General features: G+C 33.3%; 3 protein-coding genes across 3 annotated transcripts in view; 1 reads left to right on the top strand and 2 right to left on the bottom strand.

The window, feature by feature from the left end:
* The window catches only part of LOC133175248 (uncharacterized), a 24,074-nt gene extending 7,112 nt beyond the window's left edge, over nt 1–16,962 (bottom strand). The window contains exons 1-17 of the mRNA XM_061310353.1: nt 16,893–16,962; nt 13,828–13,926; nt 13,491–13,589; nt 13,246–13,389; nt 12,940–13,054; nt 10,646–10,790; nt 8,331–8,388; nt 8,056–8,161; nt 7,660–7,751; nt 6,727–6,850; nt 4,826–4,957; nt 4,183–4,464; nt 3,765–3,968; nt 3,470–3,610; nt 2,764–3,036; nt 2,366–2,569; nt 352–492 (exon numbers count right to left, since the gene is read on the bottom strand). Of these exons, the coding sequence (XP_061166337.1) occupies nt 352–492; nt 2,366–2,569; nt 2,764–3,036; nt 3,470–3,610; nt 3,765–3,968; nt 4,183–4,464; nt 4,826–4,957; nt 6,727–6,850; nt 7,660–7,751; nt 8,056–8,161; nt 8,331–8,388; nt 10,646–10,790; nt 12,940–13,054; nt 13,246–13,389; nt 13,491–13,589; nt 13,828–13,905 (2,338 nt within the window). The 5' untranslated portion in view covers nt 13,906–13,926; nt 16,893–16,962. The remainder of the gene's footprint in view (nt 1–351; nt 493–2,365; nt 2,570–2,763; nt 3,037–3,469; nt 3,611–3,764; nt 3,969–4,182; nt 4,465–4,825; nt 4,958–6,726; nt 6,851–7,659; nt 7,752–8,055; nt 8,162–8,330; nt 8,389–10,645; nt 10,791–12,939; nt 13,055–13,245; nt 13,390–13,490; nt 13,590–13,827; nt 13,927–16,892) is intronic.
* Nucleotides 16,963–27,711: 10,749 nt separating this feature from the next.
* LOC133178174 (uncharacterized) lies at nt 27,712–28,734 on the top strand. The gene has a single exon (XM_061312922.1). The coding sequence runs from the start codon at nt 27,712–27,714 to the stop codon at nt 28,732–28,734; it is 1,023 nt and encodes a 340-aa protein (XP_061168906.1).
* An 8,495-nt stretch (nt 28,735–37,229) lies between these two features.
* Nucleotides 37,230–65,498, bottom strand: LOC133201786 (uncharacterized). The gene is made up of 30 exons (XM_061337591.1): nt 65,421–65,498; nt 64,550–64,648; nt 64,306–64,449; nt 63,997–64,111; nt 57,594–57,738; nt 57,042–57,099; nt 56,793–56,898; nt 54,106–54,197; nt 53,537–53,660; nt 49,601–49,732; nt 48,958–49,239; nt 48,545–48,748; nt 48,252–48,392; nt 47,548–47,820; nt 47,134–47,337; nt 45,120–45,260; nt 43,974–44,086; nt 42,555–42,676; nt 42,066–42,187; nt 41,826–41,958; nt 41,543–41,661; nt 41,276–41,407; nt 40,817–40,996; nt 40,294–40,453; nt 40,115–40,200; nt 39,909–40,016; nt 39,534–39,665; nt 39,217–39,402; nt 38,739–38,940; nt 37,230–37,564 (listed from the first exon to the last, which is right to left on the bottom strand). Exons 1-30 carry the CDS (start codon nt 65,496–65,498, stop codon nt 37,261–37,263), a joined length of 4,437 nt encoding a protein of 1,478 aa, XP_061193575.1. The 3' UTR covers nt 37,230–37,260.
* Nucleotides 65,499–72,089: the final 6,591 nt, after the last annotated feature.

The raw sequence follows: 72,089 nt of genomic DNA, 5'->3' as shown, positions 1-72,089 counted from the left end.
TTGATGTTTGAAAAACTTAATCATTTCACATGTCTAAAACTATAGTACGCAGGTATCTGTTATAGATCAGTCATAAATACCAATGTTAGAAATAAGGTATCATTCGTAAGCATTTATCAGGATCTAAAAAAATAAGAGTTGGTATGTGAACAAATCTAACATAATTCGGGCTTATGGGATTTGATCATGACCAATCTTTATTTCTTTCCCAATAAAAGTTCAAAAACACGAAACCTTATTTCTTAAATAAAATAATTAAACCAACTTTGAGATTGAAACCCATACACATAATTATAATTTTCAGAGCTTATGACTCTTTTATTAAGTAAAATACTCTGACTCAAAACTAACCATATTTTGTTGGATAGTAGTAACAAATGAAGAAATACGTCTTCTTGTAATAATTTACGTGTATTTTTGGAGTGTGTCCAGATTTCGCTGGAGCTTTAAACTTTGTTCCTGCAGTGTATGTCTCCTCTTCAAAGCTCATATCTGCCAATAAGAAACAGAGTAGGTGAAAAAAGACCCAAGCTTTGACTACTATGCAGGGCAATTTTCATGTTGTTTCCGATCACGGTAGCCTAGTTGTAGGGTGATTGTTTCGTTCTCGGGAGGGGCGGTTCGATTTTTGCCGGTAGCCCAGCGACACACCTACATGTAAGACGTTAAGATAAGTGAATATTATTTCGAAGGACCCGGTCATAGATATGAAAGTCATGGGCCTTTTGAATGAGACCTTAAAACCCGTGGGCCAGTGTCACGGTAGGCTCTGGGGGATAATTGAATAATCCTCCCTACTCAGTAGTCCTGAGTAATAATGATAGGTCTAAATTTGAAGCCCTGTACTGGCATATGGTGACGACTCTAAGTGAGTAAAAGAATTCTCGAATGGGACATAAAACAACATACAATTAATCAGTCAATAATGTTATAGCATGTCTTAATGCATACTATATACTTTGCTTTTTAAAGTTTTAACAATGAAGAAATGTGAATGACATTGTAAAAAAGGTTATTAATGAAACAAGAAGCAATGGTAATCAAGAATAAAGGATATTTCCTAGATTTAACGAGACCCAACCTACTTGATCTGCACATACGTTTTTACGCAGGGTTGTTTCAGACGCGTCAAGTACCCTTGATTGCCGTCACAATTGAATACAATGACGTCACAGTTAAAATGACGTCAATTGCGTTAAAATATTTCACTATTTTTGCATACATGGTGGGTTTTGACTGTGCATGTTGAAGGCTCTCTAATTCTGGCAATTCTATCAATTTCTATCTTTTGTTTTAATAAATAAATGTTTTAATTAATAAGCAATTTTGTTACATAATTTATTTTTGAGATAAAAGTTTTATCTTTCTTTATTTAAATTTTTGAGCTTGAAAAACTACTGCAACCAAAAGTAAACACGTTTAGTTTTTCTCCTTGAAAATGTTAATTTACCAGTTTGGTTGATAACTTAAATATGTATGCAGTAGATTGACTACAATAAATTCTACAAGTCATATAAATGCAACCAAAAGAAATATTTAAGTTTCCTACATTCTAATAAATTTTGTAATTTTATTGCCTTTTTAACCCCCCCCCCTTCTTTTTTCAAGTAAAACAACGTTTTTTGTTAAATAAAATAATGGAGAGAAAAATTTTTTCATAATGTAAGAGGGTTATAAATTTGAGAAACATATACAAAACAACAATCATTTGTTGATATTATGTAAACCTACTGCGACTTATAAAGTATCTTAGATATAATTTTAGTCCTACTTTTGTGTTTTGATCTTTTCCCTACAATAAAGGCTACCCCCAATTTCTTTTCAGTTTTTAAATGAAGAATGGATATTGCATAATATGTGTGAAAAGTAAAAAACTTTCACCATTTACTTTTGTTTTGTTTTTTTAATTTGTCGATTCCATTGTTTATAAGGCAGTTTTAGCATATAGTTGTGTGTAAAATTTAAAAAAAAGGTCCATATTTTGAAATTGCCCCCACTCAACTAAATCAAGGCAAGGTAACAAAATTTCTATCTAATTTTTCTAAGCATGGTACATACAAATATATATATCTAAAATTCAAAAATCTTTGCCGGTCCATTTTCGTTATTTCCAAGTAGACTGGGCCTCGTTGGGCCTTACGAAAAAATAATTATATCAAAATGAGGTAAAGTTATCAAAATAAAAAGTATGTACCACAAACTGACATGATGAATCATAAAATTTTGTTTAACGCCAAATCGGTATTATTTGGTTGGTTTTTCAGCCATCTGATGTCTGAAAACGGAAACTTTCATGCAATATTGATTTAAAACAACTTGTAATATCTGTTACAATTACATTTCAACCTTCATAACATTACATTACCTTCAACCTTCTGACAAGAAGAAGATTCTTTAAACAGAATAAATGGTTCAGTGTTTGGTACTTGAAGCGGGTTTCTGGTAAATCCATCAGATCGACAACAAAAGTACAAGGTCACGTGATCATCAAAGGAACCATCAGGAAGGGAACCAGTAAATTTGTCTGGTGGTTGACCATCAACCAAAGCAATGGAGCCTTCAGAGAATTCTAGTTCAAAGGCAGAAAATTTGAGTTATACTGATTTACTCATAGACTATTCCAACCCCTCTTATCTAAACAACGAAATGTTTTTATATTGATATTTTTACTATTTTTTAAATGTATTTCTAGTATATTAGCTGACAGAATTCCTTCCTATATATAATGTTTTTCAAATGATTCTACGCTAAAGACCAGTATACCATCAGGACATTTCCCTCCGACTCGGAGAAAACAGTACGACCCTGGACCCCACTGGGCGTGGTCTCCGATTGGGGTAGTCTGGGTCTTTGTACAGAATTGGTAACGTAAAGTTTGTCCCTCAGACTGTAGTGCTGAGAAAGTATCAGACGGGACCGAGGTGTGGTAAGAATATTCTGAAAACTGACCAGATTCAAAGCCTTTAGGGCAACCAGTAGCGGATTGAATCATTGCAAATGGCTCTTTTGGCCATCTTGAGTAAGAATTAGTTTCATCTGAAAGGAAAAGACAGTATTAAGAAAGATCGATGCATGGATACACAAAATGAATAAGACAAAGTTTTTGCTCTCAAGTTTTTTTTTTATTAAGAATAGACGTTTGATAAAAGTATCTTGGAATAAGTTATTCACAAACCACGGAAAAATAATTATTATTTTATACATGTACATAGATTCATCTTTCGGCATAAAAAAGATACGGTATTGCAATAAACATTAAGTTTATCTTTACAGCACTAGAGAAGTTATCATTGACTTATGACATGGTTTAAGATCATAAAATAGATAAGAATAAAAAATTTGTAAAAGATCATCTTTCAATTTGCATGTTTGAAGATATCGAGACGAAATATTAACACGTACTTCCATACATGTGTAACTGTAATAATGATCAGTTATGAAGTCACAAATGTCTCTCGGTAGTACTTACGAAAATCTGTCGGAGAATAGTAGCAAAAAGAGAGTTTATAAGTGGTTGAATACGAGATGCTCAGATAAGGTATATTCCCAGATGTATGCAAAAGATCTTTTTCATTTTTGATTCTCAAATACTGCTTGCTTGCGCCCATTCCTAAAAATTACACAAAGGTTGAAATGTTTAAAATCAAGACCACAGTGGTGTTAAAAAACCATAAAAACAATAATTGGAAAGTGTTTGATATTATTTTCCCAATTTTCCTATTTTTTCTCAAGCTATCCTTTTTAATATTTAGGATTCAGAGGACCTGCTACTTGCTGGCAAGTAGAGGTTTCAGGAAACAAGATAAAAGGCTCCTTTGAGGGTAGGATCACCGGACTGGAAGTAGATCCGTCACTGCGGCAACAGAAATAGAACCTGGTATCATTGAGGAATTGGCCATCAGGAAGAATCCCGAAGATATCCGATGGATTCATGGTGTCGTCGTAATGTATATATCCCATACTGAATCCTGAAGAAACAAGTGTTCGAAAACTATAATAGGGAACACTTTTCCAGCAATAGCATAAAAACGTTTGTATGTAATTCCATCTTGATAAGCACTTCACCATAAGTAAGTTGTTAAAGAAAATAATTAATTTACATCGAATATTCTGTTGTAATCATTTTAAAAATCGCAAGATTTGGAATAGCGGTTATTCTTTTTTTTCATAATATGTAATTACCAATGGGACAAATCCCTCCATGGCGGTAGACACAATATTTTCCTGCAGGCCAACTTGGTGAAATTCCATTTTTCTCTGTTTTCTTCTTAGTACAAAACTTGTAAAAAGTAGAGGTCCGTTTTGAAATGATGGCTGCACTTAATATAGCACTTGTGTGTTCCATTTGGATTTTTTTATGGTGTTGTGTTAATCTGCCTTCATAAAATCCATGTGGACAGCCAGTTATCTTCGTACTTAAGATGGTGAAAGAGTCGGACGGCCATTTGGTTGAAATCATTCGATCTGAAGATATGAACATACATGAAGATATATAAAATACATTTGACATTTTTGAAATGACATTGATTTAGGGTCACGAGTTATAAACGTCTATGATCAGTATGGAGATTTTATTTAATGCAGTGAAATATAAAGATAACGAACAGGTATGAAGCTCAAAACGCCACTGAAACAATACAGATTGGGAGTAAATTAAACACGGACCTCTAAAAACGTCAAAGGTGAAATTAAACTTTAGAGTTTATCATTGAGGTCAGAATGTAAGCAAAGAGAGTAAAAACAGGCGAACATATTAATAGATTTTTCTTCTCAGAGTTTTGAAAATAACAGAAAACGTTCATTCTGTAAGTTTAAAAAAAATCACCTCCATCATAACGTGTTCGACATCCGGTAGATGGGTCAAGACCCTCTGGACAGCGACAAGTGCACTTGTCCTTAATTACAGCAGGATAACCGGAGTTTGTACAGGACAGAGAAAAACTGCTACACCTCAGGCCTATAAATAGAAATATTGAACTGAAACAAATTTGCGTGATTGTTTTTGATTATGTGTAAAAGGTGAGGAAAACGATGTACCAATATAGATCCAGTAAACAAAAGCGAATCGATCGTGAACAGATAAAAACTATGGACCCTTGGAAACACTGAAGTAAGGGTCAAAGCCTAAAAGAAATAGACACATTACAAAATACGGCCTAATGATATGTTGCCCTTACACTTATAGTCATTATAACGATCGTTGAATTTTGAAAAAAAATCTAAAAGGGTCGTCAAAATCCTTGTCATATCAATGTATTTGTCAATAGCTTGACTTGGTTGAAAAATTAATCGTATTCCGAATCAGTTGGCACACATAAAAGATCATACGTAGGTGATATTGGAATATTGCAACATAAAGATGGGAAATTGCCAATGGAGAAGCTGAATTCACTCCGTTTGTCACGTAGTTATTAGTTGGGTATTATCGTTGATAGTCAGTAAAACATCCAAATATGCAACAGATATGACAGACTCTGTAGTGTATTTTATATCGAGTTCACTGGAAATTTTTTTTTTTAGATATATGCATGAAAGTAACTATTCCGAATTGATAAAAAGTCGTCCATATATAAAAATGTTAGGATGAACGCCTCTACATGAGTTTTCTTCTTCACATGAAGAAGTATTGGATAATTTCTTAGCAGTTTGCTGCTCTGTTCTTGATTAATAAGTACACAAAAGACCTATGGGCAACAACGCCCACCTGAGTAAGTATGGCCATTCTTGTTTTTATCAGCAGATTTTTTTCTATATACTCCTATGTAAAACTTTGATCGCCCATTGTACTCCCACACTTGCCCAAGGGGTTATGATTTGGACAAAATTGAATCTATACTACCTGAAAATGCCTCCAAATATGGCTTAGCTGTTCTTAAGAAGATTTTTAAAGTTTCTTTTTCTATATAACTTTGTTTGAATATTTTAACCCTATACAACCTACTGGGGGTCATGATTTAAACAAATGTGAATGTACACTACATGAGGATGCTTCCATTTAAATAAGACTAATCATGGCTTTGCTGTTCTTGAATAGAAGATATTAAAAGATCTTTTCCAATATATATCAATGTAAAATTTTGTTTACCCATAATGGCCCAATCCTATCCCCGGGAGACATGATTTAAACAAACTTGAATCTAAACTATGTTAGAGGCTTTTATACATGTTTAATCTTTTTTGTCCCATGGGTTCTTGAGAAGATTTTTAAATAAACCCACTCATTTTTTCCTTTTTTCTTAATTACTCCCCTAAGAAGTGATTGTGGCTCTTCATTTGAAGAAATTTGAATCCCCGTTACCCATGAATAGTCTGTGCAAAGTTGAAATTGGCCTAGTGGTTCTGGAGAAAATGTAAAAAAGTTTAACAACAACTACCACAGACAAATTTTGATCAGAAAAGCTCACCTTTGGCTCCAATAACTCAAAACATCTTTTTGTTGCTGATTTTTCAATCTACATATGCAATTATATATTTCTATTTATAAATAAGTTTTCCGTTATTGATCTCACTTTACTGACTTGTATGCGTCAAGTCAACTACAATAATTCTCACCTGTAAATAAAATTAATAAAAGCTTTTCTAAATATTAAAAAAAAAACATAGTAAAACAGACAAACATTTAAAATTATTGAAATTTGGACATATGTGGGTTAAACGTAAGATATAGCTTTCCTTTACAGTGTATACAGTGTATATACAAATTGTTTGAACTTCAAAATTAAAAACCTTGACAATCCATAATTTGCGACACCTCACTGAACAAATAATATTGGTAAGGGTCCGTTTTCTTGACTAGGTATTCCAATTCTGGATCAAATATTGTCATTGTTCTGCCACCATTTGAGAAGCCCTGTAAAAGACACGTATTATAGCTGTTATTCCTGTATTTTATTCCCTTAAATGGTGAAACTTTACTTTAAATAGTGAAACTTTTCTTAAAATAGTGAACCTTTACTTAAAATAGTGAAACTTTACTTTAAATAGTGAAACTTTACTTTAAATAGTGAAACTTTACTTAAAATAGTGAAACTTTACTTTAAATAGTGAAACTTTTCTTAAAATAGTGAAACTTTACTTTAAATAGTGAAACTATTCTTAAAATAGTGAAACTTTACTTTAAAGAGTGAAACTTTACTTTAAACAGTAAAACTTTACTTAAAATAGTGAAACTTTACTTAAAATAGTGAAACTTTACTTTAAACAGTGAAACTTTACTTTAAACATTGGAACTTTACTTTAAAAAGGGAAACTTTACTTTAAACAGCGAAACTTTACTTTAAACAGTAAAACTTTACTTTAAACAGTGTAACTTTACTTTAAATAGTGAAACTTTACTCTTGACTACAGATCGTTGCATTTAAATTTGTGGTACTTGTATTATGATTTTTTTTTTCTTTAAGTCTTTTAAAACTAATTAATGGATCCGAAAATTAATTTGATAGAACGTACTCATGACATAATTATAAGGATCTGTTACATACATTTACATGTATATGGGTGTTTTGTTATTAAAAATTTTGATTAAGATTTTCTCGATTTTATTATGTAAACTAAATTTCCTCGATTTTTTCATGCTTCAACGGAGCACGTTTACGGTTCGCTATTAAACATTCATTACAATTATATAGATGTCTATTAGTAATGGTACAATAGACTTACAGATAATGGGTAGTGCATTGCAGATGATAAATCATAATATCCAAACAATCTGATACGCTTGATATTCTGTTCATAATATTGATCTTGGTAATCTACAAATATATGGAAAATTTACAAAAACACAAAGAATACGTGTGAAGGGTGTTAAAAGTTCCTGCTTGAATATTATAATTAAATCTTCAATGATAAAAAAAAAAAAAAATTAAAGAAATAAATTGTCTGAAAGTAAAACGTTATTTATTACTTTACTCCATTAGAGCATTTTTAAAAAAAGATTAACACAGTTGTGACTTTATACATGTTTATTTCTAAATGAATTTTAAATTAAAATTTTATCTAAGTTACATCATTGTAAAAAAAAAAAATAGATATACAGCTTTGCTTGTTAAAATTTACCCTTCTGAATATTGTTGTAATGTACACCCATATAGATATCATGCAAAGGGTTAGCTTGTTCATGTTCCAACCCAAAAGCATGGCCCAACTCATGAATACAAACATCCTTAAAAATTAGAGTTATAACATTTAGTTAAGAAATATAAATATTATTAGAATAAAGAATATAAAGAATACACCCCTAGCACATTATGAGTTTAACCATTACTTTCATTTTTAAATCTTGAGAATTCATCATCCATGAGGTTGCATATTCTTCTGACTTATATACTTACGTTTGAACAGCAATTGATGCTTTGGTTCTTCCTTAATTTTCCAATGAAGGACCAACAACTCAAAAAGTCAATGAAAACGGTTAAAAATGATTCTACACTTTTTTGTTATAATACAATTTTACCGAGGACACAGACACGCATATACCGAACTGTCAATACATTCCGCTGTTTATTCTGTTCCAAGGAAATATTTGTAATCAATATATATATATATATATATATATATATATATCTATATCTATATCTATATCTATATATATATATATATATATATAAGGGATGTCAACGAATATTCTAACATTCGAATATTCACTCGATGAGAAAATATTCGAATATGAATTTAAGATTCGAATATTTGGTGTTTTTTCAGATTTCACAAAAAAGATAGTAAACTTTAATTAGAACAGTACTAGAATTATCCCCATTTTATTTACTAGTGATCCCCTGATTTCTTTCACTACTCTCTTATCTTATAGATCTTCTAAATTATTTTATTTTGAGTAAGGTATAAAAAAATAAATAAACAAGAATTATTAATGTTTAATACAATAAGTACTTTCAATAGCTTAATGTGATCGGATCTAGAATAATATTTTTGAGGACAACGAAATGAAACCGTTCTTGAATGTCTATGAAACGTGAAGAGCTCTACTTATGAAAATAAGTTTTATTGATCATTGAATTACAACGTTGATAGAATCAGCCTGTAATGTTGTAAATGGTTCAATTTCAGAATAATGCATCAATTACTTGATATCTCGTGTTTAATATTAAAATTTTAAATATTAAAATCGTTATCGGGAAGTTAATGACCTAGGAAAATTGTCTATTGAAGTGTTTGTTTATATTTTCAAAACATTGTATCTAAGCTTATATTATATCTCCTATTTAGCTGATAGTTATTATTAATTACGTGTATTTAAATCTGAAGAGAAAACGACAATTTTACCCCTTGTTAGACGACTGGTTCATCAGTTTGAGCTTGTATAGATATCATTTATTAAAATTATATATTTCGGTTGTATAACTTAAATCAGTTATTTATTTTAAACATTCATTTGATAAATATTAAATGTTGAATTCCTTATTGTATACCTACAAAAAACTACATCAAATTTTACTTCCAAATACCGATGCAAAACCTGCCATGAGAGTATGATGATGTGCATTTAAAATAAACCAGATTTTATTAATCTTATCGAATATTCGAATATATTCGAATACTTTCATTGAATATTCGAATATGAATTATTGACAAAATTGACACCCCTAATATATATATATATATATATATATATATACATATATATATATATATATATATATATATATATATATATATATATATATATATATATATATATATATATATATATATATATATATATATAAAGCACTACAAAAATCAACAACACCGTATATCCTAAGTGTCGGATCTACTAAATAGATACAAGTTTATATAAAGCACTAAAAATGACCAACGACACGAAAAATAGAAATTGTCAAATTTTTGGGACGCCATGTCCCTTCCTCAGGACAAAGAAAAAAGTTAAGAAGTCATAAAAACAAAGGAAATAGAAAAAAAAAACAACAACAACTTACACTACTACTAAACTACCAAACACTATTTATTTACAATGTTACATGTTTAATTTGAAGTTTATAATCAGTTGTAAAGAAAGAAATCCGGACCGCTATGAAATACGTCCGGTCTCTCGGGTGTACATGTACTCTGGCGATTTACATAATTGAACGAATTCGACAATTTCTATTGTTCGTGTCTTTGGTCATTTTTAATATATATATATATATATATATATATATATATATATATATATATATATATATATATATATATATATATATATATATATATATATATATATATATATATATAGTGCATTCATGTAAACGATGATCATTATCTTAAGCTTACGTTATTTCCTTGCTTTGCGCCAGCGCATTGTTACTAACGCGCTGTTACACTTTTGATAAAAGGACACTATATCACCATACCATATCATACTCATGCATAAATATTTCCAACTTAAAAAGATTTGCAAGGGTAGGGTACAATGATTGCTCTCTTGTGCTCAACATAATAAGATAGGGTTTGTGGACGCCTATAGAAGGAAATATATTATTAAGTATTTGGTTGTTATAAAGTCTGAGGTACCATTGTCAACTGTGCAGAATTAATCAACAGAAATTGTTTTTAGAAAAACCATCTCTGTTGACAATACATTCATTTCTTTGGATATGGCATCGGAGTAGCACACCAATTTACAGAACTAGATTTGCTTTTAAAGGCTTACCCTCTTTTTCTAACATGATGAAGATAAGTGTTGTGGTTCAAACCGTACTCCCGCTGTGTTGTATTTGTATAAGGAATAAATCGTATACATGTCCAGTATTCAAAATGGTTTTGAGCTCGTATTCGACCTAACTGCTCTTTTCTATCTGTAATGAAATATTGAGATAACGAACAGTAACCAAGCTCAAAAGTGCCTTACAATAGTATATGAATTCGGAGAATAACAAACACGGACCTCTAAAACATCAGAGGTGGGGTAAGGTGTCATGGAGGAGTAAGCTTCGCCCGAACATACACGCCTTGTGCTCCTTGTCATGATAGGGCAAACGGAAAAAATACGTACACGGGCTACAACCAGTAGCTCTTTCCAAAAAAAAAAATCATATTCACACAAAAATTTACGAGATTCTTACGTGTAACATTTGTCGTAACTTTTCGAGAGTTCTAACCCTCTCGTAAGTATCGTAGAGCCGATGTTTGTTTTTAAACATAACAGATAATACCTAGAAAAATAGAACTTATTTACGGATCCTATAATAGCATTTTATATTATTTCACAATTACTGTCGAAAAATTAAATGAACCATACTGCAAAATATTTACGATGGCAATTTCTCTTCAGATTTTCGGGAGGTCGTGAGTTCGAATCTCTGCCACGACTGACCTAAGTCGATAAAAAATGGGTGGCAACTGTTCCTTCGCCATGCGCTCGGCACTTTGAAGTGAAAGTTGCGGGTCCTTCGGATGAGACCATAAAATCCGAGGCCCCGTGTCACGGCAGGCGTTAGCACGATAAAGATCCCTCACTGCTCAATGGCCCTGAGGGCTGAGTAAAGGTCAAAATTTGAAGCCCTTCAGCGGAAAATGGTGATGTCTCTGTATGAGTGAAAAATTCTCGAAAGGGACGTTAAACAACATACAATCAATCAATCAATCTTACTACTGACCTACTTTTAGGTCAGACTATTGATTGCGACGTCAGATTTTGCTTCACAATCGATTGCTCTCGATGTTTTTCGTGATTAGTGTTTGTTTCACTTACAAGTGTTGAAAACTTCGCTTCATTTTTATTCTCATCCACTTTTTTAAGGATTAAACAGCATATTGAGATCGTTGCTATGGAAGAAGTCTTTCGTAAGTAAAAACTTAAGTTCAATCTGCTACATGTACGAGTGCGTTCGTAAAAAGCGCTTAAAAGATTTTTCTTTAGAGATTTTTAAGTTATATGTAAAATCTTACGCAAAAACTGAAGATTTTTTTTTTTAAAAGCCTTCAGGATATTCAATATGACGTGACAGTAAGCTATTAGACGTGAACTTTGGAGATAACAATTTCTTAAAATCTAAATTTAAAGATTGATTTGAGTCCTGAAAGCATGAATGAATGAAAGCATATAAAAGCTTAAAATGAACAAAATCTTGTCGTTTCTGGGTGGTATAAATCGCTATGTATTTGTCACGGGGGTTACATGTAAATACCAAACCCATGACGTCTATTGATCAATATTTGCAATGTGAAAATGAAACGTAACGAAAATTCAAGTAAACATACATAGGAAATCGGAGTTTAAAAGCATTTAACATGAATATCATGTGTTATTCATGCGGAATTAAAGCTTTTGAATAAGGTACGCTGATTTATTTATTTATTTATTTATTTTTTTTTTTTTTACAATTTCTAGGTATAATGAAGGCAGACATTGTTTTTTAACATCCAGATCAGCCTTTCCTGTCGTTCGTAACAACAAAGATGCAAAAGTTCAACACTACCCCACATACTTTGAAACATAATTTTTGTTTCTATCGATAGTTCTTTAAAAGTGCTGCTAGAATCGTATGGTCAACGGGCATTGATGAATTTTTTTCGATCAAAATATAACAACTGTGGCAAGGTTTCATCAGAAAGTGTATAATAATGATTTCTGTGATCGGAGTGTAGGATTCTAGTGGCACTTTTCATGACCCAGAGTTGATTTTACATAACTATTATTACAAATAGATATTAATTATCACCGGGGTAGAACTTTTCACTTTTCTTATTAAGGAATCTTTTTCATGATGACGTCGTGGTGGAGTGCTTCCTTTAGTCTAAAACTCGCCGAAGTCTGTAGAATGATAGTAAATGTTTTATCCATGACGTCTCCGATTTATTAATGTTACATTATACAAAAAAGTGTAAATTCGCCAAATTCTGATTTGTGTGCTGCCTTAACATACCTGCGTAGAAAACACTGTTTCTGACTGATATCAATTTAAGATAAAAAGATTATACAGTGAATGGGGGTGAAACACTTACCTGACAATGTTTCATTATCAAACAAATATGGCACAATTCCTTTATCCCAAACTCCAGGGTTGATTTTCGCTAATCGCTTATCTCTCCCTCTCTTTCGGACTGTTTTTTCCATCATCTTTATATATTTTAAAGAAGATAGATTGCCTTTTAGTTTTTTTTATCTGTTCAAATGTCATTAAATTTTTACTAAAATCCTGAACAAAAATGCGCCATTTATTAATTAGCACTCTTTTCTTGGAAAATGATGTATTTACTCTAAAGTAGGATTTCGAAGCGTTTATTTCTGTTAGAACTTAAAAGGAATACCTCACAATTAACACTAGGAGGAGGAACATCCCCAGGACTGCGTCCATGTTTTATGGCCAACTTCTTTTGGCGTTGGTACTCTAGACATTCGTCCTCCAGTTCCTGTATAATTTCTTCTTCATTATCCCTATGTATATTCACCCTCTGAATAAAAAAATATTTAATTAGAAAGACCAACCATTAAAGGAAAAAAAATTGGAAAAGTTACTTTCTATTTGAAATATATTATTTTTATGTTTGCTTACATGTTTCCTCCGTCGATGGTCGTGTGCTTCGTTGGAATCGCCCTTTTTACCAAACACGTGGTATTCGTGAGCATTATCTGCATCTCCTTCGTCGTCATCCTTTAATATACAACGAGAAGAGTTTACAACTAAAAAAATTACCAAAATAATAGAGATTATAATATAATTAGGATATATATGATCACAAGAATTAGTAGAGGTTTTGATCAGATTATAGTTTTACTCAATGAATAGAGATTATAGCCGAACCTTTATTATACAATGCATAGAATGGCATTTTTCATTTACACACTGTGCTATACTGCTTAATCCAAAATGTCTTGTATATCATACTCACTCCAAGATCGTCCTTAGGATTATCCCATGTCTTTACGATCTGTCCTTTAGGTACAACATCATCAAGTTTTTCTATCATCGAATTACTTTCATCTTTGATCTTTATTATAGACAAAACAAATGTAAATAATGTATTCGATTTTCAAAACGTAACTACACCACAAGGTTGCAGAAATGATCAACAACGGATACTTTCATACCCAACATACTAAAACAAGAATTACAATACCACCTCATTTTCCACTTGTTCTTGGAAAAGTGTTCATAGTTTAACTCTAAACTGTCATTACGAGTTATCCAACATTAAAAAATTGATAACAACATACACTTTAATGATATCAACAAATATGTGATCGACCATCTTTTAAAAAAAAAAAAAAAAAAAAAAACAAAAAAAACAAAAAAAAAAAACCTTTGTTACATGTAACATTAATGATATCACAGACAAGTCAATTTCTACTTGCGAACCTGTCCCAATTCAACTTTTGAATATATCTATTGATTCAATAATGCTGTATAAATTTTATTGAAGTGATATCGTCGATAAATCTTCATATATATTAATTGATGATGTGATTTAAATCAAAGTATTTAAGTACCTTTAAAGTGTTCTGAAGAAAAGGTATCACAAAATTTGAATTGATGAGGATGTTGAGATAAATGCTTTGCTTAAAGATGTTTGTAATCAAAGAATTTATGAATTAATGGAAATAATTTAAAAGATAAATTCTCCGGAACGTAGTTTCGGGGGTGGGGTGGGGAGGGGGTGGAGTGGGGATGGCCAGGGGTCTGCCTCCTTCTCCCAAAACATTATTGTTTACTATTGAAAATGTTCATATGCATTGAATGCTGTTTGCCCCCCCCCCCCTCCATTTTTTCGCAGTATATTGAAATCAGTGTGCTATGACAATGTATTAAAAAAAATTGTTTATCAAAGAAGTTTGAACCTACCCCCCCCCACCTCCCCATTGAATAGGATTTTCGAAACTGAAAGAGTTTTTCCTTTTTCAGTTTTTTTTTCAGTTTTTTTTCAGATAAGATGATGAATCAGCAAATACTATTTTCTTTAAAAATATCAAATGGCGGGTAATCTTTATTTTTATAAATCTGCATTTGAAATGTTGGCTATCGTTTCTGAGTTAAAGTGTAAATATTCTCTAAGCGTGTTCCATAAGTCATTCGTTTATTACTTTTTCCTCTTATCCTAGTATTATTATAACTATTCCTGTTTACATGTAATACTAATTCCAATATTAAGGACTAATGACCCTCAGCTCTAAATTTCACATTTTTTTTAAAAACTTCCCTATATTGATTTTCATCAAGAGCTACAGTGTATAGCATCAGCTTTAAATGGAAAATAGTATGAGGTATGAAGCGCTGTTTTTTTTTTTTTTTCAGAAATGCTTTTTATGTCGGATCATGATAAGAAATTTTCACACAGAGGATAGAAAGATAATGATTTAATATCACAACATAAAATTAAAGATATGAGGTGTATATGAAAATATTTAGTATCATACCTATTAAATTCATATTAGAAAACATTAGAAAGCGCTGCTTCCTAAGCAAGAATTCCTGTGTTGTATTAGTTGTAAGAAAAGAATTCATCTGTTAATTTTTCTTATAAATATTATTTTCATTGGGAAAAAAAATTAATACTAATAAAAATTCTACATTTGGTACTTGAAACATTAAACCGCTTTTAAAATGGTCCTTAAAAGATAGAACTTATTCAATTTATATGGCTTTTAATTCTGAATTTAAATGTTTTTTTTTAATATAAAAACAATTTGAAAAGTAAACAAGCATTCTGAGAGTATTGCATTAGCAATACTAGTCCCCTACCGGCAAGTGTAATCTGGTTGCCGTTAAGAATTGAAAATGCCATAATTCCGTCAAAAATTAATGAAACGGGACGAAATGCAAACTTGATCTATAACTAATCAAGGTAAAGCCACATACCAAAAATCAGCTCAATATCTACAAGCGTTTAGAAGAAAATTGCGGAAAACCCTTAAAAATTGAAAAGGCCGTAATTCTGTCAAAAATCAATAAAGCGGAATGAAATGTAAACTTGATCTGTAACTCATCAAGATACACTCACATACCAAAAATCAGCTCAATATCTGCAAGCGTTTAAGAAAAAAGTGCGGAAAACCAAGTGGGACAGACAGACAGACAGACGGACAGCTAGACGGACGGACAGACTCAGAGGAAACCTATAGTCCCCTCCGGTTTCACCGGTAGGGGACTAATAAGCAAAGGAAATAGAAGGTAATGTTTCCATCACACGTCAGGTTTGATGGAATTGACTTCTCCAAGATCTCAATAATGAAACTCTGATAATGGAAACTATGAGTAGTTTTCGTATTTTTTACTTGGAAAGTTATCTCTCATATCAGAGGGTCGGTCCCCCTTAACTGAGTGATAAGATTTTTCTTGATTAAACAGAGATGTATATTTCTGACATCTGGTAAGTCTTTTCAATTAATTTTTTACTGGTATGGGAAACTATTGTTGCCCTCTATTAAGTTTTGACACACAAATTAATCTTTTTTTTTTTTTTTGCTTGTGAAGTTTTTTTCATGTATTAGTTGAATTTTTTTCTCTAGCTGCCCCCTTTTAAAAACGATGCTACGTCGTTTTTGGAGACATGTTTTGGGACTTAAAACAACACCTCTTGTACAATGTAGCATTTATGTATACATATATATATCAACAGTGCCAAAACGTACATGTACCACGTACGTGTACACCATCCGAGTGTATACACACGTATTTACTTACTTGTTTAATAAGCTACAACTGGTTAGTACGTAAATCCTTCTTTGTTCAAAAGATTTCATATTTGCATCACTAGTCAAAGGATACTAGTATACGCTAAATCTGTTATGCTTGGTCATTATTTCAAACCAAAACAAAAAAAGTTACTGAGAGAAAAAGAAACATTTCATATGTTTTTTTGGATTAAGTATATATGTAAAAATTTAGCTATTTTCTTCTCGGACGTCATAATTGTGTAAATTCAAACTTTAAAGGTTATATCATTGTAGAATCGTTTACCGTTTGTTGTGGCCGAAGATCTTTGGTTAACGCGCGCAGTTTTCCCAAAATATCGTGTTTTGTGTCGACCACGTGTCCATCATGTCCAGGTGAAGTCCACAGCACCATTATCAAAATGGAGCACAGGGCGCCCGTACAAATTACCTGCATCTTCTTAGACTGAACATACGGACCTGTATCCAACTAATCTTTTACGAAATATGTGGAGAAAAATTTAAAATGGAGCCATTTAAGCAAAATCGTCGCTTTCTATCTGTATAGTTAAATGTACAAGGTTGATTAACTCTCGGTTTGTGTAAATTTCAGGGTTTTTTTTCACTTACATGCAGAAAAAATACTATTATACATAAGCATATAACGTATAAGAAATTAGACTCATTTTCTGTTATACATAAGTGGGAAAATGAACAAAGTAAATAAAAAAAATATCGAATTCTGTTGATACAAATATTGCAGACGATGTTTTTCGAATGTCATATCAATTGTAATAGTGAACGTCGGAAATACTCTCAGCATATTTCAGCACTTATTACCAAAAAAAAAAGTAAATCAAGTTCATCATTTAAAAAAAAATAGAATAATCATCGGACACGATCTTACATAATGATATTGTAAACACCTAGATAGTATTTATTTTGTAATCTACCATTTATTATACAATCTACTATTTATCATGCAATCTACTTTTTATTTCACAGTTTATAGAACGTATATGATAAAGAAATATGAAATTTGTTCACGAACAAGTGCATTGAACTTTCTGGTCACTGGAATATGATTCTGACTCTACTATTAATAACAATTATCAATACTCTAATTCTGATAATGAAGAATATGGGTTAGATATAGATCCTACTATGAGTGATTCACCAGAGCAGTTAATTAAGGTAGAACAAGAAATGGAAGTTGACGGTATAAATATTAAATGTAATAACTACAAGTTAAAAAGAGGCTTCTGTAATGGTTGTATGAAACCACCTGTAATGCCTAGAAAACGGGTATTAGTACAAAATAAAGAGTGTTCGCAAAGTATAGATCATAGTTATAACCCTAAAGTAAAACCTAGAAGATCACAGGAACATAAGGAGTTGTGTCATTGCGCATTACGAGAAAAAATAGTACTGTCGCAGATCAATATTATCAGGATCGTGGGGAAATTACTTCAAGTATAAATCAGGTAAAATTTCTGAATATTAAACAAACTGTGCTAAGAGTTTGAAAGTTTCCTCGACCCTTTAAGATTGATGAAACATGTAAATTTGGTTTGAGAAAAGTGTATGTAAAAACATGAATAGTTGCCTTTGGATATCTCTCTTCTTCATTAATGCCACTTACGGATCTTTGACAGCTACTTGTAAATACTCAAAAACAACTACCAAATTTTAAACAATAATTGAAAATTTCATTTGTTTTCATTTTATAGTCTTGCACAACCTTACTGCAAGTTGATCATCTTGTAAGTGTCATAACTATTTTTGTATAAACAACTTCTTGGAATTACATACCATAGCAATTATGGGGAATGGTTAAAATTTCATCCAACGTAATGTTTTACTTTATTGAATGTGGGATCATATACACCAATAACAAATCAAAACGCTTGAAGACTTAAGGTTTGTGTCGTAGAATTTTGGGTGTAATTCATGGGTCTTTCATACTACCACCTTTTTATAATCAGGAAAGTACCTTTGATTTATTTTCATCTATCTTTTGATGATTTTGTTTAAAACAAACTTCACTTTGTAAGAATTGATTTTAAAAAAAATGTTTCTCTCCAAGAAAAGTTAAATACATATCAAAGAATTACCTTTTCTAAATCTAATCAAAGAATTATTTTTAGATAATGTTGAGCCTATGCCTGCGGAAAAATGGTTTCAAATGCCTGGGTTCTATTTATCTCCAATTTTGCTTTTATTATGTGTCGTTTGTTTTTGTGTTATTCGTAAGAAAAAGTTAAAGAAATGTTATCTAAATTTTAAAAATAAGTGGTCATCTAAGATACTTGGTAAAGAGAGTCCTTTGTCTAAACCACCTGTTGGGACTAATCCAAAGGACGCAAATACAGTGGATGATGATGATACTGACATGGACGCATTGCTGGAGGAAGCTATATGTTGGTTAAACAATATCAGCAGGAGAAGGCGAGATATACCAGAAGGATGAGACCTCGATGAAGGTATATTGCTGCATTAGTAAGGGAAATTGACGATTGAAAAGTTAAAGTCATCACGTTTGTCATAAAGCTTGGTTGTTAGATTACCATTAACGTCTTTTTCAAGTAAAATATCCAAATATGAAACAGATGTGTCAGACTCTGTAGTATATTTTATCTCAAGCTCACTGGGATATATCGTATCGACATAAGAATGGAAGTAACAATTGTTAATTGACAATTCGTCGTCGATATATCTACAATGTAAATGTCGAGTTGAAGGCCACAACAAGTGTTTTCTTCTTATCATGTACAAGATTTTGGACAAATTCTGCTTCATATGAATACAAAAAAGGTCTGCTAATAGTATAGGGAGTTCTTTGACAAAGAAACGAATCTAAAATATATCTATCAGATGGGTGCTTTATTTCCTTGCTTTGAGAAAAAAGGCGTTAAATGTGTCAATGATCTATTAAAAAGTTAACATTTTAACAAAAGAAGGTATTATAGACTTGGATGATGGATGACAAAACATGGGTGCACTTTTTAAAGCCCAGAAGGAAGATTAATAATAAGATATGGAATCAAAAAGCTGTTCTTATTATTGCAAGGAGAAGCTAGGTCTCCAAACATGTTTTATACAGGTTTTCTTTTTTACTCAAGAGGTCCAGTATATTAAAGGTATATACACCCAAATGAAAGGCCATCAGTGGTAGCTTTTATGTTAAATTTGCACTGAGGAAAGTTAAGCAGAATGTCTGTAAGAAAAGCTCAAATACCTGTCCCCAGGGTAATTTTCTTGTACCTGACATCAACTGCAACAAATAAGCATAGATATATATAAAGGAAATTTATTGATTTTTTTTCGAAACATTACTCCTCCTACAGTTTTGTTCAGATTTCAATAAGACTTAATTGCCGTTTTGTGTACCTTATGCCATGCCTATGTTGAGGGATCTTTATCAAAGAATAAACATGACTCAATCAAAACGTATAAATAATCCTTGATTAAATATAAACGATTATATATTACGTATATGGTTTCTGGTATGATTTATAATTTTTCAAGTGATTAACCTGATTACATAATTTCCGTTTTGTTCCGCTTTCCGTTGCGTTTTCCGTTTAAAGTATTCAATGTATAACGACCATTTTTTGTACTTAATAAATGAATGGTCCGATTTTTAAATCATGGTAGAATTTTGAAGGTGTTATCAAACAAAATTACACCATCAAAGGAATTTACCCAGTTTTGATTATTGTACAATTAATTGTACCTTAAAGTTAACATTGAACTCTGTGGGCAGCGCATGTGTTATTAAGATATTATAAAAAGTAATCTGAATTTCATACAAATCTTTTGGTGACTATATGCATAGACTCTCTATTTATTACAATATGAAATAAAATGACTCATTCACCCTAGACACTTTTGAAAAAAAAAAATTTCGTCTAATCATCAAAGGCAGATAACTCTTCAAAAACTTTTATGGTGCAAAATGACTGGCTTCTTACGTGTTGTCTGTCATGTGAATTTGGTTTTCATTTCACTTTCATCGTTATCAAGCAATGCATTTTTATATAGTTTAAGATGATTCAAATTTGTTTAAAATCCCTTCATTATAAATTGAATACCTTAAGAAACACCATCTTTGACCTGCTGTTTGAATTTCATTAACTTTGCTGACAATAAATGTGTGCGTTAGTAAAAAAAAAAAAAGACATGATAGCAGGAAGAAGATCTGAAATAAAAAAAAAACCTTCTTCACATAGACCAGGTGGTTAAAAATATGACGGTATGCGGGTCATGTGATCTTGATACATAGGACCAAACATTGTGTAGACTTAATCATCAGGATCCATAAGACAATTGCCATTACTTCCAAAAGTCAGGTAATACAGTATTTCCATGTGACAGTCACAAAGCATGATGAATATTACCATTTGTATATCTAAAGAATTGATATATACAGTACCGACCGGACACAACCTAACACCAGAGCGAACCCAAAGCTCACCCCAGGTTCGCTTCCTGGGTTCGCTCGGGGCCCGCTGCGGGTCCGCTTTCAGAAAATTTGGGACCGCTCTGGGTGCGCATCGGGTTCGCTCTGCGTTCGCTCGGGGTCAGCTCTGGGTCCGCTAGAGCGAACCCGGCGTTCGCTTTCCGGGTTCGCTTTACGACTCATGCGTGAAGCGGACCCCGCTTTAATCTTGCCGCCAGTAAGCCCCGCCCCTTGTATATTCCAAATACAGTAGTGAAATTGATCATTACTGTTTTTATGGCGATCGAAACATGTACATGTAAGTGACAATATGGAGAACGTTGATAAATTTTCAAGAATTTCACCGTACATTCGACGTAGAATTATCACTTTTATTTTTCTTAACTTACAAGCTAAGTATATCTCGAAAGAAAAAGAAGAAAAGGTCTTAAATTTATTTTCGATGTATCGGATGGAGTGAAATTGATAGGAGTATCTTAATAAAAAAAAAGTTCAAGTTCATTTATTTACATTATTCATGCGTTTTAAAATAAGTTGGAACTTGCAACTGGAATTGCAATCGCTAAATCGTAATTTAAATGTTTGAAAGACAAACAACTGAATTATGATCTTATCTATGAAATAGCTGAGGCATACTGTACACGTAAAATGCTAAGTTTCATATTTAGCAGTTTACATTTAAAGAGGCTGGGGGGTTGTGGCCATTTTTAGACTATATTGATCTCCTTTAGAAGAAGAGCTCCATATGAAGATATAGAAAATGAACAAATTTTAAAACTAAAATTTTTGAAATTTTTCTTTGCCAAATGATAGTTGACAGCTTAAGATATCATATCTAAAAAATTAAGTTAAATCTGGTGGTTAATTTGTGGTTAATTTGTTGACCCCCAGCCTCCTTAAGCTAGATTGTCGTCCATTACATATACATGTAGGTTGTGATAATCACTAAAAATTCTCATACAGTGAAACTTGAGTTTCGTTTTACAGATCATTTATAATTTACTACCATGCTATAAATCATTGTTTTATAAGGCGAGTTTAACGGAAGACTTGTATAAAAAAAAAAACAACAACAATCAAAAAACCAAAACAAACAAAGCAAACAAAAACTAATAACTGGTCTACTGATAAGAATATATTTTTTTCAAGTTGTTTTCAAATAAATGATCATTTGAATAGTTTGTGTTCCTTACTGGTTCATGATCCCCCCCCCCCCCCACTACATACATGTACATACTAGAGCGGCATGTTAACAAACAAATGTTTTAAAATAAATAAAAACAAGAAAGAAAACAAACAAAACAAGAATTCAATAACTGTAAACTCGCATGATTAAGTAGATGAAATTAAGATAATAACGCCCGATGTTTTTTTTGTTTTTTTTATTGTTTTATTTCGATGAGCCCCCACCCTTTTCCGTACTCGAATTGTTTTTATGGGCTGGTTGTAGCGATTTTAATTTCAAATAATATACAGTGTTCCTTCTCTCTCTCTCTCCCTCTCGTAAAGCTATGTTACTGATTTTCAGCATTCAGATGGCAGCAAATTACATGAACATGTACTCTTCATGCAACGTACCAAAGAACTATGACGTTAATAAAAAAATAATAATAATTGAATTTTTCATTGATAACCTGCCCAGACGAGGTACATGTAACTTAAGGGGCATCGAATGTAGGGTGAGTATATACTCAGGTATACCTTGACCATGGAGACAGTATACATCCAGCTAGCAAGTGTCAATTAAAAAACCCACCGCAATTGCTCTTAACACCCGCAATACCTCCGAACAGGTGGATGATTACCGATACGTGATGACCTTGGCTTCACTTTGAACTTATGATTATTAAAGTGTTAAAATTAAATAATTATGACAATTACAAAGTTCAAATACAGGTTCCTATGTAATGAAAAAGTATATGTACGTTTTCGTTTTAAGGTATCTTTGCAAGTTCAATTTACTAATGTTGGAATTACATGTACGTGTACTTTTCATGCACAAGTACAAAACGTATCCGTCTAGTATTTTTTTTTATACCCGTATAAAGTATTTCGAAAATTACATGTAGTACATGTAAGAGGTTCGTGAACATGTAAACCTGTATATATATATCGACGCGAAGGAAAGTGATAAGCATTTTTTTTTGACTGACTTGCAAGTAGTTACAAAAATTCATTACAAAAACATATAAGACCGCGGAACATTAACTGGCAAAATTGGAAATATGCAGCTTACGTCATTTCCATCTGTTACAGTCAAAACATTTCATGATAGACAATGAAATGGGTGGGTACAATTTGACACGGACGTCCGAGAAAACATTGGATTGAAATTGCAATTCGAAATTCATTTTCAATCCACCTCAGCTATGCTAGAACGCACAGTGTTACTGACTGACCCAGAAGACAAATAATTTGAAATATATATAAATCAGAATTTTCTATCCCATATTTTTAAAGAAATATAAAGGGACAAATATTTGATTCCTGTTTGATATGAGTTTGTGTGTGCTGGGGGTTGGGGGGGGGGGGGTTGGGGGTTGGAGGGGGTTGAACGATGTTGGAAATGAATAAGAAAGTTTTCTTTTAGTTTGGACAACCCCTCCCTTTTTTGTTTGTCAAACAGTTTTCAAATCTAAAAAACTAAAAAATAAAAGCTCTTGTCATCCTAGAAATTAATATAATCTTCATATGAAAGCATGATCTGACTCGACAATTTTTGACAGCCCTCTGCCCCCTTCTAGAATCAAATGGCCGTCCCCTGAAAAAATAATCTCTGTTTTCTATGACTTTGGCGTGTACTTAAAATTAGGCTTAAAACTCATATTAATATGAATTTCAAATAACATGTATTTGGGAATTGAATTTATTTGTCTTTTGGATCATACATTCACACTTAAGGTTTTCACACAGCTCAGGTGGTTTAAAATTGAATTTCAAATTTTTTTCAGTGAAGAAGAAATTAAATATATTCTTTTATGTGATGCATAACCATAAATAATCTGATTCGACAAAATTTGCCAGCCCCCCCCCCCCTCTAGAATCAAATAGCCGTCCCCCAAAAGAATATAGTTACTATAACTTCTGTGTGTCCTCAAATATGGGATAGAAAATTGTTATACATTAATTTCAAACTATACGTATTTGGGAACGAACTGATTTTATTTGTCGTTTGGATCATACATTATAACTTTGCGAAAAATAATTCAGGTGGATTGAAAATGAATTTCGAACTGCAATTTCAATCCAATGTTTTCGCAGACGTCCGTGTCAAATTGTACCCGCCCATTTCATTGTCTATCATCAAGTGTTTGACTGCGACAGATGGAAATGACGTAAGCTGCATATTTCCAATTTTGCCAGTTAATGTTCCGCGGTCTTAATGTAAGGTCTACATGTAGGATAAATAAGATTGACAGAATCTTTCCCTATACATGTACACATGTATTTAAATCAAGTTATTTATTAAATTTTGGTAAAAGATTAATTAAAAAAATATCATAGTAGTTAAAAAATGAGATTTTTTTCCTCCAATTTACGTATTGTATAATGCACATTTATACTGTACAATGTACATTTATTTTTTTTTTCATGATTAATTATTAAGATCGATAATTTCGACGTTGATCTAGATAAATTAAAATGTGCATGTAAATTGAAATAATAAATAAAAAATAATTAAATTAAAGCACGTATTTGTTCTTATACGGTATCTTGAGATAAAAAAAATTCTATAATTTATCGAAGACCATTTTTTTTTAAGTAACAATATTGTTATAACCATTATTATCTTCTTTTTTCTATTATGAATTAAAGTACTTATTGTCTGATAAATTTACGCAATTTATATTCATATGTTAATGGATTTTAAAAATATGAGGAAAATAAATATGTAACTATACATGTTACATGCTACCTGGATAATAAAAATATATAATGTATTAATAGATTTTAAAAATAAAATATAATGAAAATAGATATTGCATGTTGTCTACAGAATTAAAATATATTTATATAAAATCATGTTTAAAAATCATATTAATAATAATTTTACACTGTACATTCACACGCTTTGCTTGTACAATATTTAGATTAAAAACTGGCATGTTGACTGGTCGATGCGCTGATGGTCAACGCATTTTATCACTTATCCTGATTGACAGACCTGTTCGGCATGTTGATTGGTCGATGCGCCGATGAGTTAATCGCTAATCCTGATTGACAGCTCTGTTACGCAACACCGAACGCGCGTTCGCTTTCTGGGACGGCTACTGAATTTGGGTTCGCTTTCAGCGTTCGCTCTGGGTCCGCTCTGGGTTCGCTGCGGGTCCGCTACAGGTGCGCTCCGGGTTCGCTCAGGGTCAGCACTAGCGGACCCCAAGCGAACCCGGAGAGCGAACCCGGGGTGCGATCTGGGTTCGCTTTCTGTTAGGTTGTGTCTGGTCGGTACTGTAAACATGGTTTGACTTGTTTTAAATATTTTAACAACAACGTCATTTGAATACCATTTTATAAATAGCTGAATTTTGTAACGAAGGATAAAATCGTAAATAAAAAAGTTTCATCTTTATATGGATCTCATATCGGTAAAGTACGGTCTCAATTAACTTGGGACTGAAATACCCTTTCTTAAAACTTTCAACGTAAAATGAGTTAATTGATCTACATGTAGGTAAGCAGATCAATGTCTTCGATTTTTAATATCTTTTGCAGAACGAAATATAAAAATTTTTATTTCAATGGAAGTACATGTATGTGAATTATAACAATCGTCAGGTAATAAAATTATCTCGTATTTTGGGGTGGTGAAGGGTGCATACATGCTTTAATTGTAAAGGACATAAATGATCTGTCGACTGACTTAAAACTTTGACCATATCAAAACGATAAAGTTGGGCATTCATTTGAAATTTCATTATTAGGGTCAACTACATTGATCCCTTGTGTATCGACATGCTTTACGTTTTGGTACACTAAGATATCTTGACTTTACTCAGATATTGATCAGGTACATTGATCACCAACCATGATTTTTTCCTACTTTCGGTTTTAAAAAGCTTCTGATTTTAATATTTGTTTTCAATATTCAATAATAGAATGCTGCGCATGAAGTGGTATTTAACTAGATGATGTTATATAATGATTATCTTTTATCCAATGATAATTTAATTCTGGCTGTAACGCTTTTTGATTGGATAAAAAATTACTTTATATCGTACATGTATAAAATGGGTTGCCTACGTCACAATGACTTGCATCAAAAACGTATCGATCCGCCTGATCTTACATTCAAATTTTGTACAAATTGAAGTCATTTTTAAGGACAGTCATATTTTTTTACTAACACCAAATGAATGAAAATTAAATTATAGGGAATGAATTTAATAGCTACCCAATTTATACATTATTAACTGGGCTGCAACAGTTTACGCTTTTTTATAAACCGCTTCGTGGTTTATAAAGCGTAAACTGCCCAAACCCAGTTTATACCGGATAAAATGGGTAGCTATTAAATTTATTCCTTAAAAAGCTCGGGGCTAAAAATACAATGTAAAGTGTGTGGGTTGAAACCAGAAATGATATTCTGTAGTCTTGTAATGCCACACTCTGAATTCATACCTTTGCATGCAATAAACAAGGGGTTATCTGCATGCATTGTAAAAGCAAGCTAGACTGGCGTACACATACAATTTTTGTGGTGTATTTATCTTCTTAAATTTTAAAATTTTTGGGTCGTGCCATGATGGTACTGCACAAAAAGGGATTACCTCCACATAAACAAGGCATGTCGGGTACTTGCTAAAACGCTCTATATTTAAAACATTAATGTCTTCGATGCTATTTATTTAAAATGATGTATATGTATAAGAGAATTACCTTGTTCATTCCGACTCCATTATATCTTTTAATTAAGTTTCAAAATTGAACATTTGACAGTCTGGGTAACAGGCACTTTTTCCAAATTAATGTAACATAATTTATGGCCACAGTTTCATTTTTGCCTAGTTTAACAAATGTCAAATTTACTCTATTTCAGAGGCCTAAGTTCAATTATGGATCCACGTACCAGTGGTCCAGACGTGATGCGATGTGATATGTGTAAGACTGCTGTGGTACAGATGCACTGTGATACATACCTAGCCAGCCTTTGTAAGGCATGCGTCGGTGAGCACTCTTCTACCAATCTCTTAATACCCCATATAATAGGATTTCACCATTAAAGGTTAAATCCATTTATCAAAGGGAAAAACTATTAATTTTTATATAAATACTGTGTTTTGGGATTGTTTATTTTGGTCCTAGGTCAATTAATCTTCACCTCAACACATTTTGCTTACGTCATAAGTGCACAGATTCATCATCAGTTGAAGCAGACGTTTTCAAAGGTAAGGACGGAATTTTACAGTGGTGTGAATTTTCGATTGTTTTTAGCTAATACCTTTACTTTTTGTCAAGAAATTGTTGTAATAAAATTTTAAATGCTCTTTTATGGCATATTTATCCAAATTTAATCATCGATGCTAACAAATTTCGTAGATATTTGTTGATTTTAACAGGCACTCATGTACACGTGCATTCAAAGTTCAGTAGTCATATTACATTAAAGTTTGATGACAACCCATGGTTAACAGATTTTCTCTTTGGTTATATTTCGAGATTCGAAATGCCTAAGCGGAAGACGGCAAGTCAGACCCAGGCTCAGCCACGGAAACGAGCAGGGAGACGAGAGCCTCGTCTGGAGACAATTTCCGAAGTTCCTCCGTCGGCGAGCATCACGGACGGAACAGTCCAGCCTATCAATTGCCCTTCTGATGTACAGGCTACTGCACCCACGATAATGCCTACCAACGTTATGCCACCCTACCAACTTCAGGATCTGGCTCAACGCATTTCCACAATTTTGTCTGAGCGAGAAGACCCAGCCCAACCTCAGGGGACAGAAGGTATTCCTTCATCCAATGCGAACATAAGAGTTTCTAGTTATGATAATGATTTGGGGCATAATGTATCCAACAATATTAAACTCAAAATTGCCAATGGCGAATATGTTAATTTAGCTTCATTAATCAACAATAAGCTCGAAACTGACCCCCATGATGATACTAGATATTTCTCACTGCAAAATGGCAATTTGGCTTTATCATCAAAATCTAAATTAAAACCCATTACTGACGTCCAAATGTGGACAGATGCATTTCTTGTCTATGCAGCCATTTATGTGCTGGCTCGCCCAATGGAAAACGCTGCTCTGTTTAAATATATCCACACAATACGTCTCGGGGCAAGCCGGGTTAATGGCCTGGGTTGGCGGGACTATGACATTCAATTCAGATTGAAGAAAGAGTGCAACCCTTCAATGTCATTTGCGTCAGTTGATCAGGAGCTTTGGCTCCTTTACATGTATAACAATGCCCTTCACCGACAGCCTGCTATTCAGCCATCCCAACCCTTAAAGTGTTATGATTTCAACTACAAGGGTTATTGTTCAAGGCAAAACTGCCAATATAGGCACTGGTGCATTTTATGTTCACAACCCCATCCCTTTACAATGTGTAGAACCACTACTAGAAATTCATTAAATTTTAGATCTGGGAACTCTCAGTCAACCTGGCGTGCTCAATCAACAGTCAAGCCAGCTACTAGCAGTTTCAGAACCCCCTCCTCAACACCAGTTAGACATCAGTAGTATTGCTTACAGTCCAATCAAGACTTCAGTTTTATCAGATTGTTTGACTAATTATCCTGACACAGAAAATGCACATGAACTATTGCAAGGATTTCAATTTGGTTTTAAATTAAATTACCAAGGTCCTAGACAGCCATACAACTGTAAAAATCTTAAGTCTTTGAGTTCACTTATTACAGAAGCCATACAATTAGTCAATAAAGAAATAAGTTTAGGTCGGGTTGCTGGCCCATTTTTCTGCCCTCCATTTCTCAACCTAAGACTGTCCCCCATAGGTATGGTACCTAAAAAAGATGGTACATTTCGTCTTATTCATCATTTGTCCCACCCATTTGGTGATAGTGTGAATGACTTCATTGATCCTCAGTATTGTTCAGTTAAATACACATCATTTGATGAAGCTTTGAGAATGTTGGAAAAGTTAGGTCCAGGAACTTTTATGGCTCGTTTAGACATTAAGAATGCTTTCCGTTTGCTACCAGTTCATCCCTCTGATTTTGAGTTGCTAGGGTACAAAATCAACAGCAGTATTTATATCGACAAGTGTATGCCATTTGGCTGTTCTGTGAGTTGTGCTAAATTTGAAAAGTTTGCTTCCTTTCCGGAATGGTGTTTAAAACAAAAGAGTCAATCTGATAATGTAGTCCACTATTTGGATGATTTTTTACTAGCAGGTGCATCTGGGACAAAGCAGTGTCATTATTTAGTCTCAACATTTACCAATCTATGCAATGATCTGGGGGTCCCATAAGCCCACGAAAAAACCTTAGATCCTACAACAAAATTGGTATTTTTAGGCTTAGAAATTGATACAGTCACAGAGACTGTTAGTATCCCCTCAGAGAAGCTGGGTCAGCTTTATGATCAGCTCAGTTATTTCCTATCTCGTAAAAAAGTTACACTTAGGGAAATCCAGTCCCTCACTGGCTTTCTAAATTTCTGCATTAGGGCAATTCCAGCGGGTCGAGCATTCATCAGGCGCTTGTATGATGCCACTGTTGGGCTTAGCAAGCCTTATCACAAGAGACGCGTTACTCAGGAAATGAAGCAAGACATACAAATTTGGTTAATGTTCCTAGAAACTTTCAATGGTACAACATCATATAGACAAGTAGACTGGGCCAGTGACTTTCAATTAGAGTTGTATACAGATAGCGCTGGTTCGGATAAACTAGGGTGTGGGGATATTTTTGGAACTCATTGGGCTTTTTTAACATGGCCAGAATCTTGGCAAGGGACTAGCGTATTAAAGGACATTACCTTTTTGGAACTGGTACCCATAGCAATGGCATTGTCTATTTGGGGAGATCAGTTGGGGGAAAAGCGAGTTATTTTACATACTGACAATATTGCACTTGTCACTATTTTAAATACTAAAACATCCAAATCACCCAGAGTTATGCATCTCTTAAGGGTTTTGGTCTTGAAGGGCCTCATGCACAATATTCAATTTAAAGGGCAGCATATTAGGGGAGTGAAAAATGTTAAGGCTGATTCTCTTTCTCGTCTTCAGTGGCACAGATTCAGACAGGTCTTTCCAGAAGCCGACCAACTACCTACGACAGTCCCAGAATCATTTCTCAGACTCATCTACAACATCGAGCCCAAGAATTGTTAAACTTTTCCCTGTCCGTAAACACGAAAAAGCTATATCAGGCAGCATTGCAGCAGTTCAGTTATTTCTGCGAAGTGTACAAGTGTAATCAATGTTGGCCACCAAATTCTAAAGACCTAATTCATTTTGTAGCTTATCTTTCATTTAAGCAGTTCTCTCCAAGCACAGTTAAAACATATATGGCTGCAATATCTTATTTTTGCAGAATCCAAGGTTTACTAGATACAACAAAATCGTTTATGTTACAGAAGGTTCTACTTGGGTGGGGTCGCGTTAGCGCTAGGAAGGACATTCGCAAACCTATCACTATCAACATACTTCAAAGCATTTTGTCTATCCTCCCCCAAGTATGTAGATCTGACTATGAGTCGGTGTTATTTAGTGCACTGTTTTGCTCGGCATTTTTTGGTTACTTTAGAATTGGGGAGATCGTTCAGGATTCTAAAGACCAACCCGGTCATGCTATCCAAGCAAGTGATGTCAGATTAACAACCAACAATACTATTGTAATGTCCTTAAGTCACTCCAAAACTGATCAAGAAGGGAATGGGGCCACAATCACATTAATTCCTTCTAGTCCAATCTGCCCAATTCGGTTTCTGCGCAAATATTTACTTTTAAGACCACATGCTTATGGGGCTTTTTTCATTCATCTGTCGGGCTGTCCAGTGACCAGGTATCAGGCAGAGTCTGTATTTAAAAAGGCTATAGAAATGCTAGGCTTAGATACTAAAACTTACAAGACCCATTCCTTCCGTATTGGTGCTGCTTCCCATGCTTGGGCTAGTGGTACGAGTCAGCAAGATATAGCTGTCAAGGGTCGTTGGAAATCTCAATGTATGTACCGTTATTTTAGAAAATGAGCTTTTAAATGTCATATGGTACAAAATGTGCAGTTCAGCAAGTTAAGGTAGCTTTACCTTTACTGACTAAGACTACAGTTTTTCTTTTGTGTATGCTCAGGTGTAGGAGTGAAATATTGTGTACAGAAATTTTTGTATTGTTCCTTTTTTCTTGTTTTTCAACACGATTTTGTATTGTAGATATTAGAATTTGGATTGTTGGTTCTTCCATTGTTAAAAGGGCCTTTTGCCAGGCAAGGCAATCAGATTTTAGAGCCAACCTTGAACTAGAAAGGCATCATGCATCCATATTTTGGCAGGGTAAGGGGGGTATGAGATGGGCTGAAGTTATGCCAAAGGTTAAATTCTTATTAAAATTAGAAGACCCTCCTCAGATTTTAGTATTGCATTGTGGAGGCAACAATATTCCTGATGCTAGGGGTGACAAGTCAATCAAATTAAGATTAAATATTAACACAACCTTGGTCAGCTTGGCTAAGCTGTTGCCAGATACCATTTTAGTGTGGTCTCAAATCCCCCCCCCCCCCCAGCATTGGCGTGGCGGTATTAACCAAAAAGCCTTGGACAAGGTTAGAAAACGCCTGAATAGTTTCATTGCTACGACATTAATTAGGTCCAGAATTGTTTGCTCCAGATGGAGTGCACTTGTCCGAGCTTGGCAACCGTTTGTTTTTGTATCGCCTTCAACAAGGCTTGCAGACATTTTTAACAAATCCTTCTGAAAAATTGTCACCAAAACTATGGGAGTTTGGGCCTTGGCTGCGCTATGACTAGTTAGTGGGTCATAGTTTGCCACAAATTGGTGGCTGCATTGAATTTATGAGTGCTACTCATTTGCATTTACATACCCAGTTTTGTTGAAATTTGCAATGCAGGCGATGCTTTCGCCATTAAAAAAATTGTCTTGGCAAACTGCAATTTTTTCTTGTTATTACCTGCTGTTAATTGGGAATGCATTATTTGTTTTGTTTGGGGATGGGGGGGTTTCTATCGAAGCTACTGGTGGCGCAGACTATGCCACCGCATAGTCTCGTGGCGGCTTTCAGGCTTACCAGTAGGCTCAATGGACTTGCTTGATATATATCCGATTATTTTGTCTGAAACTCTATTATTATGCTGTGAACATCTGTTCCCAGGGTTCACCATTTGCATTTTAAGGGATGCCATATAAGGCTATATATTGATGCCTCGGCTCCCTCATTTTAAGTGGCCATGGCCCATTCAGCCAAATAAAAACAAATTCAATTTGATATTTTCTTGTTGTAATTACTTACTTTATTTACTGGGTATACTGGCACTCCCTGTTAACTTTCATCTTTGATAATAGGATTTCACCATTAAAGGTTAAATCCATTTATCAAAGGGAAAAACTATTAATTTTTATATAAATACTGTGTTTTGGGATTGTTTATTTTGGTCCTGCGTCAATTAGTCTTCACCTCAACACATTTTGCTTACGTCATAAGTGCACAGATTCATCATCAGTTGAAGCAGACGTTTTCACCCTCCCTCCCACCCTTTTTTGTACGAGCATTTATAATTAATTTGTATATTTACGTAATAAAAAAAATGTGAGTTTGCTACATGTTTCTGCTGTTAGATTCATTATAATTTCAGATCACGATTGAATTTTAATCGGGCTGACGTATATCCCTGTTTTCCAACTTCCATCCATCGTCATGGCCGTTCCTACACGCGTCCACCAAATCTGGAGACATACATGTATCATAGTGGATGCGGCTTTCAGGCTTACCAGTAGGCTCAATGGACTTGCTTGATATATATCCGATTATTTTGTCTGACACTCTATTATTATGCTGTGAACATCTGTTCCCAGGGTTCACCATTTGCGTTTTAAGGGATGCCATATAAGGCTATATATTGATGCCTCGGCTCCCTCATTTTAAGCGGCCATGGCCCATTCAGCCAAATAAAAACAAATTCAATTTGATATTTTCTTGTTGTAATTACTTACTTTATTTACTGGGTATACTGGCACTCCCTGTTAACTTTCATCTTTGATAATAGTCGGTTTTAAAGATAGAAAATCCAGTTCTCTCTACCCTGGATGCATATCTCATGATAAAGAACACTGTCAAACGTACTGCAGTTTGTGTGACATTCCTGTCTGCACCAAGTGTCTTGCATCTAATAAACATCTAGGTCATAAATTGTCAGAAATGTGGAAAGTTCTGAATGAAAGAAAAGAAAAGCTTATTAAAGAACAAGATGGACTGATTGAGACAGTTTATCCAACTTACCAGGAAATTGCCTCCGATATACAAGAAAGAATGACTGAGGTAGAAAAGGAATATGGGAATCTCTCAGCAAAAATTATCAAACATGGAGAAGATTGGCATACAAAAATTTGCGAGCTTGTCAAAAAGCTTAAAGCTGAAATTGATGAAATGAAAAACACACAGTTAAATCTTTACAAAAACAACTGGATGAAGTAAACAAGAAAAAACTTGAAATCAAAGACGAAATCAATTCAAATGACATTGCTGTCGATTCTAATGATATTTCGAAAATATTTAGAGACACATTCATTGTAGACAGATATAGACATCTACCACAGAAAATCGTGTTCTTTTTACCCACATTTACACAAGGAGGAATCCATGGAAAAGAACTAACTAAGCTGTTTAGAGCTCTATCACCAATTTCTCCATCTAACGAAAAGAAACACTGCAGCATGAAGACACAAAGTCACTAGAAGCTGGACCCTCACCTCCAGTCAAACAGCTACTTGTTGAACCAAAGACTATTACCACCCTAGACACTGGGTATATATATTACCTTTATAATGTGGCCTGTCTGAGTGAAAAAGAAATCTGGACAGCTGGAGAAGACATCATGAAACTCTTCAGCATCAAACAAGGATCACTTCTTAAGTGAATCAGGACCAAGTCAGGTATATGATCATGCACATAGCCGTAACAGAAGCTGGAGATCTAGTCTATACTGATTATGATTATGGAACTGTGAACATTGTAAAGAATGGAAATATAGAGAAGTCATCAAACTTGAGAATTGGAAACCTTTCGGTGTCTGCAGCAGCTCCTCGGGTGACCTCCTGGTTGTCATGGATAATGAGGATTACACACAATCAAAAGTTGTCCGTTACTCTCAGACTGGCTCCACAGTAAAACAAACCATTCAGTTTGATGAAGAAGGCAATTCTCTCTTTTCATCTTGTGATCGTGAGATAAAACACATTTGCGAAAACAAGAACCTGGATATTTGTGTGTCTGACAGTGATGCTGGAGCAGTAGTGGTGGTCAATCAGGTAGGGAAACTGAGATTTAAGTACATTGGAAATACTTCTGTTGCGATGAAACATCCCTTCAAACCTCAAGGAATCACCACAGACAGTCAGAGTCACATCCTTACAGCTGATTTCATTAATGTCTGTGTCCACATCATAGACCAGGGTGGAAAGTTCCTTCGTTTTATAGAATGTGGACTAAGTAGACCACGGGGACTGTCTACGGATACAAATGACAATCTGTTTGTTGCACAAGATGGAAACGACAAGTGAAGAAAATCAAATATCAGCAGTGAATTCCATCGGTGCGTTATATGCATTGCAATATTGTTACATTAAACATTACGTGGAATATTTGTGCATCAAAACGAAAACTATATTAACGTTAACTGCGTAAAATGGTTAAAGAAACCGAACAAACTTAGTTGAAATATAGTTATAAATTGCATTTGATATTTTTAAACGGAGAAGAATTTCTGCTATTTAGTAACTTCCAACTAAAGTGGTAAAAATACTTATTCAGAATTTTATCGTATAATCGAATAAATGTAAAAATGCATTTATAATTAATGCCAGTTTAATTTTTGAATTATTTCAATAAGAGGGAAATATTCATCAAGAAAGACAAGAGATAGATAAAAAAAAAAAAGCAGTTAACAGATACAAAACTGATCTTTCATCAAGTGGCCAAATAATGCTTTTTGTAGAAAGTTCCGGTTTGAAAAAAAAAAATGGATTGATGACCAGTTACCTACAGTTGCACCCTTTGTAAAAACGTCTTAATTGGCATCTCAAAATATTACTATCCCTTTGTTTTAAAATATCCTTTTACTTCTTTATTTATTCTATGTTCTCCAATAACAGATGTTCGATGTGTATATGGACAACAATTTTGTTTCTCTTTTTTTAAAGAATAAAATTTACTATAATACCCGTTTATCAAGAACATTTTTCCAATGGGATGTATTAACTGTTAATTTGTAAATATCCTTAGTGTTACCATTGCAACCATAAGAGTATTTTTTTAGAATAATATTGCTGATACTTTATTACTTTTGGTCAAATATTTTTTCAAATTTAACTAACTTCAAATATCATCCCTCAAAACGATATCAATACATTTTATAAACATTTAATCAGCTGATACGAGTTAAAAAACGAAGTTTTCAACTCTTGTATGCAAATTATTAATTAGCAACAATTAGCAATAATTAGTTATTATTGTTAGCAACACTATGGGCAACAAATATAGATTGTTATGTTGTGGACTAAGAAAGTTTTAAATCTGATGTCACAGTTACAATCTGGCGTAAAAATATATCATCAGAAAATCTTAAGATAAACTGTCACCTTAGATATTTAAATTGCAGACTATTTCATTTTAATTTCCCCCTTATCTTTAATTGTAAATATAATATTGAATACTTTTAAATAATGTATACAAGTTCAACTAAAAATGTATTTTATTTGTATCTGTTATATTTTTGCATTAAAATCGGTCTAAATTACTTACAAGGGTTACAGGTCTCGAAAAGTTTCGACAAATTATACACTAAAAAAACTCAAAAGATTTTTGTAAAAAGGAACAAAATCATGTTTGCTCTTACAATGAAAGCTAAATGTAAGGGGTTTTTTGTTTAAAGGGGCTATTGAAAAATATCTTAATGATCTTGATCAATTTGTTAAATTTTCGTATAATGTGTGCATGTGGGTATATGAATATGACCAGGCGTAACATTGTAAATACTTTAATACAAAATAGAACTTGGAACTTGTCTAATTTTTAGTCCTGGCCAAAGTAATTACGAAATGTAACTACCCAAAAATTCCGGCATAACACATGGAAAGAAGCAGAAACTTGAACAGATATAGTTGACATAAAAATAAAAAATTGTAAGGAAAAAAACTGAAAGCTAATTTTATTAAACACATAATATTAACCTAGTAAAGTTTTCAGTAAGTTTCACTATTTGGTAGGCTTTCGAAGATTTTGGATGATGAAATTTAATGAAGTGGGATTGAACAAATATGCTCCTGCTAGCTTTGAATTAAAAGAAAACTTATTTTGTTTTATGTAATATTATACTTTTTTAAAGCTTAAGACTAATTATGATTCGTTGTCTTCGCCTGTCACATAAATACATGTCTCCAATAAAGTATAACTTTTAGGCCACAATAATTTAATTCTGGTTATAACGCGGTATTTGATTGGATAAAAAATTACTATATATCGTATAAATTGGGTTGCCAACGTCACAATGACTTGCATCAAAAACGTATCGATCCGCCTGACGTTATATTTAAATTCTGTACAAGCTGAAGTCATTTTGTAAGAGCAAACATCTTTTTTCTTACACCAAATGAATGAAAATTAAATTATAAGGAATGAATTTAATAACTACCAAATTTATATGGTATAAACTTGGTTGGAACAGTTTACGCTTTTTTATAAACCGCTTCGCGGTTTATAAAGCGTAAACTGCCTCAACCTACTTTATACTGTATAAAATGGGTAGCTATTAAATTCATTCCTTAATTCATTAAATACAAATTTATTTTCCATTATGGGCAAAACAATGAATTATCATTTATATATTATAATCTTTTTCAATTCAAAAGATCTTTTACAAAATATCATTTATTCAACCAAAAAATAAAGTAGGGATTTTCCCTTTAATATTTTTTTTTTAAGAAAGTCCCATCACATAGGAGGAAAGAAAGACAGAGAGACAACAACACTTTGCCTGTGTTTATCAACTGAATAAAGAAATTACATGTATCTACTGAATAAAGGCAGTGATGGGGATGATTCTGCAGTGATATTTAATAACTTTAAAAGTGTAATTAGACGAAATAGTCCAACCGGAAGTGGAATACTTTTTGATCACCGACATCTGGGTTGAGCCATATTTATCCCCTACTTTTTTTCCGCTGCAACTTTCATAAGGAATCTTTGCACTGAGAGGGAAAATACCTATCAAGTCCCCGGGCTTAACCTCAATTTGGTCCTCGACTGGAACTTCATATGTACGAATTCTGCCGACATATGTTTCCAATATTTCGTTCTGTCCAATGAGCGTATACCTTAAAAATATAATAAGCAAAAAAAAAAAAAAAAAAAAAAATGAAACTTGAAAGCATGGAAAAATTGCACAGATCATGGATTTTTTTATATTGAAATGGAAAAATTGCTAGCATATTCAAAAACTATTTCAGAATTTATCATTATCAATAGAGTTTGAAGGAATTAATTCTCTAAATCTCAATCTCTAAATCTCAATAGAATCTCTAAATCTCAATCTCTAAGCCTCAATAGAAAGTCTAGAATAATAAGGTTTCATAGTATCTCAGAGCTCCTATACAACCTAAAGATTCAGAGTATCAAAGTAATTCAATGTATCAAAATAGCCGAGTTTATTATGTAATGAACTACTGTTGATTCATTTAAATTCGTGGGGGTCAATGTTTGTGGGCAAGCAAAATTTTATTGGTTCGTGGGGATGTAATTTCGTGGACAGCTCGTTTATTTGGTAGATTTAATTAATCAGTACGCTGACAAAAAATTGTTCGTGGGGATGTAAATTCGTATGTAAGGGTGACCCTCGAAATCCACGAACATTGATTCCCCACGAACAATGATGATTCCACTGTATAGTTAACCAAAAAATAATTTACTAGGGGTCCCCTCATCCCTTCCACCCCCAAGGTTCAGAGTATCAAAGTAATTCAATGTATCAAAATAGCCGAGTTTATTATGTAATGAACTATAGTTAACCAAAAAATAATTTACTAGGGGTCCCCTCATCCCTTCCACCCCAAGGTTCAGAGTATCAAAGTAATTCAATGTATAAAATATCCGAGTTTATTATGTAATGAACTATAGTTAACCAAAAAATAATTTACTAGGGGTCCCCTCATCCCTTCCACCCCCACCACATTTTAAATTCCAGGATCTGCATCTAGTTTGCAATAAAAATACAACATACCATATATACATTTTATATAATAAGGAAACATGATTCATTATCCCTAAACGGAATTTTGATTGATATCAAAATTAAGCGATTTATTGGTCACTTAAAATCAGCAAAAATTGTAGGCAAGAAGTAACTTAACTGACTATTGAGATCAGTTTCATCTCAGATGTGTGGAATGAATTGTTAGGATATTTAGAATTAGCGATCTCAATATTCTCTCTAATGTCAAAATTGATTTTTCTAATGTCAAAATTGATAAGTTTTAAATAGAATGTACAAACGTGTTACTGGCTTCAGTTGGTCTCAATACTTGCAGAGCTGCGATGCCGTTAATCTCGCTGAAAAACTGCCATTTGACAATCTTTCCACTTTTTTTGATACTCATATTTTCATTTAGGCCAGTGTAGGAATATCTAGTGTAAAGTTGCTGGCGGAATTGTAGCAATGGGGCGTCGTTGCTAGACTCAGGGACTGTGTTGGAAGCTGTAATTGTAAAATTAACTTTCGTATAAGAATTTTTCTGAAAGGCTTTTCAAGAAGTCAAACTGACAAGTCTGGATGCGTGACTTTTATAAAATGATGCCAGTTTACCTTTACATAAAGGCGGTGAACCGGTAAATGAGACCAGTTTACCTTTACATAAAGGCGATGATCCGGTAAATGAGGCCAGTTTACCTTTACATAAAGGCGATGAACCGGTAAATGAGGCCAGTTTACCTTTACATAAAGGCGTTGAACCGGTAAATGAGACCAGTTTACCTTTACATAACGGCTGTGAACCGGTAAATGTTCCACTTCTTTGACATGCTCTATAGAGACTTCCGCCGGTATGAGAAAAACCAAATTTGCATCTGTATTCTAACACGTCTCCTATGCCAAGAGAACTAACAGTTGTGACGACTTCAGTGTTGCTTTCTGTCGTCACACTCGGTACAATGCATTTACCTTTGTTTCAGAAGAAACAAAAAATACATAGAGTGTATCTGCATTTAACGTTGATGAGCCCGGAGACCGACAAGTTCATAAAGAAAACTAAACGTATCACTGTTAAAGCAGCTGGCGTTATATTTCCTTACCTTGTACATAATCACAGTATCCACAAGTGCTCGGACAGGTATGCCAAACGAAATCATCATTTTCACATGCTCTGGGATCCATCGTGAGGTATTTGTTGCAATTTGGTGAAGCATCTTTACACAAAGTCCGCCCTTTTCAAATTTAAAATGAAAATTCTGATTCCTTATGAAAAGTTACTTTCTTTAACTGAAATTTACTTATGATCTAAAGAATGATATTTTCTTAATTCATTCAAATCTTTCTTCTGGCTCAAATCTATAAATAAAAGTTTTCCATTCCTTTGTTGAATATGTTATGAGTTGTTGACACTTATAATTTATTACCATATGATTTGATCGGAATAACAACCATTCAAATGTATTTAAAAACATTACCTTGTGGTGAATAGGAGCAAACAAAGCGTAAATAGATTGCTGACCCACAAGATACTCCTTGCCATTTTCCATCTCTATCAGATATGAACGCACAACTTCTCCAAGAATCTACGCCACATTCAGTGTTATAATAGTCAGCGTATATAAATTTTAATGTTACAGAAGATTATAAGAACTAAAATTAAAGTGTATCTGGAAACATTTACCTCTTATATAGTTCGTCCATTGCACTTTTTCTCCATCTGACCAAGCTCCATTTTTAAGACCAATCCAAAATCTGACGCCATTTTGTCTGTTATTAAAACACAATTGTTGAATTTTAACGTGGTTAGTACATCCATTAATCTTTCGACAGAAAATAATTTCTTTAAGCAAAAGAACTTACACTAAACTCATCAGAAAAGTATTCTCTTTGATATTTTTACTGGACACTAGTGTTGCATTATTTTCATCCGCGCAACGCTTAACTGCAGTGCTACGGTCGACGTTCTCTTCAAAAGCCTTAAAGCATTGTCCCTGGAATGGTGTCCATCCTGTTTTACAACCTGTATTTATTTTGCATATTTTACATTAATTATCAATTATCTAGTGAGGCTGAAGTATTTAACACTTTTTCCTGACTATTTTTATTTATTCATAACATATTGATTCAAAGTACTAATACAAGGGCACCACAAAGCGGAGCATCCCCTCGCAAAGAGCATACATGTATCTATAAATCAAAACAGCATTAGATGCAAATTATGCCGCTTCCGTTTCGAACAGCATTAACTCACTCACACACAAACGAACACACACGATTGCGTTAATATATCCCCTCCAAGTTCGTTGCAAGGGGATAATATGATAAAAGCACAATGTTTTGCCTCGGTTTTGGAATAAAAAAAATACTGCTTGTGCTAACTTACGTCCACAAACAAACCCAGCATTTGACCAAGATCCATCAGCTAGACAAACAATTGTTTGTTTTTCAAAGTCATTCGTTCTGCATGTAAGTACTACCATTTCATCAACAAAATATGTTTCGTTCAATACCTCACTAACTGAGTCGGATGGGATGGTTGGCTTCGAACACCTCACTGATCCAACTAAAAGTGTTACCATTTTAAATTTGTCAAAAGTCAAAATTTTTGACCAGTTGTATTATTCACATAATAAGTTTCTTTACATAATAATTCATAAATTCAAAATAGAAATAAAGTTTAACAAATATTTTGCACTGATTTTGATATATATTAAACACTTTTCATTCTAATTAAGTAATGTTATTTTCAATATCAAAAATATAGTTTTTTCAATTTGCATTTTCTGTATACACCTAAAATGAATTCATTTTAAGAAATCGTTGCTCTTATAAGATCAATTACCTCCAATTTGTGCTTGTTGATTACACATATTGCACGACATTCTGCAGCCTCGTTTGAGTTCCGGGTCGTGTTCACAGTTAGATATATCCACTGTTCTCTCTGCACAATCGTCAAACATATCATAGCATTTTTCTAAATTTTAATAAAATAAAAAATATGGTAAATACCCATCTGTGATGTAACTTATTTGTCTACATTTTTGGTACTGGTAAACAATACAATTTTATTTAATGATTATAAAACAATTCAAATATTGAAATACTGTACCGATTCCACACACATCGCAGTAATCTCGAGTACACATAAACTTGTTAGTAATACACCAAGGTCTGGTGCCGTGACCAGGATTACGACAATAGTTACCAAGCAGATCGTCATCTAGATCCCTGGAAGATTATCGTAAAATATGAATAACTTTTACACTATATTCATTAACTTGATTTTAGAACGTCTGAATACAAACTTAAGGAAAAATATTCTAAGCTCTACTTAAATACGAATGTATCTACCCGAGTACATGAAGAAAAGAAAAAAAGAAAGTTTAACTTACATCGGATTATAAGTATTGCTAAGACAGTGTTTGACTTCCGACCAGGGTAAACATTTATCGAAACGTCGAGTGATATCAACCGTTCCCCTGTAATTCTCTCCGTTCTTGGTGTAACAGAAATTGGGATCATTTGCTAAAAATGAGAATTCTTAATTAAGTCAATGTCATAATGAGAAGAATTATTCAAATTTGTTGACCCTGATTAATTTTCTGAATAAAGTGGATGAACTTTATGCATACGTTCCAGCAGTGAAATTGTTGCTGAGAACCCCCGTCCAGTTTGCTTTAATCTAGTTTGAAAGGTCAAGCCTAGCTGATTTTCCTCTGAGAGAACCGTCATAGGGAATCTATCTCCGCAGTAGCTGTTAAATATCATTTCTTGTTTGTAATTTTACAATTTACATGTAGCTGTTCAAACTATTGGTTTTTGACTCACTTTGGTCACATTGTCTGTCCAGATCTCCAAATTATCAAACATGAATTATATCAATATTTGTTTTATTTATTTATTTATTTATTTTTTTAGCAAAGACCAATCATTTTAGTTGAGAATACTTTAAACATGTACATGCATTATCTATAAATTGGTTCAATTTTTTCAGTAAAGACTGGATAAAAGAAAAAAAAACTATTTGTCTGTGGTTCAGGTTAAAAAATGTTTTTCTAAAAAGAAATTTCTATGTTAAATAATTTTCAAAACACCTTCCACAGGTACATGTACAATCTTACCTCAGTCCAAACTGACCCGGGAGTGCATGTCTGACCTCAAGTCTATCGACGCAAGTTCCATCTGTTTTAGCTGCTATGTCAAAATCATTAAAATCAAGCTTTAACTTGAAATCATCTGGTGCCTGTAAATTGAAAAGAAGAAAGAATACAATAAGGAATTTGAAAATTCATAGTATTCATTTTCATTTATAAATTGATTTACTTATCACATTCAACGCAAAATATTTTTGATGTTGAACTAGAGAGAGACATTGGAGGTGAATTAACATCTACACTTTTTGCAAAATATGATGATTTCAATTTGACAATAGTCAATTTCTTTTATTATTCCAGTACTAACTCTATAGGGCGTTAACGTTTCCCAGTTGATTCAATACATAAGAGTATATTATAAAAATTAATTTCTAAACTGTGGAATGCTACTAATAAATAAGTCGATGTTACCAAAATATCAATAATTACTGAAAAAATGAGTTGTTACAAACGCATCAGTAATTAATTTTAAAGTCAATTTTCTCACATTCTTTGGTCTATACAATGACTTCGTTTGCAAATGGAACCTCTTGTTAAGTCAAATGTTTGCTTAAGTTTTAATCCAAATTGTTAAGCAATTTTTTTCATATTGTTTCTTCTTCAGATTACTCAGATTACCAAATAATTAAAAAAAAGGTTGTACTAGGTGTGACCTTCAAATACCTACTCCTTTATGCATATTGCGCCTGGTCCCACTCATGATGTTTTTAGAGGTTTGTGTTTGTTCAGAACTCAAATTGCATTTCTTTATTGTACTTTTGGGCATGGTTTTTGTTCGTTGTCTTCACATTTTCACTTACAATGTAACATGTTTATTGATCAATGTTGTAATATGTATTAAGGACGTATGCAACGTAGGTTTGAATTCGATGTTCTTATTCCCCGTGCAATTTAAGAGAGATGCCTGGTATCCTACCCTCCTTTTTTAAATCAAATTGTGAGGAGATAGGTGCTAAAAATATTTATATGTAATTTAAAAATAATACAAAGACTTATATCATTTGGTATCTGTTCAAAACGCATGGTAATGTGTGATGATTTTTTTTGTATAAGAACATCGAATATGATGATTTAAAATATCAGTTGGAAGGGTACACTTTAAATTACATGAACATGTAAGATGTGTATGGCCTTAAGCGTAGCATTTCTGCAATAATAATAATAATAATACAGTAAATCTTGCCCAATCCGGACACCACCGGTTCCAGAGAAATTGGAGGGATTAGACAACATTTCGGATCTGACAACATTTTAAACAATTGAATTATCTGAAAGTACCTTAAAGTATATATATATATACATTGTATTACGCAAGATTTTGGAATACAAAAAATCCGGAGTAGACAAGATTCACTGTAATAATAACATATGACTACTGATACTGACGATGATATTCCAGAAACAGTTTCTTCCTTTGGGGTAGGCATTCGGGTGTTCTGGACTCGTTATATTTGTAGTTGTCTGTCCATCTTTGCTCAAGTGTATCTTCTTTCCGCAGTCTATAAGAAAGTTTCATTTTCACTAATCAATTTTCACAGTACTAAATATAGTTTCTCCCATTAACCATAGCTGGGTGTTTTGAAATAAAGTTATAAAAAAACTTATCAGCAGGCATTTTTGGTCATAAAACAACTATCTTAGCACAAAGAAAATTAAGATACCAGTATTTTTCTCTTAGTAAGATATCCCTTAGTATGTCAGGACTTCACGTTTGAAGCCCCGACATATTGGAATCATTTTTTTTTAATTTGAAGGATATACTCTCTTTTTTTCATGCATTAATTCTTCACTCCAAAAGACAATATTATTCCATGAAAAATGCACAGAAAATTTATCAATACGTGATTATTAAAACATTACTAGCTTCATAGAATTCATACGTTTCATATGATAACGATTATTTTACATGATTCATTTTCAAAGTAAAAAAATCTGAGCTATCAATAAACGATAATTTCGTTGTATTTTTATCGATTATCTATCGTACACAGATAGCAAAAGTGAAAATCTGTTTAACATTTTTCTCCGCTATATGAAAATATTTACATTTGCAAATGCTTCCCTTATAAGATACCATTTGAACAAGACGTATTAAAACCTGTATATAAATACATATACGTTCATCAAAGAATTTTATCATCGTTTAGTCACAAACGATCATTCAATACATTCAATTTACTATTGATGTTTGAAAAACTTAATCATTTCACATGTCTAAAACTATAGTACGCAGGTATCTGTTATAGATCAGTCATAAATACCAATGTTAGAAATAAGGTATCATTCGTAAGCATTTATCAGGATCTAAATAAAAGAATTGGTATGTGAACAAATCTAACATAATTCGGGCTTATGGGATTTGATCATGACCAATCTTTATTTCTATCCCAATAAAAGTTCAAAAACATGAAAACTTATTTCTTAAATAAAATAATTAAACCAACTTTGAGATTGAAAACCCATACACATAATTTATAATTTTCAGAGCTTATGACTCTTTTATCAAGTAAAATACTCTGACTCAAAACTAACCATATTGTGTTGGATAGTAGTAACAAATGAAGAAATTCGTCTTCTTGTAATAATTTATGTGTATTTTTGGAATGTGTCCAGATTTTGCTGGAGCTTTAAACTGTGTTCCTGCAGTGTATGTCTCCTCTTCAAAGCTCATATCTGCCAACAAAATACAGAGTAGGTGAAAAAAGACCCAAGCTTTGATTACTAAGCAGGGCATATTTCATGTTGTTTCCGATTACGGTAGCCTAGTTGTGGGTGATTGTTTCGTTCTCGGGAGGACCGGTTCGATTCTTGTCGGTAGCCCAGCGGCACACCCAAGACGTTAAGATGAGTGAATATTATTTCGAATGACCCGGTCATAGATATGAAAGTCATGGGTCTTTTGAATGAGACCTTGAAACCCGTGGCCCAGTTTCACGGTAGGCTTTGGGGGATAATTAAATAATCCTCCCTACTCAATAGTTCTGAGTACTAATAATAGGTCTAAACCCTGTACTGGCATATAGTGACGACTCGAAGTGAGTAAAAAAAAATTCTCGAATGGGCCGTACAACGACATACAATTAATCAGCCAATAATGTTATAGCATGCCTTAATGCGTTCTAGATACTTTGCTTTTTAAAGCTTTAACAATGAAGAAATGTGAATGACATTGTAGAAAAGGTTATTAATGAAACAAGAAGCAATGGTAATCAAGAATAAAGAATATTTCTTAGACCTAACGAGGCCCAACCTACTTGGTTTGCGCATACGTTTTTACGCAGGGTTGTTTCAGACGCGTCACGTACCCTTGATTGTCGTTACAATTGAATACAATGACGTCACAGACAAAATGACGCCAATTGTGTAAAAATATTCCGCTATTCTTGCATACCGTGTAGGTTTTGACTGTGCATGTTGAAGGCTCTCTAATTCTGTCATTTCTATCAATTCTTGTGTTTTAATAAATAAATGTTTTAATTAATAAGCAATTTTGTTACATAATTTATTTTTGATATATAAGTTTAATCTTATAAGTTTTATCTTATTTTATTTTAATTTTTGAGTTTGAAAAACTACTGCAACCAAAAGTAAACACGTTTAGTATTACTCCTTGAAAAATGATTATTTACCAGTCTGGTTGATAGCTTAAATATTCCTGCAGTAGATTGACTAAAATAAATTCTACAAGTCATTTAAATGCAACCGAAAAATGTGTTTTTATAGTTTCCTACATATTTATTTAATAAATTTTGTAATTTTGTTGCCTTTTTAAGCCCCCCCCCCCCTCCTTCTTTTTCACGTAAAACAACGTTTTTTGTTTATTAAATAAATAAAGGGACAGAAAATTCTTTCATAATGTAAGAGGTTTATAATTTTGAGAAACATATATAACAATCATTTGTTGATATTATGTAAACCTACTGCGACTTATAAAGTATCTTAGATATAATTTTAGTCCTACTTTTGTGTTTTGATCTTTTCACTACAATAAAGAGTACCCCAATTTCTTTTCATTTTTTAAAATGAGGAATGGATATTGCATAATATGTGTAAAAAGCAAAAACTTTCACAATTAATTTTTTTTTAATTTGTCGATTCCATTGTTTATAAGGCAGTTTTAGCATATACATGTAGTTGTGTGTAAAATTTAAAAAAAAAAGGTCCATATTTTGAAATTGCCCCCACTCAACTACAATCAAGGCAAGGTAACAAAATTTCAATCTAATTTTTCTAAGCATGGTACATACAAATATATACCTAAAATTCAAAAATCTTTGCCGGTCCGTTTACGTAATTTCCAACTAAACTGGGCCTCTTTAAGTGACAACTTACGAAAAAATGATTATATCCAATCAAAATGAGGTAAAGTTATCAAAATACAAAGTTTGTACCACAAATTGACATGATGAATCATTTGTTTAACGCCAAATCGGTAGTATTTGGCTGGTTTTTCAGCCATCTGATGTCAGAAAACGGAAACCTTAATGCAATATTGATTTAAAGCAACTTGCAATATCTGTTACAAATTACATTTCTATTTCAATACCTTCAACCTTCTGACAAGAAGAGGATTCTTTAAACAGAATAAATGGTTCAGTGTTTGGTACTTGAAGAGGGTTTCTGGTAAATCCATCAGATCGACAACAAAAATGCAAGGTCACGTGATCATCAAAGGAACCGTCAGGAAAGGAACCAGTAAAATTGTCTGGTGGTTGACTATCAACCAAAGCAATGGAACCTTCAGAGAATTCTAGTTCAAAGGCAGAAAATTTGAGTTTTACTAATTTACTCATAGACTATTCAAACCTCTCTTTTCTTAACAACAATGTGTTTTTAAGAAACTTCTTTTATAGTGATAGTTTTACTATTTTTTTAGTGTATTTCTAATATATTAGCTGAAAGAATTTCTTCCTATATATTATGTATTTTCAAAATGATTTTACGCTAAAGACCAGTGTACCATCAGGACATTTCCCTCCGACTCTGAGAAAACAGTATGACCCAGGACCCCACTGGACATTGTCTCCGATTGGTGTAGTCTCGGTCTTTGTACAGAATTGGTAACGTAAAGTTTGTCCCTCAGACTTCAGTGCTGAGAAAGTATTCGAGGGGACCGAAGTGTGGTAAGAATATTCTGAAAACTGACCAGATTCAAAGCCTTTAGGGCAACCAGAAGCGGGTTGAATCATTGCAAATGGCTCTTTTGGCCATCTTGAGTAAGAATTAGTTTCATCTGAAAGGAAAAGACATTGTTAAGAAAGATCGATGCATGGATATCAAAATACATAAAACAAAATTTTTGCTCTCAAGATTTTTTTATTAAGCATAGACGTTTGATAAAAGTATCTTGGAATATGTTATTCACAAACCACGGAAAAATAATTATTATTTTATAGAGATTTATCTTTTGGCATAAAAAAAAGAAACGGTATTGCAATGAACACGAAGTTTATCTTTACAGCTGCTGTGAAGTTATCCTTGACTATCAAATGGTTTAATATCATAAAATAGATAAGAATAAATAATTTGTAAAGGATCATCTTTTAATTTGCATGTTTAAAGATAAGGCGTAATTGAAACGAAATATTTATGCGTACTTTCATACATGTGTAACTATAATAATGATCAGTTATTAAGTAACAGATGTCTTTCGGTAGTACTTACTCAAATCTGTCGGTGTATAGTAGCAAAAAGAGAGTTTATAAGTGGTTGAATACGAGATGCTCTGATAAGGTATATTTCCAGATGTATGCAAAAGATCTTTTTCATTTTTGATTCTCAAATACTGCTTGTTTGAGTCCATTCCTAAAAATTACACAAAGGCGGAAATTTTTATAATCAACACTGCAGTCGTGTTAAAAAGACATAAAACAATAATTGGAAAGTGTTTGATATTATTTTCCCAATTTCCCTATTTTTCTCAAGATTTCCTTTTTAATATTTAAGGTTCAGAGGACCTGCGACTTGCTGGCAAGTAGAGGTTTCAGGAAACAAGATAAAAGGCTCCTTTGAGGGTAGGATCACCGGATTGGAAGTAGATCCGTCACTTCGGCAACAGAAATAGAACCTGGTATCATTGAGGAATTGGCCATCAGGAAGAATACCGAAAAGATCCGAGGGATATGTGGTGTCGTCAGACTGTATATATCCCATACTGAATCCTGAAGAAAGAAGTGTTCGAAAACTATAATAGGGACCACTTATCCAGCAAAGGCATAAAAACGATTGTATGTAATTCCATCTTGATAAGCACTTCAACAAAAGTGAGTTGTTAAAGAAAATTGTTTATTTACATCAAATATTCTGTTGTAATCATTTAAAAAATCGCAAGATTTGGAATAGCGGTTATTCTTTTTTCATATGTATTTACCAATTGGACAAATCCCTCCATGGCGGTAGATACAATATTTTCCTGCAGGCCAACTTGGTGAAATTCCATTTTTCTCTGTTTTCTTCTTAGTACAAAACTTGTAAAAAGTAGAGGTCGGTTTTGAAATGATGTCTGCACTTAATATAGCACTTGTCTGTTCCATTTGGATTTCTTTATGGTGTTGTGTTAAACTGCCTTCATAAAATCCATGTGGACAGCCAGTTATCTTCGTACTTAAGATGGTGAAAGAGTCGGACGGCCATTTGGTTGAAATCATTCGATCTGAAGATATGAACATTCATGAAGTTATATAAAATACATTCGACATTTTTGAAATGACATTGATTTAGGGTCACGAGTTATAAACTTCTATGATCAAAATGGAGATTTTATTTAATGCAGTGAAATATAAAGATAACGAACAGGTATGAAGCTCAAAACGCCACTGAAACAATACAGATTGGGAGTAAATTAAACACGGACCTCTAAAAACATCAAAGATGAACTTAAACTTTAGAGTTTATTATTGAGGTAAGAATGTAAGCAAACAGAGTAAATACAGGCGAACAAATTAATAGATTTTTCTTTAAAGAGTTTTGAAAATAATAGAAAACGTTCATTTTTTAAGTTTAAAAAAATTCACCTCCATCATAACGTGTTCGACATCCGGTAGATGGGTCAAGACCCTCTGGACAGCGACAAGTGCACTTGTCCTTAACAACAGCAGGATAACCGGAGTTTGCACAGGACAGAGAAAAACTGCTACACCTCAGGCCTATAAATAGAAATATTGAACTGAAACAAAAGCGTGATTGTTTTTGATTATGTGTAAAAGGTGAAGAAAACGATGTGCCAATCTTATAGATCCATTAAACAAAAACGAGTCGATCGTGAACAGGTGAAAATCATGGACTCTTGGGAACACTGAAGTAAAGCCAAAGGCCTAAAAGAAGTAAGCACATCCTGTAGACCGGCTACACCGCCGTGAGTCCTAGGTTTTGTTCAGGCAGACGGAGTACTCCACAGTCAAATTAAGTACGAATACAATAACTTAACAATGAATTTGGAATCAAATATAGCAAAATACGGCCTAATGATATGTTGCTCTTACACTTAAGGTCATTATAACGATCGTTGAATTTTGAAAAAAAAATCTAAAAGGGTCTTCAAAATCCTTGTTATATCAATGTATTTTTCAATAGCACGCTCTGTTGAAAAATTAATCGTTTTTCAAGCATGATCTTGCTTATCGAATCAGTTGGCACACATAAAACATCATATGTAGGTGAAATTGGAATATTGCAACATAAAGAAGGAAAAGCTGAGGTCACCCCGTTTGTCACATAGTTATTAGTTGGATATTATCGTTGATAGTCAGTTAAACATCCAAATTTGCAACAAATGCGACAGACTCTGTAGTGTATTTTATATCGAGTTCACTGGAAAAAACTTATTGGACATATGCATGAAACTGACTATTCTGAATTGAATTGATAACAAGAGGCCCAAGGCTTTTAACGGTCACCTGAGTATAATACAACAATTTAGAGGATCCATAGATATAAAATAAACTGATAGATGAAGCTTTGTTGCCCAAAAGCAAGAGAAATAGGATGATCAGGATTAATTAAATAATTAGTCTAGTATTCGGTAACAGCTCATAAATTGAGTTCTAATCTGTCCCTCATTTATCACTATCACCATGCAGACTATTAACAAACAGTTAGTGCTTCTGTACTATTTTTAATTCCAAATTGTAACCTCTCACGTTGATCTCTCTTTGTTTTTGAAGAACATCATTCTAATAAGTTATTTTTGTCTCTTTTTTATTTATCTATTACTTACAAGTCTATCTGATCATTTAAACTATGAAACACTTTTTGTATTATTACAATACAATTTTTTGCATAATTCTCTTATTCTATTAATTTTTCAGATACATTATTTAACAAAAGTGAATTGCAAAGGGGAATAACTTCTCTCAGTAGAATACAAATAAATAGAGTCCTGGCTAGGACCAGATCACTTGACCAAATGGTCCAGATGTTTAAAAATCTGGTAAAAATACCCTTGCTTATTAAAACTTTAACTCTGTTTGCCTTCGATATGCCAAGGAGAAGAGAAGATTTTCATAGAAATAATGCATTTTCACTACAGATTCAGCACAGCCCTAGCCTAACACCAAAACCCATGACCCAGGGCCATGAATTTCACAAATTTGGAAGAGGTACCCTCATCATCATCATAACTCTGCATTCAGTTGAAGCTTTTCAATAAATTAACACATTTTCACTATATTATCAATAGACCCCCCTGCAATGAGAAACACAAAAAAACCCTCACCCTAGGACCACCAAATTTTAAAAATTTTGTAAGAAGCACTCTTATTCCTCATAACTATGCACTTTGTTTATCTGCTCAATACTAAGAAGCAGGCAGAATAAATACATTTTCACTACATCATTTAATGTAATAGAGCCCCACCCTAACACCAGAACCCCTGACCCAGGGGCCATGAAATTAATAATTTTGGAAGAGGCACTCTTGCTCATCATTACTATGTATTAGTTAGTTTGTTAAATACCCAGGAGCAGAGAAGGAGATTTTCAAAGAATTAATGTATTTTCACTATATAATTATAGAGCCCCGCCCTAACATAAGAACCCCCTAAGCTGGTACCTTGAAATTCAAATTTGGAAGAGGCACTTTTGCTCATTATAACTATGTTCTTAGTTAGTTTGTTTAATACCCAGGAGCAGAGAAGGAGATTTTCAAAGAAATAATGCACTTTCACTATATGATCTATATAGCCCCGCCCTAGCACCAGAACCCCTGACCCTGGGGCCATGAATTTCACAATTTTGGCAGAGGGCTCAATGCTTATTACAATCATGCCAACAGTTTGACTGCTTGATGTCCAGGAGTAAAGAAGAAGATTTTTAAAGATTGCATTAATTTTGATGGTTTTTAGCCCCATCCCTCATCAGGCCCTAGGGTGGCAGGAATCATGAAATTCACAATCTTTGTTCCCTTTACCCATAGATCTATATGCCAAAATTGGTTGAAATTGGTTCAGCGGTCTCAGAGAAAAGCTGAAAATGTTCAAATGTTACCGTCCGACGACAGACAAAAACGGATAGCAATAGGTTACCTGAGTGACTCAGGTGACCTAACAAGTCGTCGATATCTAAAAACGTTAGGATGAAGGAGGATGAAGGCCTCTACATGAGTTTTTTTCTTCTCATCAAGAAGTATTGGATAATTTCTTAGCTGTTCGCTGCTCTGTTCTTGATTAATAAGTACACAAAGGACACATGTTTTTTTTCTATATACTCCTATGTAAAACTTTGATCGCCCATTGTACTACCACCCTACCCAAAGGGGTTATGATTTGTACAAAATTGAATCTATCCTACCTGAAAATACCTCCAAATATGGCTTCGCTGTTCTGAAAAGACTTTTAAATGTTTTTTTTTTATTTATAAGTTACTGGGGGTAATGATTTAAACAGATTTGAATCTACACTACATGATGATGCTTCCATAAAAATAAGACTAATCGTGGCTTTGCTGTTCTTGATTAGAAGATTATTTAAAAAAAATTTCCAATATACAGTGTATACCCATGTAAAATTTTGTTCACCCATGGTGGCCCCACCCTACCCCCGGGAGTCATGATTTTAACAAACATGAATCTATACTATGTTAGAGGCTTTACATGATTCGTCTTTTTTGTCCCAGGGGTTCTTGAGAAGAAAAACTTTAAATGAACCCACACAAGTTTTTACTTTTTTCTAATTACTCCCCTTAGAGTCGCCCACGTGGCGCAGTAGATTCGCGGAGTAAGGAGTTGATCCTTACGTCGCGTGTTCGAATCCCACTGTGGGACGTGGAGACCGGTCCTTCGGACGACACCGTGTCGCAGTTGGTGCTGGCAAGAAAAAGACCCCTCCCTGCTCAATGGCCCTCAGTGCCGAGCATAGGTCAAAATTTGCAGCTATCCACCGGCAAGTGGTGGCGCCTCCATATGAGTGAAAAATTCTCGAGAGGGACGTTAAACAACAAACAAAAAAAATTCCTCTTAGAAGAGATTGTGGATCTTCATTTGAAGAAATTTGAATCCCCGTTACCCAGGAATAGTTTGTGCAAAGTTTGGTTGAAATTGGCCTAGTGGTTCTGGAGAAAAAGATGAAATTGTAAAAAGTTTACGACAGCAATAACAACAACTATGACAGACTAATTTTGATTAGAAAAACTCGACCTTGGCTCTGGTGAGCTAATAACTTACAAACATCTTTTTGTTGCTGATTTTTCAATCTACATATGCAATTATATATTTCTATTTATAAATAAGTTTTCGGTTATTGATCACACTTTACTGACTTGTATGCGTCAAGTCAACTACAATAATTCTCACCTGTCAATAAAATTAATAAAAGCTTTTCTAAATATTCAAAAAAACATAGTAAAACAGACAAACATTCAAAATTATTGAAATTTGGACCCATGTGGGTTACACGTAAGATATTACTTTCCTTTACAGTGTATATACAAATTGTTTGAACTTCAAAATTAAATACCTTGACAATCCATAATTTGCGACACCTCACTGAACAAATAATATTGGTAAGGGTCTGTTTTCTTTACTAGGTATTCCAATTCTGGATCAAATATTGTCATTGTTCTGCCACCATTTGAGAAGCCCTATAAAATGCATGTATTATATGCTGTTATTCCTGTGTCTTATTCCCTTAAATAGTGAAACTTTACTTAAAATAGTGAAACTTTACTTTAAATAGTGAAACTTTACTTTGAATAGTGAAACTTTACCCTTGACTACAGATCGTTACATTTGAAGATGTGGTACTTGTATTATGATATTTTTTCTTTAAGTCTTTTAAAACTAATTAATGGATCCGAAAATTCATTTGAAAGCACGTACTCATTACATAATTATGAGGATAAGTTAGACATTTATATGTACATGTATATGCGTGTTTTGTTATTGAAAATTTTTATTAAGATTTTCTCGATTTTATCATGTAAACTAAATTTCCTCGATTTTTTCATGTTTCCATGGAGCACGTTTACGGTTCGCTGTTCATTACGATTATATAGAAGTATATTAGTAATGGTACAACAGACTTACAGATAATGGGTAGTGCATTGCAGATGATAAATCATAATATCCAAACAATCTGACGCCATTGATACCCTGTTCATAATATTGATTTTGATAATCTACAATATACGGAAAATTCACAAAAACACAAGGAATACATGTGCAGGGTGTTGAAGGTGTACCGGCTTGAATATTTTCATCAAATCTTCAATAATTAAAAAAAAATTAAAGAAATAAGTAGTCTGAAAGTAAAACGTTATTTATTACTCTACTCAGAGCATATTTTTTTTAAAAACCAGAAGTCTCTGACTAGACTGTAGCTCTACTGGTTGTATTTATAAAGGAAGATAAAAGTAGCACTTGGACTTGAAACTTTACAACAGCAATAAAAAGAATAATGATCCTTGGTTTAGTATCTTTTGTGGCAAGGTTTATTATTATATCAGACTAAAACTGTAGGAGGAGTAACCTTTTAAAACAATTTTACAGAAATTTTGATTTAAGTAACCATGGCAACATCATTCAACAAAATCAAAAAACAAAAACACCAATTATGTATCTCTGTACTCTACTTGTATGCCACATTATACTGAAATCAGACAAAAAGTGTAGGAGGAGTAGCGTTTTGAAAGTATTTCAAGAAAATTTCTATTTTTAGTAACCATGGCAACACTGTTCATCGAAATCCGAAACAGAGAATTATGTATCTCAGTGTAGTTTACTTGTGTGCAAAGTTATACTAAAATCAGACCAAAACTGTAGGGGTAGCATTTTGAAGGTATTTCAAGGAAATTTCTATTTTTAGTAACCATGGCAACAATGTTCATCAAAATCAGAAAATCAATATAAAGAATTATGTATCTTAGTGTAGTCTACTTGTTTGCCAAGTTATACTGAAATCAGACCAAAACTGTAAGAGGAGAAGCATTTTGAAAGTATTTCACAGAAATTTCTATTTTTAGTAACCATGGTAACACCTTTCATTGAAATCAAAAACCGATATACAGAATTATGTAATTTATTATAGTCTACTTGTGTGCCAAGTTATATTGAAATCAGATTAAAACTGTAGGAGGAGTAGCATTTTGAAAGTATTTCATAGAAATTTCTATTTTTAGTAACCATGGCAACACCGTTAATCTAAATCAAAAACAGATACATAGAATTATGCATCTTAGTATAGTCTACTTGTGTGCCAAGTTATATTGAAATCAGATCAAAACTGTAGGAGGAGTAGCGTTTTGAAAGTATTTCACAGAAATTTCTATTTTTAGTAACCATGGCAACACCGTTCATCGAAATCAAAAACCGATATACAGCATTATGCATCTTAGTATAGTCTACTTGTGTGCCAAGTTATATTGAAATCAGGTCAAAACTGTAGGAGGAGTAGCGTTTTGAAAGTATTTCACAGAAATTTCTATTTTTAGTAACCATGGCAACACCGTTCATCGAAATCAAAAACCGATATACAGCATTATGCATCTTAGTATAGTCTACTTGTGTGCCAAGTTATATTGAAATTAGATCAAAACTGTAGGAGGAGTAGCATTTTGAATGTTTTTCACAGAAATTTCTTTTTTTAGTAACCATGGCAACACCGTTCATCGAAATCAAAAACCGATATTTAGCATTATGCATCTTAGTATAGTCTACTTGTGTGCCAAGTTATATTGAAATTAGATCAAAACTGTAGGAGGAGTAGCATTTTGAATGTTTTTCACAGAAATTTCTATTCTTAGTAACCATGGCAACACCGTTCATCGAAATCAAAAACCGATATACAGCATTATGCATCTTAGTATAGTCTACTTGTGTGCCAAGTTATATTGAAATTAGATCAAAACTGTAGGAGGTGTAGCATTTTGAATGTTTTTCACAGAAATTTCTATTTTTAGTAACCATGGCAACACCGTTCATCAAAATCAAAAACCGATATATAGAATTATGTATCTTAGTGTAGTCTACTTGTGTGCCAAGTTATATTGAAATTAGATCAAAACTGTAGGAGGAGTAGCATTTTGAATGTTTTTCACAGAAATTTCTATTTTTAGTAACCATGGCAACACCGTTCATCGAAATCAAAAACCGATACACAGAATTATGTATCTTAGTGTAGTCTACTTGTGTGCCAAGTTATATTGAAATTAGATCAAAACTGTAGGAGGAGTAGCATTTTGAATGTTTTTCACAGAAATTTCTATTTTTAGTAACCATGGCAACACCGTTCATCGAAATCAAAAACCGATACACAGAATTATGTATCTTATTGTAGTCTACTTGTGTGCCAAGTTATATTGAAATTAGATCAAAACTGTAGGAGGAGTAGCATTTTGAATGTTTTTCACAGAAATTTCTATTTTTAGTAACCATGGCAACACCGTTCATCGAAATCAAAAACCGATACACAGAATTATGTATCTTAGTGTAGTCTACTTGTGTGCCAAGTTATATTGAAATCGGACCAAAACTGTACAAGGAGTAGCATTTTGAAAAATTGTTTACAGACGGACGGACAGACAGACAGACAGACGGACGGACGACGGACACCTTACTATCGCATAAGCTCTTCTGGTCTCTGACCAGTAGAGCTAAAAATTAACACAGTTGTGACTAAAAACATGTTTATTTCCAAATGAATATTAAATTTAAATTTTATCCAAGTTATATCATTGTAAAAAAAATTATATGCAGCTTTGTTTGTTCAAATTTACCCTTCAGGATATTGTTGTAATGTACGCCCATATAGTTATCACGCAAAGGATTAGATTGTTCATGTTGCAACCCAAAAGCATGGCCCAACTCATGAACACAAACATCCTTAAAAAGTATAGTTATAACATTTAATTAAGAAATATAGAGATTTTCCCGAGAATATTACGAGTTTAACCATTACTTTCATTTTTAAATCTTGAGAATTCTTCATCCATTATGTTGCTTATTCTTCTTATTCATATACTTACGTTTGAACAGCAACTGATGCTTTGGTTCTTCTTTAATTTTCCAATGAAGGACGAACAACTCAAAAAGTCAATGAGAACGGTTAAAAATGATTTTACCCTTTTTTTGTTAGAATACAATTTACTGAGGACACAGACACGTACATGTATATAATGAACTGTCACTTCATTCCGCTGTTCATTCTGTTCCATGAAAATATTCGTAATGTTACTAACGCGCTGTCATAATTTTGCAAGTGGGACACCATATCATATTAATATTCATGCATAAAAATATCCAATTTAAAAAAAAATTACAAGGGCATGAGCAGGGTACGATGATTGCTCTCTTGTGCTCAACATAACAAAATAGGGTTTGTGTACACCTATAGAAGGAGATAAATATTTTTGGTTGTTATAAAGTCTGATGTGCCATTGTCGACTGCGTATAATTGATCAAAAAAATTTTTTTTTTTTTTTTTTAGAAAAACCATATCTGTTGACAATACATTTATTTCTTTGGAGATGACATCGAAGTAGCACACCAATTTACTTTATTTTCTGTGTAAGGCTTACCCTCCTTTTCTAATGTGATGAAGATAAGTGTTGTGGTTCAAACCGTACTCTCTCTGTGTTGTATTTGTATAAGGAACAAATCGTATACATGTCCAGTATTCAAAATGGTTGTGAGCTCGTATTCGACCTAACTGCTCTTTTCTATCTGTAATGAAATATGGAGATAACGAACAGTAACCAAGCTCAAAAGTACCTTAAAAATACTATATAAATTCGGAGAAGGGCAAACACGGACCTAAAAAACATCAGAGGTGGGGTAAGGTATCTTGGAGGAGTAAGCATGCCCTTTCGCCCGAATACACACGCCTTGTGCTTCTTGTCACGATAGGGCAAACGGAAAAATACGTACGCGGGTGTTAAGGCTACAACCAGTAGATCTTTTCACAAAAAGTCTTCGAATTTATTCCTTTTCACAAAAATTTTTACGAGATTCTTACATGTAAAATTTGTCGTAACTTTACGAGAGCTCTAACCCTCTCTTTAGTATCGTACAGCGGATTTTCATTAAAAAATATAACAGATAAAACCAGAAAAAGAGAACTTTTTTTTACGGATCCTATAATAGCATTTTATATTATTTCACAATTATTGTCGAAAAATGAAATGAAACATCATGCAAAATATTTACGATGGTGTAATGTATGTTCTAAATTTAGTAAGAATTATTGTTTTTGAAAATGAGCTCTCCTGTAAAAGAAGGTCAATAAATTAGTTGTTAACTCACAATGGAGTTATGAATACACTACATGGTGTCAGAAGCGGTTGATATCTCCCTTTTTCTGTCGCCATCTGCAGAAATAAGTGTTGCAGTTGTATAGAAGAGGATTCAAGGATTGTGATGGATACAATGAATCCAGCTGTCACGCCGAAATTTAACTGGGAGGCCCAGGATCTCGTTGAGGAATGGCGCACGTTTATACAACACGTGGAATTCTGGAGAAAGGGCCCATTGAGCAAAAATAAGGAAGAGGAACACTGTAATTACCTGATGATATGGATAGGAGACAAGGGGAGAGATATCTACTCAACGTGGAACCTATCAGACGAAGATAGTAAGACATTCTCAGTGATAAAGGAGAAATTTGAAAACCACGTGAAACCGAAGTCAAATCGTGTTTATTCGAGATACCTGTTCCTCAGTAGGACACAGAAGGAAGGAGAAACGTTTGAAAAATTTCTGACAGATCTCAGACCTTTAGTGAAAGAATGTGGATATAAGGATCAGGACGATATGATTCGAGACGCTATCGTGTTCGGTACCCAGGATCACAAGGTACGTGAAAAATGCATTGGTGAAGGATCAGACTTGACTTCGGAGAAAGCTATTAATTTTGCGCGTACATGTGAAATTTCTAAGCAGCAAATACAGTCTATGAAAGACAAATCGGTACATGGAATCTCGAAAGGTAGGACACCTCCCAGCAGGAAGTCGGCACCGACTAAAAGCGAAAGTGAAAGTAAAAAATCGATAGTGAAAGACTGTAAATATTGTGGCCAAACTCATGAGTTTAAACGATGTCCTGCATATGGTGAAACATGTAGAAAATGTGGAAATCCAAACCACTTTGCAGTTAAGTGTCACAAAGGGAAAAAGCATTCTGGTGCTAGTGCAAAGAAAAACAATAGATCAAAGACTATGCATGCAGTAGACACATCAGATGAAGAATTCTTTATTGGTTCAGTGGAAGTTAATGGTGAAAATTATGATGCAGAATGGTATGAAACAGTGAAGGTGAAGGACACTAATAGTCACTTCCAACTTGACACCGGGGCAAAGTGTAATGTTTTGTCATCAGCTGATCTCAAGAAAATAGACAAAAACCTGAAAGTTGCTCCAACCTTTTCACCACTGAAGTCATTCTCTGGACACTATATTTGTTGTGCTGGTACTGTTATACTACCCTGTGTATGGAAGGATGCAATGCTGCCATATGTGAAATTCTACATTATTGAACAAACTGTGAACCCTGTTCTGGGAGCTGACATATGTTCCAAGCTAGGACTCATTCAGCGAATACACAGCATTGAGAGGAAAAACTGTGCTGTACCATATGGCATTCCCCAGGATTATCAGGACTTATTCAGTGGACTTGGATGCTTACCAGGCACCTACTCAATCAAGGTGGATGAAAACATTCAGCCAGTTATACATCCTCCATGCAAGATTCCAATAGCCTTGAGGGATAAGGTCAAGGAAGAACTCGACAGAATGGAGCGTGAAGGAGTGATTGTGAAGCAACGCGAGCCGACGAGATGGGTCAACTCCATGGTAACCGTTACGAAGCCAAATGGCAAGATCAGGATTTGCATTGATCCTCGTGACCTAAATCGTGCAATACTTCGGGAACATTTTCCCTTGAAAACTGTTGAAGAGGTAGCAGCTAGGATGCCTAGAGCCAAGATTTTCAGCCAAATAGATGCCACCTCTGGATTTTGGCAGACCAAACTAGATGATGAGAGTTCGAAACTCTGCACATTTAATTCTCCGTTTGGACGTTATCGATTCACTTGAATGCCCTTTGGAATCAAGTCCGCACCTGAAGGATCTCGATGGAACAGAGGCAATTATTGATGATATCATTGTATGGGGAACCACAGAAGCTGAACATGACAGACGTTTGAAAGTATTACTGGATCGAGCAAGACAACATAACTTGAAGCTCAGCGTGGACAAGTGTGAGATCAGACGCTCAGAGCTGACTTACGTGGGACACAGATTTACTGACTCGGGTCTGAAACCCGATCCTGAAAAAGTCCGTGCTGTACAGGAAATGGACCGTCCCAATAATGTGAAGGACTTGCAAACATTTATGGGCTTTGTTCAGTACTTAGGAAAGTTTATGCCCAATCTATCAGAAGTTGGCTGTCCATTACGACAGTTACTGGAGAAAAATACTCTCTGGAAATGGGAAAGTGAACAGGAAGAAAGCTACGAGAAATTGAAACGCATGACTACCAGTGCACCGATTATTCAAAACTTTGATCCAAACAAGCCAGTGATGTTGTCTGTAGACGCCAGTTCTAAAGGACTAGGTGCAGTGTTGATTCAGGAAGATAAGCCAGTTGCGTACGGATCGCGCGCACTGACAGAAACACAACAACGATATTCTCAGATTGAGAAAGAAACTTTTGCAATTCTGAATGGATGTACAAAATTCCATGATTATGTATATGGTCACTGTGTACTGGTTGAATCGGACCATAAGCCTTTGGAAAGTATCTTCAAGAAACCAGTTCTATCTACACCTCCAAGACTACAAAGATTCGTGTTAGCACTTGAAAAGTATGACATTCAAGTAGTTTACAAACCTGGAAAGAAAATGTTCTTGGCTGATCATTTGAGTCGTTCCTATCTGAAAGAGACTAAGGAAACCCTTGTACCAGATTTACAGGTGAATGAAATACATCTTACTTCATACTTACCTGTGTCACAGGAAGTACAGGACAGGATCCGGAAGGAAACCGGCCAAGATGATGAGTTACAACAACTCTTGGACACAATCGTGGATGGATGGCCAAACAACAAAGCAGACCTAGCACCGGAAATTAGAGCCTACTGGAATTTCCGTGATGAACTTTCATGCATTGATGGTATTCTCTACAAGTCTCACAAACTGATTGTCCCAAAGTCTATGCAGAAGGAAATGCTGGAGAAGCTACATATTGGACACCAAGGAATTGTGAAGACAAAAAACCGAGCGAGAGACATTCTCTTTTGGAACGGTATGGGAAAAGACATAGAGAACCTTGTAAGCGCATGTGCAACTTGTGCGAAATATCAGGCTGCTAATCCTAAGGAACCAATGATCCGAAGTGAACTTCCATCAAGACCGTGGTCAAAGATTGGAATGGATCTGTTCGAACTTGGTGGAAACCATTACTTACTGGTAGTTGACTATTTATCAAAGTGGCCAGAACTTGCCAAACTGGAGTCGCTCACCTCTAAGTGCGTGATCACTCATGTGAAAAGCATGATTTCCAAATACGGAATTCCAGATATCATTATTAGTGATAATGGACCACAGTTCGTCATTTATGAGTTCAAGGAGTTTGTGAAATCGTATTACATCACACATACCACAACCAGTCCGTACCATGCTCAGAGTAATTGACAGACCGAGCGAATGGTTCAGACCATGAAACGCCTTATCACCAAATCTCAAGACCCATACTTAGCTCTTTTGGAGTATCGGAACACCAAGATTGATGGTATTGATATGTCTTCAGCCCAGCTATTTCTAGGACGCAGACTGAAGTCTATCTTACCTACTGCAGTCCCTCTATTGAAATCGTGTGTAGATGACAACACATTGGTCAAGATGAAATGTCGTTAGGAAAAACATGAGGAAAACTTTAACAGACATGCTAAGAAGGAACCACTTAAACCTCTCAAGGCAGGAGACCCAGTAATGATGCAGAGCCAATCAGGACAATGGACAAGTGGATTCGTTAAAGACTTGCACCCTTCAAAACGTTCGTATGTCATCGAAAGCAAAGGAAGATGCTACAGACGTAACCGCAAGTTCCTGAGACCTACTCGTGTCCAAAGTAACTCAGTCTCCAGAGATGATGTCCCTGCATATACCGATGCGATGTTGCGTTCTAAGACCACTCAGAGCACCAATGACATATCCACAGCTCCAGATGTGCAGCCAAATACCGTCACCGAGACAGCTACATCTGATGTTGAACCACCAGCCGAAAACCCTGCGCATGTTACCCCTAGTGGCCGCTATGTTAAACTTCCTGCACGATACCGAGAATGAACTTTATTGTTAATCGTATTGAAAGTTGAACTGAACTGATATTTTATCAAATTTATTTTGTGTTACAGTTAATAATGAATTTTAATTATCTAAAATCTAATGTTAATGGAAAGTATCAAATTTTATAAGGGGAAGGATGTAATGTATGTTCTAAATTTAGTAAGAGTTATTGTTCTTGAAAATGAGCTCTCCTGTAAAAGAAGGTCAATAAATTAGTTGTTAACTCACAATGGAGTTATGAATACAATACAGATTTTCGCAAGACCTACTTTTAGGTCAGACTATTGATTGTAACGTCAGAGTTTGCTTTTCAATCGATTGCACTCAATTTTTGTTGTGATTAGTATTTGTTTCACTTACAAGTATTGAATACTTCGCTTCATTTTTATTCTCATCTACTTTTTAAAGATTAAACAGCATATTGAGATCGTTGCTAGCTAGGGAAGAAGTCTTTCGTAAGTAAAATCTTAAGTTCAGTCTGAACTTGAATATATTGTTCGTTATCTCCAAACATATTTCATCTGCTACATGTACGAGTGCGTTCGTTAAAAGCACTTAAAAGAGTTTTCGTTCTCAAGTTAAAATCTTACGCAGAAAATTGAGATTTTTTTAAAAGGGGCTACAGGATATTCCACTTACCTTTACAATATTACCTCATAGTAAGCTATAAGACGTAAACTTGAGAGTTAACGATTTCTTAAAATCTAAATTTAAAGATGGATCTGAGGTCCTAGAAATGAATGAAAACATGCAAAACCTTAAATTATAATGAACAAAATCCTGTCGTTTTTGGATGGTATAAATAGCTATGTATTTGTCACGGGGGTTAAAACCCAAACCCAAGACGTCTGTTAATTGATCAATATTTGCAATGTGAAAATGAAACGTAACGAAAATTCATGTAAACAAACATAGAAAATCGGAGTTTAAATGCATTTAACATGAATATCATGTGTTATTCATGCGGAGTTAAAGCTTTTGAATAAGGTACGCTGATTTATATTTTTAAAAATTTCTTCGTATAATGAAGGCAGACAGTGTTTTTGACATCCAGATCAGCCTTTCCTCTGTCGTTCGTAACAACAAAGATGCAAAAGTTCAACAATACGCCGCATACTTTGAAACATAATTTTTGTCTCTATCGAAAGTTCTTTAAAAGTGCTGCTAGAATTGTGTGGTTAACGGGCATTGATGATTTTTTTTTTTTCGATCAAAATATAACAATTGTGGCAAAGTTTCATCAGAAAGTGTATAACAATGATTTCTGTGATCGGAGTGTAGGATTCTAGTGGCACTTTTCATGGGCCAGAGTTGATTTTACATAACTATTATTATAAATAGATATTAATTATCCCAGGGGTAGAACTTTTCACTTTTCTTATTAAGGAATCTTTTTCATGATGACGTCGTGGTGGAGTGCTTCCTTTACTGATGTCTATAGAATAGATAATGATAGTAAATGTTTTATCCATGACGTCTCCGATTTATCAATGTTACATTTTACAAAAAAAAAAATGTAAATTCGCCAAATTCTGATCTGCGTGCTGCCTTAACATAATTGCGTAGAAAACACTGTTTCTGACTGATATCAATTTAAGATAAAAAGATTATACAGTGAATGGGGGTGAAACACTTACCTGACAATGTTTCATGATCAAACAAATATGGCACAATTCCTTTATCCCAAACTCCAGCGTTGATTTTCGCTAATCGCTTATCTCTCCCTCGCTTTCGGACTGATTTTTCCATCATCTTTATATATTTCAAAGAAGATATTGCCTTTTAGTTTTTTTTATCTGTTCAAATGTCATTAAATTTTTACTAAATCCTGAACAAAAATGTTCCATTTTTAATTAGCACTCTTTTCTTGAAAAAGGATGTATTTACTCTAAAGTACTAGTAGGATTTCGAAGCGTTTATTTCTGTTAGAACTTAAAGTGGAATACCTCACAATTAACACTAGGAGGAGGAACATCCCCGGGACTGCGTCCATGTTTTATGGCCAACTTCTTTTGGCGTTGGTACTCTAGACATTCGTCCTCCAGTTCCTGTATAATTTCTTCTTCATTATCCCTATGTATATTCACCCTCTGAATAAAAAAAAAATATTTAGAAAGACCAACCATTTAAAGGAAAAAAATTCGAAAAGTTACTTTCTATGTGAAATATATTATTTTTATATTTGCTCACATGATTCCTCCGCCGATGATTGTGTGCTTCGTTGGAATCGCCCTTTTTACCAAACACGTGGTATTCGTGAGCATTATCTGCATCTCCTTCGTCGTCATCCTTTATTATACAACGAAAAGAGATTACAACTAAAAAATTACAAAAATAATAGAGATTATAGTATAATTAGATTATATATAATTAATGATATCTGTGAAAGTTACGTCAAATTTTTGTTATTCATGATGTGAAATTAATATTGTTTTACTCTGGATCATAACAATTTTAGGGCCGTAAATTTTGTCACATTATGTTTTCATATACCCTGGCAATAAAAATAACAGTGTTAGCTATGTTAGCGCTAAGTCCAAAAAATGCTAGGCGATCAGAATTATTTAACGGTATTTCCATGTTGTCTCGTCTATGGTGTCCGGATAAGGCCATTTGCAAAAGCTTAGCAGCGCGTTCAGGACAAAAAACGCGCTCTTCTTACAAATGAAATTAGAATTTGTTAATATTTTGTTAAAATGACAAAAATAGCATTTCCCAACATTAAGCCAAAAAAAAAAAAAAAAATAAATAAATAAATAAATAATAATAATAATAAACAAAAACAAACAAAGAAGTGAAGAATTCTAGCTAGTCAGGCAGTTTAAGTTTCTCTGGAACAACCCTCTAAAAACAATTAGTAGATAATACAATTGAGTCTAGATTAAAATAAGTAGATATCATAGTTTAACATTTTGATCACAAGTATTAGTAGAGATTATAGTTTTACTCAACGAATAGAGATTATAGCCGAACCTTTATTATACAATGCATAGAATGACATTTTTCATTTACACACTGTGCTACATTGCTTAATCTAAAATGTCTTGTATATCATACTCACTCCAAAATCGTCCTTAGGATTATCCCATGTCTTTATGATCTGTCCTTTAGGTACAACATCATCAAGGTTTTCTATCATCGAATTACTTTCATCTTTGATCTTTATTATAGACAAAACAAATGTAAATAATATTCGATTTTCAAAACGTAATCACACCACATTGTTGCAGAAATGATCAACAACGGATACTTTCATACCCAACATACTAAAACAAGAATTACAATACCACCTCATTTTCCATTTGTTCTTGGAAAAGTGTTCATTGTTTAACTCTAAACTGTCATTACGAGTTATCCAACATTAAAGAAAATGATAACAACATACGCTTTAATAATATCAACAAATATGTGATCGTCCATCTTTTTTAAAAAAAAAAAACAAACAAACTTTGTTACATGTAACATTAATGATATCACAGACAAGTCAATTTCTGCTTCCGGACCTGTCCCAATTCAACTTTTGAACATATCTATTGATTTAATTATACTATATAAATTTTATTGAAGTGATATCATCGATAAATCTTGATATATTTTAATTGAAAATGTGATTTAAGTCAAAGTATTTTAGTATTTTTCAGGCGTTCTGAAGAAAAGGCATCACAAAATGTGAATTGATGAGGATGTTGAGATAAATGCTTTGCTTAAAGATGTTTGTAATTAAAGAATTCATGAATTAATGAAAATAATTTAAAAGATAAATTCTCCGGAACGTAGTTTGGGGGGACGGGTGTGGAGTGGGGGTGGGCAGGGGTCTGTCCCCTTTTCCCAAAACATTATTGTTTATTATTGAAAATGGTCATATGCATTGAATGCTGCCCCCCCCCTCTCCCCCTTTTTCTTCGCGGTATATTGAGATCAGGGTGCTATGACAATGTATAAAAAAAATTGTTTATGAAAGAAATTTGAACCTACCCCCCTTCCCATGAAATAGGATTTTCGAGATTGAAATTTTCCCCTTTTCATATTTTTTTCAAAGTTTTTTTTCAGGTAAGATGATGAATCAGCAAATACTATTTTCATTTAAAAAATCACATGGCGGGTAATCTTTATTTTAATTTTAAAAAAATCTGCATTTGAAATGTTGGCAATCGTTTCTGAGTTTAAAGTGTAAATATTCTCTGAGCGTGTTCCATAATTCATTCGTTTATTACTCTTTCCTCTTATCCTAGTATTATTAGAATTATTCCTGTTTACATGTAATACTAATTCCAATATTAAGGACTAATGACCCTCTGCTCTAAATTTCACAATTTTTTTTAAACTTCCCTACATTGATTTTCATTTAGAGCTATAGCATCAGCTTTAAATGGAAAATAATATGAGGTATGAAGCGCTGCTTTTTTTTTTCCAGAAATGATTTTTATGTCGGATCATGATATGAAGAAATTTTCACACAGAGGATAGAAAAATAATGATTTAATATCACAACATAAAATTAAAGATATGAGGTGTATATGAAAATAATATTTAGTATCATACCTATTAAATTTCTATTAGAAAACATAAGAAAGCGCTAGCGCTGTTTCCTAAGCAAGAATTTCACAGTGTTGTATTAGTTGTAAGAAAAGAATTCATCTGTTAATTTTTCTAATAAATATTATTTTCACTGGGGAAAAAAATTTAATACAAATTCTACATTTGGTACTTGAAACATTAAACCGCTTTTAAAATGGTCCTTAAAAAGATAGACCTTATTCAATTTATAAGGCTTTTAATTCTGAATTTAAATGTTTTTTTAAAAATATAATAAAACAATTTGAAATTATTAAAAGTAAAGAAGCAAAGGAAATAGAAGGTAATGTTTTCATCACATGTCAGGTTTGATGGAATTGACTTCTCCAAGATCTCAATAATGAAACTCTGATAATGAAAACTATGAGAAGTATTCGTATTTTTTACTTGGAAAGTCATCTCTCATATCAGATCATATCAGTTTTGACACACGAATTAATCTTTTTTTTTCTTTTGCTTGTCAAGTTTTCTTCATGTATTAGTTGATTTTTTTTTCTCTGGCTGCCCCCCCCCCCCCCCGTTTAAAAACGATGCTACGTCCTTGCTGGAGACATGTTTTTGGACTTAAAACAACACCTCTTATACAGTGTAGTACATGTATACATATATATCAACAGTGCCAAAACGTACATGTACCACGTACGTGTACACCATCCGAGTGTATACACACGTATTTACTTACTTGTTTAATAAACTATAACTGGTTAGTACGTAAATCCTTCTTTGTTCAAAAGATTTCACATTTGCATCACTAGTCAAAGGATACTAGTATACGCTAAATCTGTTAGGCTTGGTCATTATTTCAACCCCAAACAAAAAAGTTACTGAGAAAAAAAGAAACATTCCATATGTTAATTATTGCTACAAAGATAAATAGGTGATAAATTTGATCAAAAGAATTTTGAAATACCGCAGACCAATATATACTTCTTTTTTTTTTTTTTTTTTTTTTTTTTTTTTATTAAGTATACATGTTAAAATTTAGCTATTTTCTTCTAGGACGTCATAATTTTGTAAATTCAAAATTTAAAGGTTATATCATTGTAGAATCATTTACCGTTTGTTGTGGCCGAAAATCTTTGGTTAACGCGCGCAGTTTTCCCAAAATATCGTGTTTTGTGTCGACCACATGTCCACCATGTCCAGTTGAAGTCCACAGCACCAATATCAAAATGGAGCACAGGGCGCCCGTACAAATTACTTGCATCTTCTTAGACTGAACATACGGACCTGTATCCAACCAATCTTTTATAAAATATGTGGAGCAAAATTTAAAATGCAGCCATTTAAGCAAAATCGTCGCTTTCTATCTGTATAGTTAAATGTAAAAGGTTGATTAACTCTCCGTTTGTGTAAATTTCAGGGTTTTTTTTCACTTATATGCAGAAAAAATAATATTATACTTAAACATTTGATGTATAAGAAATTAGACTCATTTTCTGTTATGCATAAGTGAGAAAATGAACAAAGTAAATAAAAAATGTTGAATTCTGTTGATACAAACATTGCAGACGATGTTTTTCAAATGTCATATCAATTGTAATAGTGAGCGTCGGAAATACTCTCAGCATATTTAAGCACTTATTACCAAAAAAAGTAAATCAAGTTCATCATTTAAAAAAATAGAATAATCATCGGACACGACCTTACATAATGATATTGTAAACACGGAGATAGTATTTATTTTATAATCTACCATTTATTATACAATCTACTATTTATAATGCAATCTACTATTTTTATTTCACAGTTTATAGAAAGTATACGAGAAAGAAATATGAAATTTGTTTGAAGTTCACGAACAAGTGCATTGAACTTTCTGGTCACTGGCCTGCATGTATATTTTTAGATTATACAAATAACTTTTATACTTACTAATATGTCTTGATTTCATTAACCAATGCCAATATTTGCAGGTCCGTAGAATGCGGGGGAGGGGGCAGAGGGGCCCAGTCCCCACTCTTTCTATGTATGATATTCTGCTATAGTAAATTTTCCTATAAACGCTGGTTGTCTCCCAGTCTTTGCTGCTGTAAAGTCGAGCACTGGCTAATTCCAGGATTTGGACACATAATAGGTTTATTTATTTATTTTATTTTTTTTTGGGGGGGGGGGGTGTCAGATTTTTTGAGAAGTTGCATCTCCGCCTCCTCCCTCCGGCATACACACACCGTTGAAAAATGAATAAATGAATGCAGTGCGAATTACGTAATTAGCTAAAATGCAGTTCCGGCGGAGAAATGCGTCGACTTGTTGCATATTCATCCACCAATCATATCCGAGGTTTATATGGAGCGTATCGGAGTCAACCGAAGATTGCTGATTGTGTGTGCCTAACTACTTCACAGAAATTATTTATCATTTTATAGAACTATCGAAATATACATGAACATTTATCTTTTTTTAATAAAAAAAAAAAAAATGAACTCCTCACGGGTTAAAATCCATACTTATCCCGAGAAGTGCAATGTCGCTAAGAGTTTTGTCATCTGAAATTGAAACTTAATGTTAACGTTGATTCAGAAAAAAACAAACAAACAAATGCCTAATAATATGCATGCATTTTTGAACACATCTGTAAATATATAAACTAAAATAAGCTAGAACAAATTCGAAATTTAAAAATGATGACATTTAAACCAAAAATAACCGTTTTTATTTGCATGCACAAAATAAGTCTTTAAGCAACGAACTTCACACATTATATCCATAGATTAGTTATAAAACTGTTTACCTGTAATCAATTTGACAAAAAATTAGATGTTAAAATTCAAAAAAAAAAAAAAAAAAAAAAAAAAAAAAAATCTGATTAGTTATAATTACTTGGGGACTTATTTGAAAAACTTAGTCCCCCGACCGTTCACATGATCTTAAAATCTATTTGCTTCATTTGCTTTGCTTTTGAGTTTTTCTTTCAGATTTAGTTTTGATGACATGTCACTTAAAGCACTGTAAGCTTAATAGCAAACTTTTTGAATATTATAATTGGATCTGGATGTATACATGTACATGTACTTTGCCTTTCAACTTTTTAAAACATTTCCTAACAGTTCATAATTAATCTCATTTTAATATTTTCCCATCCATTTAAGATCGCAGAATGGCCATCTTTGTATGGTATTATCTGCAATCCTGTTCTACCTTTTACAAAATTACAAAATTTCGATATTTTCATGAAAAATTTAGTTTATGACTTATTTTTTTTATTTACAAAATAATTAGATTCAGTTACAACTACAAATAGAGCAAGAAATGTGTGTGAATAACCATAAATTAGGCATCATAACTGTAAAATTGCATAAATAAAGTTAACACATCAACATAAAATGAAAATATATACACATGAATAACAAAAATATGCAATGGCAACAAAAGAATTGTATAAGTTAAGATAAATTAACATACATTATCATTATTTCACAATTAAAATGAATTTACATAAAATTACCACTTAATCTAATTAATAAATAAAAATTTGGATAAATTAAAATTTAAAAAAAGCTTTTAAACTTAATTTTTAAAAATTTATTTTTAAATTTCTTTTTAAATATTTTTAAAAAATTGCATAAAATTTCAAAGATTTGCACCCTTAATTTTCATAAATTAGCCATTTAAATTTCCTTTATACAATAAATTGTCATACATTTGCATAAATTTGCATAAATTGCCTTTAATCTGCATAAATTAGCATATATTTACATAAATTAACATTAAAAACCTATGAAATTCCCTTAATATGCATAAATTAGCATACATTTACATAAATTAGCATAAAATATCCTTGATTTGCATAAATTAACATAAAATATCCTTAATTTGCATAAATTAACATTTGCTTAAATTAACATAAAATATCCTTAATTTGCATAAATTAACATAAAATATCCTTAATTTGCATACATTTGCATAAAATATCCTTAGTTTGCATAAATTTGCATAAAATATTCTTCATTTGCATAAAGTAGCCTTAATTTGCATAAATAAGCATATATTTGCATAAATTAAATATAAATTTTATGCAAATATATGTACAGACCCTGAAACGTGCTACTACCCCACACGCTCGCTGCACGAACGGTACACGCTCGCTACACGGTTTGCACGAAACGCTGCACGGTTTACACGAAACGCTACACGGTTTGCACGAAACGCTACACGGTTTACACGAAACGCTTTACACGAAAGGCTGCACGGTTTACACGAAAGCCTGCACGAAACGCTTTGTACACGTTTCTCACAAGCTTTGTACACGATTCTCGCACGCTTTGGCCTCGATCTGGATTTTCTATTCGGAATCTCTCGGACTTTATTTAAATTATTACGGATTAATCAAAGATTAGTTAAGAATTGCAATCATTCTGATTAAATTAAGATTAAACCTCGCTTCACCAGTACTATATTAACAGATAAAATACTCAATGTTCAGTTGTAATTAATTGATAGTTTTCATTGAGTATGTGACCCGCCCGGTGAAATGCCTATCATCGTCTATGTACAAACCTTTTTCATTAGACTCTAAATTACGCACTGAAAAAAGAAAAATATTTGTAATTCAAAATCTTTTATAGCATTCAATGTTTTGATAGTAAAAAGTCGTTTTTATTACTGACAAATAAACTCAGTTATTGATTTGAAAAACAAATGAATAAATTGCGTATGATTTCTGTAAACGGATTGATTTTCTTTTCCTTTCTTTTTAATTATTGATTAATTCATTTTTTAATTTAGTAAATAAATAATTTCATTTGATTAAATTAGGTTCTGCTTATAATTTGCAAAGGTAATAAGTACATGTACACTGCATCAAACAAGAATATTTTGCGTGAAAAGGGGGGGGGGGGGGTTAGATTACCAAGATCTTACTTCTATACCTGGATAAATATAACGGGCACTTGTTTCAGTAAGCATACCATTGGAAAAAAAATTATTATAGAAACAAATGCTCGTTCTAAGAAAAAAAGATATCCATATCTCCAGCGGGACCCGATACATGTACATTTAACTCGTTAAATGCATTTTATTCAGAATGGTAAATATATCGTTTCATAACAGAGTTGAATTTTAATTTATCATAAAATTTTATATGGTAGAGAAGCCGGGGGATAGGTATTGTAATTCTTTAGTTCTCTTTTGAGGCATTGTGTTTATCAAGTAA

Source organism: Saccostrea echinata, unplaced genomic scaffold (genome assembly GCF_033153115.1).
Source record: "Saccostrea echinata isolate AGI-Se365-2 ecotype Australia unplaced genomic scaffold, CSIRO_AGI_Sech_v1 ptg000002l, whole genome shotgun sequence".
Classification (NCBI taxonomy): Eukaryota; Metazoa; Mollusca; class Bivalvia; order Ostreida; family Ostreidae; genus Saccostrea; species Saccostrea echinata.
This window is presented reverse-complemented; position numbering and strand designations above follow the sequence as displayed.

What these genes read in the sequence shown, in the direction of transcription:
- LOC133178174 (XM_061312922.1), top strand. Translation starts at nt 27,712, where the DNA reads ATGCCTAAGCGGAAGACGGCAAGTCAGACCCAGGCTCAGCCACGGAAA.
- LOC133201786 (XM_061337591.1), bottom strand. Translation starts at nt 65,498, where the DNA reads ATGATAGAAAACCTTGATGATGTTGTACCTAAAGGACAGATCATAAAG. An exon ending in CTCCTAGTGTTAATTGTGAG is followed by an intron (nt 64,112 to 64,305) that starts GTATTCCACTTT and finishes AAATATATAAAG; the next exon opens with ATGATGGAAAAATCAGTCCG. An exon ending in TCAACAAGCACAAATTGGAG is followed by an intron (nt 40,997 to 41,275) that starts GTAATTGATCTT and finishes TAACACTTTTAG; the next exon opens with TTGGATCAGTGAGGTGTTCG.